Here is a 63,705-nt window from a genome sequence, read left to right on the forward strand (position 1 = left end):
AATACACCAACACACCAACACCAATACCAACACCACCATTAACACCATCAATACCACAAATACCAACATCAACACCAACATCATCACTAACAACAATACCACCAATAACACCAACACCAATACCACCAACACCACCAACACTACCAATACCACCAATACTACTAACATCACCACCAATACCACCAATACTAATACCAACACCACCAATACCAATACCAACACCACCACCAATACCAATACTACCAACACCAAGACTATCAAAACCAACCATACAAATACAACCAACCACCATCCAACATTACCACAATAGTCAACAGAACACTGCAACAAAAACTAGGATTTTCTCAGGTTCTTATATTTTTTAGCATCAAAACTCAAAATTGTTAACTCATTCTTGAAGATATTATAATTAAAAGTCTTCTTTTTCATCATTAACTAAAAATCTCTAATTTAAAAATACATTAAATGTAGAACATTTTCTTAACTCTGCTACCTGCGAAGAGAGAGAAAATGACAGATACAAGCAAGAAAGAAGTCAAAAATGACAACAATATGGTCAAAAATGGAAAAAAAATGATTTGTTATGAAGGGTTGAGCAATATATTGAGTAGTTGTTAGTTGTATTATTGAGAGAGAAAGAGAAAAGAGAGAACTCGATATTTGAAATGATAAAATATTTTTTCCTCAAATGGATGATTTGTATTGGTTGATTTGTATTTTGAAAAAAGAATGACAAGTTTTGAAAATGTTAATTTGGTCTGAATTAATCTTTATTAATTTTATTAAAAGAGATAAATTTTAACTGTTTTATAATAAATTAAATTAATTTCACTAAAATTAGTTTTCAGTTAATAAGTTCAATTGAAACTTTAATGAATTTACTATTAACTTAATAATAATTTGATATGAATTATTTTAACTCAAATTGATCAATTGATGACTCCGATCAGGACGAACACAATACCAATGTCATGCAATTGCAACGACATTAACTGAAATTGTAGTTGAACCTATGAACTCATCTTACATTCTAGCTAAATCAATTTAGATATTTTAAACAATCGTTTTATATGAATCATTGATGACCTCGGTCAGGATGAACACAATAGCAACACCATATAATTGTAACATCTATTGAAATTATAGTTGAACCTATGAACTCATCCTTAATTCTAGTTAAATACATTTAGATATTTCAAACAATCACTTGTTGTGAATCATTTCAACTCAAATTAATGACCCCGGTCAGGACGAACACAATACTAACGTCATGCAAACAATCATTTTTAATTCTAGATAAACCAATTTAGATATTGAAAAAACAATCTCTTGATGTGAATCATTTCAACTCAAATTGATCAATTGATAACTCCGATTAGGATAAACACAATACCAATATCATACAATTGCAACAACATCAATTCAAATTATAGTTGAACAAATGAACTCATCCTTAATAATACCTAAATCCATTTAGATATTTAAAACAATCACTTGATGTGAATCATTTCAACTCAAATTGATCAATTGATGACTCCGATTACGACGAACATAATATAAACATCATCCAATTGCAACAACATCAATTGAAATTATAGTTAAACCTATGAAATCATCTTTAATTCTAGCTAAATCAATTTAGATATTTCAAACAATCGCTTGATATGAATCATTTCAACTCAAATTGATCAATTGATGACTTCGATCTGGATGAACAGAATACCAACGCCATGCAATTGCAACGACATCAATTGAAATTATAGTTGAACCTATGAACTCATCCTTAATTCTAGCTAAATCAATTTAGATTTTTCAATCGCTTGATGTGAATAAATAGAGGATAACCTGTTGCAAAAAATGACACATCTGTTGAAAATTAATAAATAGTTATAGACATCTATTAAAATGGATGCTCAACCTCTTTCAATAAATGACTTATTTGTTGGTCATTATCAAACAGACAATGATATTTGTTGCAATAAATGACTTACCTATTGGAAATTATCAAACAGATAAAGACACTAGTAGCAGATGACCAATCTGCTGGAAATTATCAAATAGACATTGTCATCTATTGCGACAGATGACTGATATGCTGGAAATTTTCAAATAGATTTTGAGATCTATTGCAATAGATGACACATCTGTATTAAAAAAATTTTACTTTAAAGTAATTTTCTGTCCGAAATAAAAAAAAATACTAAGGCAGTAAAAAATATTTATTGGATAATTCAAAAATCTCCTCCTTGAGTTGTCTTATCTTGTATTTTCAATGTCACTGTCACCTTCTCCTAGTTCTCCTCAAAGTGTTTCACCATCATAAGTAATTAATAAATATTTAAACACATTTCTAGAATTCTCTCTCCTTCAACCATAAAACAATTCATCTCTCTTTTTTCTCTTTCTCTCCTCTTTAGAGTAATCCCAACTGTCTCCTCTTTTTTCTCTCTTTTCTCTCCTTTTTTGCCTAAGGATCCTTTCATATCTCAACCAATCTATATCTTTTCTCGACTAAAATTGATGTTTTGATCTATTTTCTTTTAACATGGTAGGTATGGTTCACTATTGCTCTTGCTTTCTCATATTTTTGTTTGCATGTTTCATCAAATTTTTCATATTTTCTATGATGAAAATTAAAAATGTGAATATCATATTTTTACATTGCTTATTTAAATTAGTTATTTACATTTGTTGATTTTATTTATTTACCCATTACTCATATCTTATTTATTGAGAAAATTGAAGGAAAGGTATTTTTTAATTCTTGAATAAACGAACCGTTGTTTTTATTAAAATATGCAAAAAAAAAAAAAAAGTCATTTGTTGGCCTTATTGGTAATATTGGTCTTTTTTGTTTGTTTCTTTATTGTTGATGTTCGTGGTGGTGGAGGGGGGGTTGTTGGTATTGTTGGAACATATGGTGTTGGTGGTGTGATACAGGAATTCCTAGCTCGAGACCTTTCACACGAAGCCAAGCACGTAATTTGCAACGACTCCAAGCCTTGTTCACATTCTTGGCCATGTGTGAGGCCCTTGTAAGCCCATCTAAGGGCCTATATTTAATAAAATGTAAAGAGGCCCACCAAGACACCCCAAACCCACCCACTTAAATGTCAAGGGTAATTTGATATTTGTCCCTTCTTTCTAAGTGACTATATAAGCCATGTAATAAGACTAGTCTTGCTTTAGTTGATTCCTATTATTCAAGAAACAAAGACTTGTAAATTTTTTACTTCTCTTTCTCATCATTTGGAGAGGCCACAACCAAATTCTCACTAGTAAAGTGATAGTAGTGTTGTATCTTTGCTAGAAACTAGGTTCTTGAGGTTCTTTGAGTTCCTCTTGGTCCAAGTGAGAACTTGATATTGATATTTATTAGTCTTAGGGTCCTTTCTCTTGTTAGGGTTTTTAGATTAATGAATATTGTGTGTCAAGTTTCTATCTCTTTCTTTGTAAATCTTATTAACATTGTGTTGTTGAATATAAAAGTCTAGTGAAGCCGTGTGGGGCTCTTTCGATTCACTAGCAATATTGTCTTTGTTGTTCTTGTTGTTAAACTTACTTTTCTAGTTCAAACAAGTGTTGCAAGCCTAGTGAAGCCGTGTGTAGCCATTTTCGATTCACTAGCACTTTGTTGTTCATCTTGTTGTTCTTGTGTTGGTTGGAATCTCTTGATACACACTTAGCATTGTATCATTTGGTATCAAAGCTCAAGGCTAGGTTTTGTTCTTACAAAAACAATCTTGGAAAGCTCTTACCAAAAAGTGTGTTCTTGAACATTTTGGTAAAAAAAAATTGGTTGTAGATCTACAAAGTTTTTACTTGTTTAGTTGTTTCTTGTGTTGGTTTCTTTCTCATCAACACAAAAGGTGTCTAAATCTAAAGTTGAGCTTAATGAAAAAGAGAATTGTGTTGCGAAAAAAAAAAACCTTGGAAGTGACCATTGTGATGTATTGTTGTTGTGTTCTTGAAGGTGTTGATGTTGTGTTCATCCTAAACTTCTCCTCAGCTTATGTCTTAACTTCTATAAAGATAAATAGATCCAAAAAGGTTGTAAGACAAAATTGAAAATTGTTTGTGAGAAGACTTGCCAACATCACCTTTTCAAGACTTGACAATCAATTTTCCTTAAAACAAGGAACCTTGTCTTGTGGGACTAGTGAGGTCAAACATCACCTTTTGAGTTTGAAAAAAAAAGAAAAAAAAACAAATGAGGTTTGAAAAATGTTACAACACTTTATGTTTTCCATCCCAATAACAAGTCATCCATTACAAAAGATCTAAGGGGACTAAGACTTCAAGTTGATGAACTATTTATGTGGACCCGCGGCCATTGACATGCTGCCATATCACCCTAGTTACTGTTCACGTGATAATTAAGCTCAAATTTGGATGTTCTAGTTTCTAATTATTGATTCCTAGTTTCCTCTAATTGATTTGAGAACTAATTAACAAACTAGTACATTCCTACTAGCTTGTCAATTAGTCACTTGAATCCTTGTGTTCGTGTCAACGTTTGTTTGTGTGCTTTTGTCGTTTGAATACATTGTAACTCTTGGCTCTAGTCTGATGAGAATTCTTTGAGTTTCAAACAAGAATCCATTCCGGGCAAGAGCATACTCATACCTTACGGATTCACGGGTTCCTAGCCAATCTACAACTCTTGTGGAACTTGAGTGTGAGTAAACCAAGAGAGTGTGAGTGAGGAGAGAGATTTTAAACTAACTTGTTTGTTGCTTGATAATGAAGGGAACCACGTCTCAAACCATGGATTCTAATGAAATGGAGAATATGAGGGTCACTCTTGAGGCTAGGACCCGAGCTCTTGAAAGGTTGAGTACGAAAGTGGGAGCCATAAGGGGAGAAGTGACAACTATTAGTGGAAGGTTAGAACAAGTGGAGAGTCAAAGGAACTCTCATCCTTCTACTCCTTGACATGTTTCGTCAAGTGGACATGATAGAAATTCCTCCGCCACCGTTACTCCCGAAACATGGGCACAATTGTCAAATCCTTCACTAGCTCCACTAAATGCCATAAGCCAAGCCACTTATAACCCTCTAAACCGAGACTCCAATAGACCAACCCATTCCTAAATGTCTCAAGTTCCGCAAGAGGTACTCGTATGTCAAATGCCTCCACAAAATCCGAACCCCCCCTTCCAAGCTCCACTAAACCAAAGACCACCACCTCCATAAAATCCAATTCCTCCAAATCAAGTTCCAAATGTCCAAAATTGTCCCGTCCACCTTGAGGACTATGGTATAGAGGATTATGAAGGGTATGGAGCCTTTGACGATGCCTACATGAGGGAGGAAGAGATGAGAAAAGGTCGTGTGGATCCAAGGAGATACCGAGGTATGGAGAAAGGGGAAACCGATACCTAGAAAGAAACGTAGGCATCAATACCATCAAATTGAGCCTACCTATCTTTAAGGGTGAAAGTGACCCCGAGGTGTATCTTGCTTGGGAGTCAGCATGTGATAAAGTGTTTCAAGTGAATGATATCTCGGAGGAGAAGAAGAGTTGTTATGCCATAGCTCATTTTGAAGGTTATGCTAACACTTAGTAGGAATACGTCAAGCGGTTCGGCAACGAGTTGGTAGAGGGACAACCACCACCATGGTTTTGATTGAGGTACCTAATGAGGCAACGGTATCTTCCCAAAAGTTATCGTCATGAGTTGCTTGCTAGGTTGTACAATTTTCGACAAGGGAATCGAAGTGTTATGGCATACTATGATGAGTTTCAACAACTCATGTTGAAGCTTGATCATCGGGGAGAAAAAATTGGCCATGACATCATTCGGTTCAAGTATGGGTTGAACAAAGAGATCTCCACTCATTTGACGCTTCACAAGTTTGATACCGTTGAAGGAATTTTCCAAGCGGCTCTTGAGATTGAAAGAGAACTTAAAGAGAGGTCGTCGTTCAAGGCAAAGGGACCATCAACCTCGGGTTGGCCGAGGAGCAAAGATATGGTTCAACAATCTTCGGGTTGGCCCAAAAACAAGGACCAACCCACCACTACAAGGCTTTTCGAGCCTAAAACAGTTCATAAATTTCCTCCCCGGCAAGAAGCTCACAAGTATCCTAATCCTAAAGGGTTCCAATGTTTCAAGTGCCAAGGTTGGGGACATAAAGCCAATGAATTTCCAAACCGGCGCAATGTGATCCTAAGAGAAGGGAGATTGTATTACCTTGATGAGGAAGTAGGTCTTGAAAAAGAAGAGAATGAGGCCGAGCCTCAAGATGGAGAGAAACCCAAAAATGAGCCACATGATGATGATGATTGTGAGGATGCTTATCCGCAAGAAGGGGAGTACGTGGTTCTAAACTTTGTAGTGAGGTATGCCATGATTAGTAAGGCGATAGATGACCCTAGCCAACGGGAGAATTTATTTCATACTAAATGTCTTGTGAAGAGAAGTGTGTGTACTATGGTGATAGATAGTGGAAGTTGTGCAAATGTGGTTAGTGTTGCAATGGTGAACTTCTTGAAATTGCCGACTACATCTCACACTAGTCCTTAAAAGTTGCAATGGTTGAATGAATGCGGCGAGTTAAAGGTTACAAGGCAATGTGTGATACGTTTTAAGGTAGCCAACTACCATGACGAAGTGCTTTGTGATGTGATACTAATGCAAGCTTGTCACTTGTTGTTAGGAAGGCCTTGGCAATACGATAGGTCGACCAAACATGATGGAAGGTCCAATCGGTATACACTTGAGAAGAATGGCCGAAAGGTCACACTTCATCCATTATTGCCTTCCCAAGTAAATGAATTATACCAAAAGATGCGAGAATTGAGGAAAAAGGGAAAGAAGGCTGAGAGTAAGGGAAAAAGTGGGGAACTCGAGAGTGAGGGAGTAGGGGAAACTGATGGGATCCTAATTTCTAAGAGGCAAGGAAGTGTGGTGATGATGGCTAGGAGGAAAGAATTATTTTTGGATCATGACGAGGACACTCCAATGTTCCTTTTGGCTCATTATTTTAACACTAACGCCACTAACATTTCCATTTCTCCTCTTATTTCTCATGTTTTGCAGGATTACGAGAATGTTTTCCCAAAGGAATTACTGCAAGGATTCCCCCCACTTCGGGGAATTGAGTACCAAATAGATTTTGCACCGGGTTCACAATTGCCCAACAAATCGGCTTATAGGAGCAATCCGATGGATACCAAAGAATTGCAATGCCAAGTTGAGGAACTCCTCAACAAAGGATATATCAAGGAGAGTATGATCCCTTGTGCAGTTCCGGTGCTACTAGTTCCTAAGAAAGATGGGACTTGGCGTATGTGCATTGATTGCCGAGCCATCAACAAGATAACGGTAAAATATCGTCACCCTATTCCTAGGTTAGATGATATGCTTGATGAATTGAGTGGTTCTTGTTTGTTTTTTAAAATTGATTTGAGGAGTGGCTATAACCAAATTTGTATGCAACCTGGTGATGAATGGAAAACCGCCTTCAAGACCAAATTCGATCTCTTAGAATGGATGGTTATGCTATTCGGCCTAACAAACGCTCCAAGTATTTTCATGAGGCTAATGAATCATGTGATGAAGCCATTTATTAGAAAGTTTGTTGTTGTTTATTTTGATGATGTATTGGTGTATAGTAAGTCCTTAGATGAGCATGTAAAGCATTTACAATGTGTGTTTGATGTCCTCCGAAAGGAGAAGTTATATGCTAATCTAGAAAAGTGTTCTTTTGATGTCCATGAGGTTGTATTTCTTGGGTTTGTGGTGAGCTCAAGAGGGGTCGAAGTGGATGAATCTAAGATTGATGCCATAAAAATTGGCCAACTCCCAAAACCGTAGGTGAAGTGAGAAGCTTCCATGGGTTGGCTAGTTTTTATAGACGTTTTGTCAAAGGATTTAGCACCATTGCCGCCCCCTTGACCGAAGTGATTAAAAAGGATCGGCCTTTTAAGTGGGGAGATGAACAAGCTAAGGCCTTCGAGGACTTGAAAGCTATGCTCATCTCGGCCCCTTTGCTAAAATTGCCGAATTTTGACAAGACTTTTGAGATCGAATGTAATGCAAGCAAAGTCAGCATAGGCGCGGTTTTAATGCAAGAATTGAAGCCGATTTCCTACTTTAGCGAAAAGCTAAAAGGCGCAACTCTAAACTACTCTATGTACGATTTAGAGTTGTACACTTTGGCCACTTGGCAATATTATTTGTGGCCTAAAGAATTCGTGATCCGAATAGATCATGAATCCTTGAAGCATCTACAGGCACAAGACAAGCTTAACCGGCGGCATGCCAAATGGATTGAATTTCTTGAAACTTTCCCTTATGTTATTCAATACAAGAAGGGTAAAGACAATGTGGTTGCCGATGCTTTGTCCCGAAAACATGTGCTTCTGTCTACTTTGTCGTCTAAGTTGATGGGATTTGAAAGCCTTAAGTCTTTATATTCCGAGGACCCTCACTTCGCTCCTATCTATAGGGAAAGTGAAGAGTTGGAAAGGGATAGGTGGGTTACGGATAGGGGTTCCCATCCCTATACCAAATTTAATGGATACTTGTTTAAAGGTAGATGATTGTGTGTTCCCTCAAGTTCGTAGAGAGAATTATTTGTGAGGAAAGCACACAATGGAGGTCTAATGGGCTATTTTGGGGTTGAGAAGACCCTCGGAATTTTGGAAGAACAATTTTATTGGCCTAGAATGCACAAGGATGTGGACCGGATTTGCGGCCAATGTGTTGAGTGCAAAGGAGCCAAGTCACGGCTCCAACCCCACGGGTTATACACCCCATTGTCCACCCCTTTGCATCTTTGTCTTGACATATCAATGGACTTCGTGTTACGATTGCCGAGGACTAAAAGGGGGCGGGATAGTATTTTTGTCGTAGTGGATCGATTTTCCAAGATGGCTCACTTTATTCCTTGTTCTAAATGTGATGATGCGCCTAACGTAGCCTCTTTGTTTGTTGATAATGTTGTAAAACTTCATGGTGTTTCGAGGACCATAGTGAGTGATAGAGATTCTAAATTCCTAAGCCACTTTTGGAAGTCCATGTGGGGTAGACTCGGTACTAAGTTGTTGTTTTCGACTTTATGCCACCCACAAACCGATAGCCAAACGGAAATAGTAAATAGGACCTTAGGGTCTATGCTACGGTCCATGGTTAAAGGAAAAATGACTTCTTGGGAGGAGCACTTACCGTTGATTGAGTTTGATTATAATCGTGCTATACACTTGAGCACGGGGATGACACCCTTTGAGTATGTATATGGCATCAACCCCCTCACCCTTTTGGATTTAATCCCTTTGCCAAGTGATTTTGTGATAAGCTTAGATGGAAGCAAACGGGCCGAGGCCATGAAAAAGCTACATGAGAAGGTGAGGTTGCGGTTGGAGAAGAAAAAACAAGAAGTTGCGAGGCAAGCCAACAAAGGAAGAAGAAAGCTCATTCTTGAACTGGGAGATTGGGTGTGGGTGCACCTAAGAAAGGATAGATTCCCGTCTCAAAGGAATGCTAAGTTGATTCCATGGGGTGATGGCCTGTTCAAAGTATTAGAAAGGATCAACGACAATGCCTACAAGATTGATCTACCCCCAGAATATCAAGTGCACAACACTTTCAACGTGTGTGATCTCTCTCGGGTGGAAACGGTGGAGGATGGCAATGATCCGAATTTGAGGACAAATTCCCTTCAAGATGGAGAGGATGATACGGGAATTCCTAGCTCGAGACCTTTTACATGAAGCTAAGCACGTGAGTTGCAATGACTCAAAGCCTTGTTCACATTCTTGGCCATGTGTGAGGCCCTTGTGAGCCCATCTAAGGGCCTATATTTAATAAAATGTAAAGAGGCCCACCAAGACACCCCAAACCCACCCACTTAAATGCCAAGGGTAATTTGGTCTTTGTCCTTCATTTCTAAGTGACTATATAAGTCATGTAATAGGGCTAGTCTTGCTTTAGCGAGAGGCGCAACCCACCCTTTATAGGCCCTGAACCATATGGGGCACGAACTAGATCCACACCTCCAACCAAGGCCAACCAAAGACAGGTGGCCACCCTTTGGGTGCCATCATTCCCCCTTTCTTTGAGAAAGGTTCGTCCTCGAACCTACGCATGGTGTAAGCGGGATTCGAACCTGTGACCTCCGCTCCGATACCAAACCTTAAGAGTGAACCGCTAACCAACTGCACTAAAAGCTATAGCTTATAGCGAGAGGCGTAACCCACTCTTTATAGTCCCTGAACCATACGGGGCACGAACCCGACCCACACCCCCAACTAAGACCAACTCGAGACAGGTGGCCACACTTTGGGTGCCATCATGGTGGAACATATGGTGTTGTTTTTTTGTTGTTGATGTTGTTAGTGGTGTTAGAACATATGGTAGAAGATATTAAAACAGGTCTTCCAATAGATTTTCCATTTGTTGCAACTAATGAATCAACTGTTGGAATAAATCCAAACAGCTCTTCCAATAGATGACCCATTTTTGCAACAGATGGAACACCTATTAGAAGAAATTAAACCAGTATCAAGGCTGGTTTGATTTCTTCTAATAGATGACCATTTGTTGCATCATGTCGATCACTTGTCACCTGTTGCAACAGATAGCTCATCTATGAACAGATGGGGAATTTGTTGCAACAGATAGGTCATCTGTTGGAATGCGTATTGTAGACATTAATTTAATTTTGTATTACCTTTTTTTAAATTATGTAGACATCAATTGTAATGTTTTTTTTGTTGTTCTCTTATTTGTAGATAAAATATGACTCCCAAAAGAAAAGAAAGTAAAAGTGAATCAACTTTTGCCCGACCAACATAAAAGGCTAGAGTAAAGATGGGTTCGGAGGAATAAGCTTCTTCCAGATGGAACCACTTCATATATGGGAGGTATATATATTGATCATGTTATCATGAAAACACACATAGAGTACACTGATTTTGTAAATATTTTTCATTACCGATTAGGCATTAATCATTCAAATAACATATTGCATTTTACAGTTAAGATTGATAGGTTCAAACTGATAAGGCTGAGGGACCATGTGTCACGCCTCATTTTTCTCGCGACAAGCAGAATTTGACGTGACAAACTCTTTTCGGGATTGTTTTAAGGGTGTGAATATGAAGAGTCTCCACCTAACGAATTAAGGTGTGTTAGGGCATCGATCTAGGCTGCTACTAACCTATTTTGTTGTATTGTCTTAGTTCACCAGAAATTTTGGTAAGAGTTCAAATTACCTCGAAAGAAAGATGTTAGGAACCTTTCGAGGTCTACAAAAGTGGTTTCCGACTGAATTCGTATTCTACGTGACGATTCTACGTGATCAAATAAAGGTCTCTTATTTTAACTTAATTGTTAACTAAGTGATTAAGTAATTAAGAAACAAACACATGTTATTTTGTTATTTTGAATTGTTGATTATCAAAGTGATAAAAACATATAATAAGATAAGCTAGGAGAAAAAAATGACATAATTTATAACAAAAGGCGACTGCTTATGTAATAAACTAACTACCCCAAATAAATAAGCACGTAAATTAAATAAAAGAATAAAAAGAATTTGTCAAATCAAACAACGAAATATTTTTGGTCTCATTTGGATCAGAACCCCAACTTGTCTAATCATTATCCGACTCAATGGCCGAATTCTTAGACTAATGACAATGTCATTAGTCTTACCGTTAATATCTGTTGGAGATCATTACTTCCAAATGATTACCCGTAGGCTGGTTGTTAAATCTAAAGGTGTTATATGACAAAGATAAACTACCGTCTTTAGTAATACTTATCGTTCGACCTATCGTCCAAGAGGCATTGGACTTTGCTATTTTGATTTTGTGGTCTAAACAAAATAAAGCTATGTTACCTAGGATTCAAAACGCATAAGAAGTAGGTCACATAGCACATAATTGTCTCAAGTTACCCTCTTGGTTAATTAAAGTTGATTAATGTGATTAACATGCAAAGGCAAATAATTACTTATTTTATTTAGTTAACCTATAGAGATGATATCTATGGGGTTACGCAATTATTTACTGAAAGTTACTACCAAAACATTTATAATAATGTGGTAAAATTTCATGAGAATAAAAAGGACATATCTAAGCAAGCATGAGAACATTAATTTATTGCGTGAAAGATAATTAAACCTATGGACATGATATCTAAGTGTTAAACAAAGTGTTGTGAATAGAAGCATGTCAAAGGCAAACATGTCTAACTGATACCCTTTAATTATGCAATATTGTGTTATAGACTAATGATAATGTTGAAAAAAAAATTTAACTAGGAAGCCGATTAACATGCGGAAAATACATCATTTAGTGTTGAGAACGAATTAATATGCAAAATATATTGTATTGACATGTTAGAATGTAACGTGAACATGCTCAACGCGCATTGACATACTTAAATCTCATGCTTAAGAAAATGACTTGGTATGTAGGAAAATATGTCTAACATTCAAATTAATATGTTGGGGACTTATTCTTTAATGCTTAACCTTATATTAACATGCTGAAAATATTATTAAACATACAGGAAATTATTATTAAACATGCTGAAAATTATATTAGACGTACTGGAAATAATTAATATGCAAGCATGCAAAATATATCAATATGCTTAGTGTCAAATCTAATTTAGAATGTCGGATTCAGTTAAATCCTAAAATCAATAATGCTAAGCGGATTAATTAATAAACCGTAGATTAAGCATCTAAATGATTCAAGTGTCAATAAATCCTAGATTTGTGTGCCTAAATGATCCACGTAGCACGTAACGAACATAAAACCTAAGTTTTGTCTATCTATACTATTCATAGAGCACGTAAATCCCCGCCCCCAAGCAGTCCCCAATATTTATTATTACAACATAATAATGTTAGAACAATAATATTACAAACCAAATATAAAAAAAATAAAAAATAAATAGAAAGAACAAATATAGTCCATTATAAATACCTCAGCGACTCCTGCGATCCCCAAAACACCACTTAATGATACCTTTTAGATACAAATCAAAAGAGCAAGGCAAGCACAAAAGAGCACTAGAATACACCAACACATAATCTTAAACAACACATCATCTTAAACAGAGGAACAAAAAAAACAAAGGCATATTAAGCAAGCGTTATTTGAAATTAATTCCTATAGACATGCTTTCAATGTTTTGCAATCACAAATACTATGGAATAAGAAAGAAGTGCATCGATTAGTGACTTACCGATTGACGATAACGGATAATAATAACAAAAAGAAAAATCAAGAAGCACAAAATCCGAGAACGAATTGCCAAGATTGATGCTCCAAAGATGAGTGCCAAAATAATAAATTAAAATCACATTTTCTTTTTTTTTATTTTGAGTTTTCAGTCAGAGAAGGTATCTCAGTTGTAAATTCTCAGTGCCCAAAACTAAGAGAAAGGGCTCTTTATATAGTGGAAGGGATACCGTGGTATAAAAGGAAAAAATATAAAAAAAAAATCAATTTCAGAAATTGAGGAGGAAAAGAAAATATACTAGTAAAACAATTAAAGAGAAAATTTTGAATAATTCAACAATCATCCATAAATCAGTCCAACAATAAAAGGAAACAAATGTTTAGAAAAAAAATGAATTAGCAATATCATTTTCCTTAAGAGAGATAATTGAATCAAATTAAGATATAAAAGACTGAATTTACCATAAATAAGCACGTACCATGTTAAATTAAGGAGAAATAATATCAATCAAAAAAACGTAATTTGCCATAATAGAATACTATAATTTAAACTAAAGAGGGACAACATATTAATCAAAATAACCGAATAAATCGTACCAAAAAAGAACCAATCATGCTTTAACATAGGAAGGACGATCAATAAACATGAGGGCTAACATAATTATCAATAAATGGTAAATCAATGATTGCCATAAATAATTAAGTGTAAAATCTATCCTAATCAAAATGCTGAAATTTTCATAACCACATAGGTAAAATGGACCAAAATCAGTCCGATGACATATTCTCATCGAGCAACAGTAGAATCAAATAAGGCTCCTTCGGGACTGGCTCACTGGTTTGGAGGGTGGTAGCCCACCACAGCTATCCGGGATCGAATCCTCCCTCAATGCCTTTGAGCCATGAGCCATGAGCCTATCGCACAGGACTTGCCTAGTGCGGTTTACATCCCGTGGTTTATAGGCTACTGCATCGGGGTTTATCCAGTGTGCACACAGTACTCACCACAGAGTGCTCACCCGAAGGGTAGAGGCTGTGGCAAAGGTTAGCGGTGTGGGTTTTCCTGAAAATTTTCCAAAAAAAGAATCTCACAAGGAAAAAAAATTCATGTCAAATATATCAGAAATAGTTAAATAAAACTTATTATGTCACCAACGAGAACACCATGTTCACTGGACTCAATTTAACAAACAAGAAAACAATCAAACTTGAACCATTCGGTGCCCGATTCAAAATAATAATGATATTTCGGGTTCTTTCCATATGTCAATTCAACAGTATAAAATAAATGTACAGTCAATAAATCGAGCCAAATTCCATCTATTTCAAATATACTAATCGATCTGTCTAATGATAAGTTGGGCATGAATTTAAATAGAGAGATGAACCTGTGACAGATTCAGAGAATCCGTCGTGACATTCTATATTTTTCGGTAATATTTGCTCAGAACTTAAAGCGGTGGCTGTTAACTGCTTCTCCGGTGGATTCGGTGTTTGGTGGTGACGTCGGCGGTTGGATGTGGTGGTTGGAGGCGCAGCGGCTGGTTTTGGTTATTGGTGTCGCATGGCGGTTGTTGGCGTTTCTTCACCGAAGGAGAAGAGGAAATAGCGGCTAGCTTTCGCCGGCAGATGGCGGCTATCAGCAACGGAGAGGAGAGGGAGAACCACTGCAGCAGCTGCTGGTTCGCTATTGGTAGGTGGAGCATTGATGGTGGATGACGCCGGTGGAGAAGGACGATGGAGGGACGGGGGTCGGCGACAACGGTAGTCGCTGCGTCGCCGGAGAAGAGAGTGTTCGCCGAAAAAGAGGGAGATTAGAGAGAGAAAGTAGAGAGGGGCGGCCTTTTTGATGGAATGAGGGATGAGGGTTCTTTTTAGGTTAAGAAAGAAAAGAGGGGAGGATTTAATTTCATCCGTTAGATCAAACTTGATCGATGGTTGAGATTGAAATCTGAGTTTAAAATTTAGGCTATTGTAAAAGAATGAAATAAATAAAAATGTGGTCAAAACTTGAATAAAATTTAGAAATAGCATACTTATCCCCTTAATTATAAATTTCATAACAATAGTTTCATAATTACATAATATAATAAGTTGTATTTTATATTTTTGCAAACTGTTGCTATAAAAATACAAATACATATGATTTTTACTGCCCTTATGATCGATATATATTTTGTATTTTTGCAAACTGTTGCTATAAAAACACAAAAATCTGAGTTTAAAATTTAAGCTATTGTAAAAGAATGAAATGAATAAAAATGTGGTCAAAATTGACACATTAGATGTAGAAGTGGTTAAAAATTAAATGAATAGGAAACTTGAATTGAATTAGGCTACTATGTAATAAATAGGGAAAAAATCATAAATAGTATACTTATCCCCTTAATTATGAATTTTATAGCAACAGTTTCACAATTACATAATATAGCAAGTTGTATTTTGTATTTTTGCAAACTGTTGCTACAAAAATACAAATACATATGATTTTTACTGCTCTTGGGATCGATATGTACTTTGTATTTTTGCAAACTGTTGCTACAAAAATATAAATACATATGTTACAAAATGTTTTTGATAAAAGTGTTGTTACTTTTTTGTAATTTAATACTTAAGTATACTACTTTATGTATTATATAGCGAGAACAAAAATAATAAGGCATCAAGGTTAAAATAAATTACGCTTGTGAAATTAATGTTACATAAAATCATATAAAATTATTGATGATGATAATAATAATAATGAAAAACTAGATAATGTATTTGCATGTTTACGAAAAAAAATTAATTTAATAAATATTAATAAAATTATGTAAAATATCGTATTTGAATTAATAAGTTGTAAAAAAATAATAATAAAATAATTCATATACTTTTAAATCATAAATGTGACATGTCATTATCTGCTCGATACGAAAATAATGTGTAAAAAATACTAACATTTGAAATTAATAATTTTGCTAAAATAGAGCCTAAAAGGAGTATCGGGCGGTCAAAATTGGGTGTCAAAAGCTACCCCTTCGTTGGTTGGGATTGATAAAAGAATTGCCAAGCAACGAAAGTTGATGTAGTAGCCAATTTTGTTTGACCGAGAAAGATTCATTGAAATTAAATCAACAGGAGGTGATTTAAAAAATAGTGTGGCCGAGACTTCTTTTTCAAGTCGCCTACATATCTCAGATTTTACGAGAATCAGGTCGTTCGTAGTTCTGTATTTAGGAATGAACAATATTCCTAAAGATTATCAGTGATAAAGGACAGGCATTCAACAACGATGTTGTGGGTCGGTGAGACAAACATGCATATGATTTAAAATAATGACGTGAGGAGGGGCATGAAAATGAAAAGTAGGTGAGTTTCAAGTTTGAGCTTATGTGGCGTATGGAAAATAGAGTGATACTTTGAAAACAGGAACGAAAATTATTTATGTTTGTTACTCCTTCTCTGTCACTTGCGTACTTTACCATATACTAGATAACAAAGGTTAGAATATGTAATTGATAAGCAATTGATAGATATAAAGTAAATATAGGAGTAGAGAAAGTGTATCTATTATATTGTTAGATCAGCCGTTGGGCTTCTCGATATGATGTTGGATCAGCTGTTTGGCTTGTCGATATGACATTGGATCGGCTATTGGGCCTCTTGATGTAGTGTTGGATCGGCTGTTGGGCTTCTCGATATGACATTGGATAGGCTGTTGGGCCTCTCGATGTAGCATTGGATCAGCTGTTTGGCTTCCCGATATAATGTTGGATCGACTGTTGGGCCTCTCGATGTAGCGTTGGAGCAGCTGTTTAGCTTCTCAATATGACGTTGGATCAGCTGTTGGGCCTCTCGATTTAACATTGTATCAGCTGTTTGGCTTTTCAATATAACGTTGGATTAGCTGTTGGGCCTCTTGATGTAGCGTTAGATCAGCTGTTTGGCTTCTCGATATGATGTTGGATCAGCTGTTGGGCCTCTCAATGCAGCGTTAGATCAGCTTTTGGGCTTCTCGATATGACGTTGGATCGGCTATTGGTCCTCTCGATGCAGCATTGGATTAGCTGTTAGGCTTCTCGATATGATGTTGGATCGGTTATTGGGCCGCTCAATGCAACGTTGGATCATCTATTAGGCTTCTCGATATGATATTGGATCGGCTGTTGGGCCTCTCGATGCAGCGTTGGATCGGTTGTTGGGCTTCTTGATGTAATAATGGATTGGCAGTCGGGCCTCTTGATACAGTGTTGGATCAGCTATTGGGCTTCTCAAAATTACATTGGATTGGCTGTTGGGCCTCTCGATGTGGTATTGTACCGATTGTATGGTCTCTCGTGATAGGATGATTCCTATCATCTGTACCTATTAGTCCTGCCACTTTTAGCTCAATTAAATAACATGGTTAGCACAAATATATGTGTATATGTTGAAGGTTAAGCAATGTAATGAAAGCAACCATTATAATAATGATAAGCGGTGACAAGAAAATGTATATGTTGTACTGTCAGATCAATTGTTTGGCTTCTCGACATGATGTTGGATTAGCCGTTGGGCCTCTCGTGATAGAGTGATTGTTGTCATTTGTACCTGTTAATCCTCTACTCAAAGAAAAATTGTGAGTTTGTAAAAGGGGGGGGGGTGATTTGTGCCTCTGCCTTGAAGTGGCTTCTTCTTAACGTCGTTGACTAATTGATGAACCTCATCCGGGTCTTCACTCGGGTAGACAGGAAATAAAAAATCATGTGTGAAAATAGTTTTCATTTAAAGGTGTTGAGCAAAGTATGTTGTAAAATGTGAAATGTTGTTGGATCATTGACTGTGACGTGTTTCGAGATAATACAAATCTTATCAGACCTTGTTCTATTGTTTAGGAAATTTTTTAGGACCGCTCAAAAATTTCTGCCCCAGTATAGAGCTATCTTATTGCAAGAATCCCAAAGTCTACTATAGGAATTTTTGAGGTCGTCTAAAAAATTTTGCCCCCGTTCATAATTTGTGTCAACGCCATGCTTGTATAGAATTTTTGAGGTCCTTTCAAGAATTCTACCACAGTTATAATTCTCATAAAGAGGGGAAAAGAGAATTCTGTTATAATGCGACCGAACTCCAAAGGAACGCCTATGTATCCCTCTCAAACGGAAATCAGGACAACCGTAGTAGTTCCAATTGCAATGTAATAAGGGGCATGAGACAAAGATTACTCATAGTATCTCTTAACAACGTCTGAATTGATGGGCTTAGACCAATCTTGATCGATAGTTGAGATTGAAATCTGAGTTTAAAATTTAGGCTATTGTAAAAGGATGAATTGAATAAATATGTGGTCTAAATTGACACATTAGATGTAGAAGTGGTTAAAAATTAAATGAATAGGAAACTTATTGAATTAGGCTACTATGTAATAATAACGAGAACAAATATAATAAGGTGTCAAAGTTAAAATAAATTACTCATATGAAATTAATGTTACGTAAAATCATATAATATTATTGATAATAATAATAATAATAATAATAATAATAATAATAATAATAATAATAATAATAATGAAAAACTAGATAATGTATTTGCATGTTTATGGAAACAAAATAATTTAATAAATATTAATAAAATTATGTAAAATGTCGTATTTGAATTAATAAATTGTAAAGAATGATAATAAATTAATTCGTATACTTTTAAAATCATAAATGTGACATGTCATTATCTGTTCGATACGAAAATAATGTGTAAAAAGTACTAACATTTAAAATTAATAATTTTGCTAAAATAGCAGTCTAAAGGGAGTATCGGGCGGTCAAAATTGGGTGTCAACACCTTGTAGGTGGTGTCGATACCCTGTTACGATTTAATGATGGTTTTGCTAATGTTTAGGTGTCAAGTATAGAGAAGGGCGCAAGTTTTTTGTTGCAGTGTAAAGGTTCAATGGTGATTGACTGATTTTAAGGGTTCAATGAACTTTTGAAAGGCCTTTAAAGCCTCGTACTGCTGCAAACAAGAATGAAAATTAATATAGTTATTGCCCCAATCCAAATTTATATGGCTGGATTGCGTGGGGTGACCATTATACAGCAGAAGGTGCTTGGAAGAATATCTGCGAGGGAAAAGAGAGGTGCTAAATACTATATATCAACTTAGACCTTATTAAAGAGGAAACACAGGGCACCAATAAACGTGTAGCCAATCTAGCCGATGAAATTGACATAAAAAATGAAAAAATCGAATGAGCTGAAAAATAAAAATGTATCTAAAAATAAAAATCCATTACTCGTTGAAAAGAAAAATGGTGAAGTAGACTGAAGTATGGTACTTTGCTAGGTAACTGCGACTAGTTAGCGTGGCATGAATGATGACCCACATAACACAGGATGAGAACTCAAAAGAAGTAGTTTTGCAAGCACTGAGGGGTGATGAGATGGTTAGTGTGGAATGAAACATAAACCAATAATACCTAAAGTAAAAATAAGAGATTAAGCCAAGGTTACAATTTTTGAAGTTAAACTTGCATCCTAGGCCTTCTGCTTGTGGTTCTAGTTAAGTCAAAGGTAGTGGAAACAAAAAGACATGGGTGATGTTTTGGCTTTTGACGGAACATTTTAAATCTTTTTCTTGAAAAAATTACTTGTTTTCAAGCAACCAAGGGTACATTTAATGCTGGTTTTTAGTGTTTCAGGGTAAGGAGCTAGCTGAAGGAAAAGACTCAAAAAATTAGCAGAAAAAGACTTCTAACGGTCAAAAGGTGTACTGTCTGTCTTTCGACGGACCACCAGTTCAACCGTCAGTGTTAAACAGAACAAGGCATCCTGAAACACTTAGCAACGGCTCATGTGGTGGACCGCCAGTCTTGCGACGGACCACCATTTTGATCGTTAGATTGAAGCAGAACCTGTCTCTCCAGAATCATCAGCGACGGCCCATATGGTGGACCATCAGTCTTGCGACGGAGCACCTCTTTGGCCATCGGTTTCAAGCAGAACTGTGCTTTCAAGGACTATCAGCGATGGCTAATTTGGTGAACCGTCAGACTTTCGACGGACCACCACTTTGGCCATCACTTTGGACGCGTATTTTATAATTTTTGAATTTTAAATCCTTTTTATCCGGAAACATATAAATACCCAATTTTAGATTTTATTCGGGACTTTTTTAATCCATCTTTTATCTTTTATGAGGATTTTCCATACTTAAGATACATTGTTACATAGTTTTCTCTAAGATTCATTAGAGATTTGTGGATCTAGATTCCTTTATCATATTTTCTATTATAGATTGCAGAACAACAATTGTGACTTTTGTAAGTAAACTTTGAATTAATTTATGAATAACACAATGTTTTTCTCTTTCTTGGGTGGAAATGGGTGGCTAATCTCCCATAACTAGGGTTATGGGAGCCTTGATGTGAAAAGCTGATTTTGGGTTGTGAATCTAGTAGATTCCCATGAGTAATTAATATTGCACAAACTCTTCTTCACTTTTTTGACTTTTCTTGGTTGCAAACTTGAAAAGTGTGCCCAAGAACAACACTTGTTCAAATAGAAAAGTGCTTGTTGGGAAAAGAAAGGGTTTACATAAATCTAAAGGCTTTAACCTTTGGATGGAGGGTAGATGCCTTAACTGGATCAACCCATGTGAGATTATAGTGGAATTAATACTAATTTCCTTAAGTTTGAATGAATTAAGGGATAAGTTACTCATTTAGGTTGAGAAACTAATGGTTAAACCATAGAATTTAATTACTCTTGCAATTAGAATTATTCATTGGGAATCTAAAAATAGTTCACAACCCTAGCTGCTTAAGCATCTTGGTAACCATAACTCTAGATTGACTTCTCTTATTGAATTACTATTAGTAATATAACCTAAAGTTGGATTACTTTCTGTGACAAACATTTGAATATAATTGATAAATAAAAATTTTCCTCTATTCTGGAACCTTTGATCAACAGTCTAGTAATAACCATAATAATTAGTGAACACAGTATTCCCTGTGGGATTCGACACCCAACCCAGTTGGGTTCTATATTTGACAGCGACCGCTTATACTTTCTAACGAGAGTTGTAATTTGGGCGTATCAAATTTTGGCGTCGTTGCCGGAGAATATGATTTTCAATTAAGTTTGTGTTTGTTAATTGACCTTTGGTCAAGTTTTCCAAATTTTACTTTATTTATTGTTTTTGTTTTTTGCAGGGTAGTTTTTGTGTATGCCAAGTACACGAAGATTGGGTGCACCATTATTACAAGTACATCCAAAACTGCAGTTAATTGGCAGAATAGCAGACCCTCAAGATGCTGAAAGACTAGCCACTCTAACTAGAGCTCAACTTAATCAGCAGGATTACGGCCAGCCGGTACGTCATCCTAATCCTGACGATAATGATTTGGGAGATGATGATTTGTTAGATCCTTTCAACCCTAGGCGTGCAGATAATGTGGCTGCACCAGTAAACCATAATGTGAACAGAAATTGGCCCTTTAGGGCAAGGCAAGAGCGCCAACCAGTGCAGTTTGATCTGAATAACAACAAATATGGAATGGATGAAGGAGGTGCAACTGGAGCTATCATTCCTCCACCTCTACAACCTGGAGCTAAATTTAATATTACCAATACGATGATTCAAATCCTTTATCTTAAGGGGTTGTTCGGTGGTCTTCCCGGAGATGATCCTAATATGCATTTAGTGAACTTTATCACTATTTGCAAATCATTTAATAATCTAGGAGTGGGACAGAATGCTATCTGACTATGCTTATTTCCATTGTCTCTGTCTGGAGAGGCAACACTATGGCTCAATGGACTGACTCCCAATTCTATAACCAATTGGAGGCAGTTGAAAGAGGCTTTCCTAGAAAGGTTCTTTCCATCTTCCAAAAGGGTACAGTTGAGGGATGAAATCTGTAACTTCTGACAGCTTCCCACTAAAGCTCTTCATGAGACCTGGGAGAGGTTTAAAAAAAAGCTGATGCAATGCCCGAACCATAACATAACGGATATTCATTTGATGGAGACTCTTTATTGGGCTTTGAACTCTATTATGAAGTCAGTCGTGGATAATGCTGCAGGAGGGTCATTTGTTGACCTCACTTTTCCAGAGGCTTCGGAGATGCTTGATCGAATAAATAAACAGAGTAAAGCTTGGCATACCAGGAATTTTATGGTAGCAAGCCCTACTATGTATGGTAGTATGACTGCAGAGCAACGCAAAAAGAAGGAAGAACATGACCAGGACATGGCATACTTAAAGATACAGATGGATTTACTGACTAAGCATTTATTATTTGGAAAAATAGAGAAGGTGAAAGTTGTTGCATCCCAGGGAAGAGCTGACTCTGATTTGGAAGAAGAGGCAAACTATCTAAATAATCAAGGGGGTTTCCGAGGCAATATCCAAGAAAATCAAGGTCAAAAATATTACGAAAAATATGGTATAAGGATAGAGATCAAGGGAACTGAAAGAGAAAAAATGATAGGAGTGGACTATATGTACCTCGTGGAAGCAGAGATAATGTTGCAACTAGCTCTGGCAAGATGTCCACGGAGGACATGATGGAGAAATTATTAAATGAAGTTGAGGCTACCAACTCTAGGGTAACTACTATGAAGAGTGATTTGTCTTCCATGAGTCAGTTGGTAAACTCACACTCTACTTCTATTAAATAGTTAAAGCAAGAAATGAGCCAACTCTCAGCAGCATTAAATCAGAGGAAGAGTAGAAATTTGCCAAGTGATACAGTTCAGAACCCTCAAAATGATAGTTCTTGCATGGCAATTACCACACGGAGTGGTAAGGTATTACCAGGCCCATCTGTGGGCAAAGCTATGATTGAAGACGTGATTAACGAGGATATTGAGCATGGAGAAAGTTATCCAGTGGAGTTTGAGAAACTGGATGAGGTTATTGATGATACATCATTCAACCATTAATAGGTTGATGAGCTGGAGAAGAGCAAAGGAAATGAGGCTAAAGTGGTGGTTAATACGCTCCCAAAACCACCGCCTCCATCCCTCCATCAGTTAAAGAAGAAGGCTGACGACATAAAGTTTGGCAAGTTTATGGCCATGCTTAATCAAGTGACAATCAATTTGCCATTGGTGGAGGCATTGGAGCAAATGCCTGGGTATGCAAAGTTCATGAAAGACCTTGTTACAAAGAAGCGAACAGTTAGTTATGAAATGATGGACCATCTCCATTATTATGGTTCTATTTCCACAAGGTTGTTGGTGCAGAAGAAGGCAGACCCGGGAGCATTTACTATCCAGTGCACTATTGGGCCTCTTGATTTTGTAAAAGCTCTATGTGATTTGGGAGCCAGTATAAATTTGATGCCACTTGTTGTGTATAAGAAATTGAATTTGGGGGATCCTACTTCCACAAACATGAGATTATTTATAGCAGACAAATCTGTGAAGCGGCCTTTGGGGATTCTATATGACGCATTAGTTAAGGTGGCCAGTTTCTTATTTTTGGCTGATTTTGTCATTCTCAATTGCGAGGTGGATTTTGAGGTACCCATAATCTTGGGTTGACCTTTCCTCGCAATCGGGAGTGTACTTATTGATTTGAGAGTAAATGAGCTACTATTCAGGTTGAATGATGAAGTAGTTTGATTCGGTGTATGTCAGTCCATGAAATAATATAAAGACAAGAGCATCTTTTCTATTATGGATATTTATTATGAGGAGGAGCAGGAAGTGCCTATAGAAGAAAAATTTAATGTGGAGACTTTAGCTGCTGTATTGATGAATTTTGATCATGACAGTATTGAAGATTATAAAGAGATAGTGTGTGCTTTAATAGGCATGGGGTCTTATTCATATGAACCCAAAAAGTTGGATTTAGACTTGAAAAATTGTCCAAGTCCACCTGCTAATCCTTCTATCGAAGAGCCACCTACCTTGGAGCTGAAGAAGTTGCCCGATCAATTGAGGTATGTGTTCCTAGGCAGTGGGAATACACTACCTGTTATTATTGTTGTTGATTTGGGTGAGCAACAGGTGGAAGCCCTTATCTTTGTTCTTAAGAAATAAAAGAGGGCTATTGGTTGGACGATTGTAGATATCATCGGTATCCCTCCTGGTATATGTACACATAAGATTCTGCTAGAGAAAGATTGTGTTTCGACTATTGAGCATCAGCGTCAATTTAACCCCCCTATGCAGGAGGTGGTGAAGAAAGAAATCATCAAGTGGCTAGATGCAGGAGTGGTATACCCAATCTCAGATAGTAAATGGGTGAGTCCTGTTCAGTGTATGCCCAAGAAAAAGGGCATGGCAGTGGTGGCTAATGATAAGAACGAGTTGATTCCACTCAGGCATATTACTGGGTGGAGGGTATGCATGGATTACAAAAAATTCAACTCGTGTACACTGAAGGACTATTTCCCAATGCCTTTCATGGATCAGATGCTTGATCGGTTGGCGGGAAGAGGTTGGTATTATTTCTTGGATAGTTATTCTGGTTACAATCAGATTTCTATAGCCCCGGAGGATCAGGAGAAAATGATATTCACCTGCCTATATGGTACGTTCACATTCAAGCGAATGCCATTTCGATTGTGGAATGCACCCGCTACCTTTCAATGGTGCATGATGTCTATTTTCTCAGATATGGTTGAAGACACCTTGGATGTATTTATGGATAATTTTTTGGTGGTAGGAGACTCGTTTGAACTGTGTTTGGTAAATCTGAATAGGGCTTTACAGCGGTGTGAGAAGTTCAATCTTGTACTTAATTGGGAGAAATGTCACTTCATGGTGGAGGAGGGCATTATTCTCGATCACAAAATTTCAAAAAAGAGGATTGAAGTCGATAGAGCTAAAGTTGAGGTTATAGAGAAGCTTCCACCTCCTATTTCAGTGAAGTGGGTGTGTAGTTTCTTTGGTTATGCTGGCTTCTATGAGAGATTTATAAAGAACTTCTCAAAGATTGCAAACCCCCTTTACAAACTTTTGGAGAAGGAAGTCAAATTCTTCTTTGATGATGATTGGTTGAAGGCATTTGAATGCCTTAAAGGGAAGTTGGTTGATGCTCCTATTATTGTTGCACCGGATTGGTCAAAACCATTTGAAATCATGTGTGATGTAAGCGGTGTTGCCCTTAGAGCTGTGCTGGGACAAAAGAAGGACAAATTATTTCATCCGATCTATTATGCCATCAAGGCGTTGAATGGAGCTCAAAAGAACTACACCATCATAGAATAGGAACTTCTTGCAGTAGTCTATGCTTTTGAGAAGTTTCGGGATTACTTTCTAGGAACCAAGGTGGTGGTCCACACTGACCACGCAGCCTTGAGATATTTCATGGAGAAAAAGGAAGCAAAACCAAGGTTGATTAGATGGGTGCTGCTGCTTCAAGAATTTGACTTCGAAGTCAAGGATAGGAAAGGTTGCAAAAACCAAGTGGCGGATCATCTGTCTAGGCTGGAAGGCGAGCAAGCATCTAGAGATGACTTTGAGATCAATGATACATTTTTGGATGAGGAAATCTTGGTTGCTGTTATGGAGAAAATACCTTGGTATGCTGATTTTACAAATTATGTGGTGAGTGAGGTGATTCCAGAGAATCTTTCTTTTTATCAAAGAAAGAAGTTTCTCCATGATGTGGCACATTATTTTTGGTATGAGCCGTATTTATTTCAGGGATATGCTGACAATATCATAAGGAGATGTGTTCCAGAAGTAGATGTGTTGAGTATCTTAGAAGCATGTCATACGTCACTGGTTGGAGGTCATCATGATGGTGACCGTACTGCTAGAAAGGTGCTGCAAAGTGGCTATTATTGGCCAACTTTGTTCAAAGATGCTTATTAGTTCATGAGAAGATGCGACCAGTGTCAGAGGCAGGGGTCAATCTCCAAACGCCATGAAATGCCTTTGACAAAAATGATAGAGGTAGAACTATTCAACATCCAGGGAATCGACTTCATGGGGCCCTTCGTGAGCTCATACAGGATGAAATACATTCTACTTACTGTTGATTATGTATCAAAATGGGTTGAAGTCATTGCTTTAGCTGACAACGAAGGAAAGAGGGTAGTTGCATTCCTTAAAAAGAATATTTTATCTCGATTTGGGGTACCATACACCATTATAAGCAATGGTGGATCTCACTTTTGCAATCATGTGTTTCGAGCTGCCCTAGCAAAGTATGGTGTCAAGCAACACAAAGTAGCAACTCCATACCATCCACAGACTAGTGGGCAAGTGGAGATTTCCAATAGAGAGATCAAAGCCATACTTTCTAAAATAGTGAATGCTAGCAGACAAGATTGGTCTAGAAAGTTTGATGACGCCTTATGGGCATAAAGAACATCTTTCAAGACACCAATCGGCATGTCACCGTACCAGTTGGTTTATGGCAAGGCATGTAATCTGCCAATTGAATTAGAGCATAAGGCGTTGTGGGCACTTAGGAGGTTGAATTTGAACTGGAATGAGACAGCGCAGTTGAGAATGGGGCAGCTAAATGAGATGGATGAGTTTCGTCTCGGGGTGTATGAAAAGGCAGATCTTTACAAGGAGAGAATGAAAAAGTACTACGCCCGTAAGATTGAAAAGCGAGATTTCCAGAAAGGTGACTTGGTACTTTTGTTCAGCTCCATACTTAAACTGTTTCCAGGTAAGCTCAAATCCAAATGGTCCGACCTATTTAAAGTGAGTCAGGTCTACTCATCTGGAGTAGTAGAACTTGAAAATGAAGACGAAAGTATCATCAAGGTAAATGGGCAGCGTGTGAAACTGTATATCGGACCAATGGACTCGATAAGGAGTATTGCTACAATCTATCTCGATGAAGTCTAAGTAATTGAGATAATTGAGTCGTGCCGCGATGATAAATCAGGCGCTAGTGGGAGGCAACCCACAGTGTGTTGTTGTAAAGCATTAGTTAAATTATTTTGTTGTTTCAGTGTATTTTTATATGTTTGTGAAATGTGCAGGAATAGTTGGAAAAAGGGTTGAAACTCTGAGCTACTGGAACAAAAGTGATGATCAATTTGGTGGACTACCAGTCACCTGACGGACTACCATTTCCACCGTCGCAAAGATGATGAAAAATTCATTTACTGGATCAAGTTGATGGTCAAAATGGTGGACCGTCACAAATTTGGTGGACCGCCACACTGACCGTCAAAACTAAGCTAAATTGCCTAGGTTCTGGTAAGGCGCGATGGCCAAAGTGGTGGACCATCACAAATATGGTGGACTGCCATGCTGACCGTCAAAACCAAGCTGAATTGCCCAGGTTTTGGAAAAATGTGATAGCCAAAGTGGTGACCGTCACCAATTTGGTGGACCGCCACATTGTCCGTCGAAATTGAGTTGAGTTGGCCATGTTCTGATAAGGCACGATGGCCCAACTGGTGGTCCGTCACAGGTCTGACGCACCGTCGGTGAAGCCGTCGCTGTTACCCTAACACCGAGTCGGGTTGGGTTTAAATTGAAGCTTATTTAAATAACCCGTATTTGACCAAAATTATTTTTAAAGAGGTTAAAAAGGAGTGGTTACATACGTTGAACCCTTTTCAACTTCTTCAACTGACCAAATTCCTTTGGATTCAAAGAATCTAAAGATATTTGCTCTCCCTAGGACTCTCCATCTCCTTCTTTTTCCCTATTTAAACAAACCCATTTCTTTTCTTTATTTTCATCACAAGCAATCTTGCGATTAAATTACTAGAGTTGAAGTTAAGTTTGTGTTCTTAAGTTGCAAGCAAGTAAAAGAGAACCTACTGCAAAACCAAGGTATGAGCACCTTTGTGTCTTTCCTTTTTGAATTACAAAATATGAAATGAATAAGTGGTTTGTTGATTAAAATTCCATCTTGTGTTATTCTTTTTCTTTGAGTTTCTATAAGTTTGGAAATTTGAATATATGCTATTGAGTGAAGTCTGAGTAACTTACGAGTTTAAAAGCGAGAAATTATGTGCATAAATGTGAAGTTGGTGTCAATTTTTGCTAAAATAGAGGGATTGTATGCTAAATGTTCGACAAAACACCGAAGTGAATCTTGAATCTGAAGAAGGGGGTGCGATAGTTGAAATGGTGGACCATCAATTAGGCAACGAACCACCAAAGTGGTTAATATGCGATGGACCATCGTAAGAACCCCAGAAAAGACACCCACTGGTTAAGATGCGACGGCCAAAGTGGTGGACCGTCAACTTTGCGATAGACTACCATATTGACCGTCGCAGCTCTCTGAATTTTTAGGTCTTCTGGATAGGACTTGATGGCCCACTTGGTGGACCACCAGTTACCCGATGGACCACCAGTGTGACCATCAAGTCTAAGTTTTCACTGGTTAGGCTGTTTTTGCATTATAAACTAATTCCTTACTTTTGTTTCAGACTACATGGCTCGTAAACTACCACTAAACAAAGGAGGAAGATCTTAAAGAGGTAGAGGCAAACCTGCACCCGCTTACAACACCAGGCAACATGAAAGGAAAACTCCCACACTCTCTCAGTCTGAAGAGAAGAGCAGCAGTAGTATAAGCAATACCATCTCGAGCCCAGACGAGGCAACGTTTGCTACAACTCAACCCAAGCCTATTGTGGGTAAAATAGAGTCTGATAATGAGAGAGAACAAATGGAAGCAACTGGTGTGAATACTGAACCTGAGGATGCCAACGTTATCAAGCGTAAGGATCCTCAAGTTTGAGAGGTGATTAGATGGAAGATAGAGAGAGCACGTGAGAAATTCTATGATGGATTGACACCTACAGTAAGAGGGATAAAAAGGCCATTACCTAAGTATCCTGAGTTGGAACGCCATTTCAAAGAGTATGAACTAGAATGGATGAGCAGGCCACTAGGAGCGTATCAATTGAACTGGGTAAAAGAATTCTTTGCCAATTATCTTGCACTAGTAGAAAAGGGCTGTCCAAAGGGAACGTCGGCTGCAAGCTTGCTAAACAGAGAGTCCGTACCTATTTGAGGAGTCACTATCGATATTTCATCCTGAACAATTAATAGGATACTGTTTGGGCAAGAGTACGAGGCTCCACCTGCTATACCTGATCTTGAGTATAGGCTGAGAACTGCATCCACTCAGAGGCCTTGGGTGGATTCATTATTGACTGATGATGGTAACCCCTCATGGTTGACTAATCCACGGGAGCGTATTGCATAATATTCCATTAGCTTCAAGGCTAAGTTCTTGTGGGCTGTTGTTCGCTTAAGGCTGATACCAACAAAAGGTGAGGAAACTTGGATAAACATAGAGCCATATTGATAGTAAGCTTGGTTTTAGGGCTGCAAGTTGACTTCGGACAGATTATTGTGGATGAGATATTTATGAGGGTACATAAAATAAGTAGTTCATTATCGTTCCCATGCTTAATCACTGATTTATGCAAATAAATCGGTGTGCCCCTGATCCGTGGAGTTGATAATAAAATCCCGACTACACATAGATAGGACATTGAGAAGTCGAAAGACGACTCAAAGTTTGAGATGCGTGTCACCAAGCCTCCAGCTTACCAAACTGAATCTATACCAGCTCTTGATGCTACAGAAATTCCCGCAGGTATGCCTTTGTCTATCACCACTTATGTGCCACCGGAGTATGTGCCTCCAAGTATTTCTGCAGGGTCAGGTTCTACACAATCTATGGGAAGAGCAGACTTTGTCGAATACAAGTTAACACATAAGGATTTTGCAAAATTAATGAAGTTACAAAAGAGGTTTCAGAGACAGTTAGATAAATGGGCATCAGAATTTAAGCCTTTTGTTGATGAAATTGTAGCTGAGGCAATCCGTCCATTCCATACTATTCAAGCTAGGATGGACAACATGGAGCACCGCATCAACAAAAGGCTAGATGCACTATCCCTCTCTGATCTTTCAAAGCTCATGGTTGAATTTGAGTAGGCAAAGGCTAATATAGCAGAGTTAAAAGGAAGGCAACCACAACAAACTATTTTTGAACCAGCCTTAGTAGTGAGTGACGATGATGAGGGTATTATGGATCTGATGGGAAGACCCGTAAAAGACAAAAAAAAAGCAACACATGGATGAGTGAGCTGCAAGGAAGGAAGAAAAGAGGAGAAAGAGAGCAACAATGACACTAGAGTAACAAGAACAACATGATCTGAAGAGGGCTCAAAAGAAATCAAGGAAAATAAAGAAAAGATAAAGAAAAAAAGATGAAGCGGCAGGAGTATCTACTAGTGTTGCCCCAGAAAGGGGGCAAAGTTTAGGCTTAGTCCGAAAGATGATTCCTCGGATTCTGGAAGTGGAGGTTTTGAGTTTCTCTACCACCATAAGGGCCAACATTGCACTAGGTGAGGACGCAGGATCCTCACCACACTTCACAGATGCCTTAGATAAATAAGAGGCAATACAAATATACCCATTCCATTATACTTTAATTTAATGCTTTGAGGACAATGCATATATTTTTATGTGGAGGTAGTGTACTTGCACCATGGGGTTTGTATTTCCGATATTTTGAACCCCTGCCATGTGCTATCTAGGAGAATCGACATATCTAGGATCATGATAGGTTCACTTTTTTCTTTTCTAGGTTTAACTTTAGATTTACATTTTTCTTCTTTTTAAATCTTGTTATTTTGTTTATATTGGTCCATGAAATAAAAGTATTGTTTGTGTTAGTATCTTGTCGTAACTATGGATGATAAATGATGTTGGCATCAAACTATGACTATTTTCATTTGACTGTTTACCTTTGTCTCCTAGGATATGTGAGCAACTGTTAGTGAATCTGTAGTTGGCATTAATCTGTAAATACACATGACATGGATGCACATCTTAAGAACAGTAGAATGTTTGACTCAGTTTAATTGTAATAGTTCTTACATAGTATAGTACCTAGAACTTGCCTGGTTCAATTGATGCTATTCTGTAGTTGATGGGATAAGAAGTGATGGAAGGCCACCTTGTTCTTTTAGTCCACTTAGCCAAAGTAATTAACCCCACCAAAAATAATTTTCAATATTTTGAACCCTTCTTTGAGCCTTTGTTAATTTTTCTTCATCACCAAGCATTAACTCTTAACTCTTGCCCTGGCCTAGTAATGGGCAATGTGTACCTAAACTTAGGCAAAACACCTAAGTTGAGGGTGGCTATTGTAGGACTGTTAACTACCTAATGGAAAGTTGGTTTAGAATTTGAATTTAAGCATGTGGCCTTGGTCTAGTTAAGACAATGTGTGCCTTGAGTTATGGCATCAGCCTAAGTTGAGGGTGGCTGATCCTTGTGTACATAAATATATATATATATATATATATATATATATATATATATATATATATATACGGAAAAAGAAAAAAGGAGTTATTGTGGTAAAATATGAATAAATGGGAAAAGGGTAAGTGAGCTAGCAAAGCAATGGCCTTGGTAAGAAGAATTTGTAGGCAAAGAAAGTTAAAGCATAGTTTTTAGTCACTTTTGCCTAAAATTCCTTCCTGGCCTAGCCTGATACCTCATTACTAGCCTAGAAAAGACCTGTTTAGTCTTGGAACTCAGCTATAAGGGGGCATTGGATGATAAAGGCAAGCTTATGGGTGCATGTGCTATGTTTGCAATTTCTTTGATGAGTGAGAGGTTTGTGATTTGTATCCACAAAATTTATTGAGTGGTGGATCTCTTTGACTATGAAGGCAAACTGAGTTATACTTAATTTGGCTGGTTTCTGTAGATTCTTGTATCGATGTTTGTATAGATGAACTGAATTTGAAATAATGTCGGTTATGGACTCTAACATGTTAAACCAATGATGTGGATGACAAGTAAATGGTTGTGTGAAAATTGGTTCAGTAGTAAATGTCTTTCATTATATTGTTCATATTTACAATTTGGTGCTGAGTTGCTTGAGGACAAGCAATTATCTTAAGTTGAGGGTGTTGATGTTTTTGCTTTTGACGAAACATTTTTCATCTTTTTCTTGGGAAAATTGCATGTTTTCAAGCAAATAAGGTTGCATTTAATGCTGGTTTTTAGTGTTTCAAGGTAAGGAGCTAGCTGGAGGAAAAGACTCAAAAAAATAGTAGAAAAAAACTTCTGACGGTCAAAATAATGGACCGTCAGTCTTTTGACGGACCACCAGTTCAACCGTTAGTGTTAAATAGAACAAGGCATCCTGAAACACTTAGCGACGGCTCATGTGGTGGACCGTCAGTTTTGCGACGGACCACCAAATCAATTATCAGGCCTAAACAAAACCCACTTCTCCAGAAGACTCAGTGACGGCCCATATGGTGGACCGCTAGTCTTTCGACGGACGACCATTTTCACCGTCAGTTTAAAGCAGAACCTGTCTCTCCAGGATCATCAGTGACAGCCCATATGATGGACCATTAGTCTTGCAATGGACTACTACTTTGGCCATTGATTTCAAGCAGAACTGGGCTTTCAAGGACCATCAGAGATGGCTAATTTGGTGAACCATCGGACTTTCGATAGACCACCACTTTGGACGCGAATTTTATAATTTTTTAATTTTAAATCCTTTTTACCTGGGAACATATAAATACCCAGTTTTAGATTTTATTAGGGACCTTTTTTATCCATCTTTTATCTTTTATGAGGGTTTTTCATACTGAAAGTACATTGTTACATAGTTTTTCTGTAAGATTAATTGGAGATTTGTGGATCTAGATTCCTTTATTATATTTTCTATTGAAGATTGCAGAACAGCAATTGTGACTTTTGTAAGTAAACTTTGAATTAATTTATGAATAGCACAGTGATTTTTTCTCTTTCTTGGGTGAAAATGTGTGGCTAAGCTCCCATAACTAGGGTTATGAGAGCCTTGATGTGAAAAGTTGATTTTGGGTTGTGAATCTAGTAGATTCCCATGAGGAATTGATATTGCATAAACTCTTCTTCACTTTAATGACTTTTCTTGGTTACAAACTTTAAAAGTCTTCCCAAGAACAACACTTGTTCAAATAGAAAAGTGCTTGTTGGGAAAAGAAAGGGTTTACATAATTCTAAAGGCTTTAACCTTTGGATGGAGGGTAGATGCCTTAACTGGATCAGCCCATCTGAGATTATAGTGGAATTAATACTATGTTCCTTAAGTTTGAACGAATTAAGGGATAAGTTACTTATTTAGGTTGAGAAACTAATGGGTAAACCATAGAATTTAATTACTCTTGCAATAAGAATTGTTCATTGGGAATCCAAAAATAGTTCACAACCCTAGCTGCTTAAGTATCTTGGTAACCATAACTCTAGTTTGACTTCTCTTATTGAATTACTATTAGTAATATAACCTACAGTTGGATTACTTTCTGTGACAAACATTTGAATATAATTGATAAATAAAAATCCCCCTCTATTTTGGAACCTTCGATCAACAGTCTAGTAACAACCATAATATTTAGTGAACATAGTATTCTCTGTGGGATTCGACATCCAACCCTGTTGGGTTCTATATTTGACAGCGACCGCTTACACTTTCTGACGAGAGTTATAATTTGGGTGTATCAATGGGATTTTTTCCCAACTTCAGATTTTTTGTTTCCACTGCCATTAAACAGATTAGAACCACAAACAGGAGGCATGGGATGCAAGTTAGACTTCAGAAATTGATGCCTCAGCTTCCCTTATTTTTCCTTTAAAAGTTTTTTTTTTAATTTTCGTTCCTGGCTGACCATTTTTTCAATTCTCGGAGCTTAGAAAGCTGTTTCCTTAGAGTTCTGATCCTGTGCTTTGTGGGTCAACATTCAGGCCACACTAACTAGTCGCAGTTACCTAGAAAAGTGTCCAGCTCCAGTCCACTTTACCATTTTTCTTTTCAATAATGACTGACGGATTTTAAATTTTGGATACAATTTCATATTTGCAACTCATTCAGATTTTTCATCTTTCAAGTCAATTTCATTGGCCAAATTGGCTAGAAGTTCTTTGCTTGCTCTCCTGTGTTTTCTCTTTAACAATGTCTGAGATGATACAGTCTTCAGCAACTCTTTTTTTGGGCAAGCATTCTCCTACAATATATTTTGTTGTATAATCGTCTCCCTGAGCAACTTATCCATTTAAATTTAGACCAGGGGAATTTTGATTGGTTTTTCGAATCTCTACACTGTCATCAAATATTGATCCCTTCTCAAAACTTGACACGCATAAACATGACCAAAACTATCATTAAATTGTAATAGGATATTAGCACCATATTCATGGTTCCTCAGCCTTATCAATTTGCACCTATCAAACTTAACTGTAAAATACAAGATCTTGTTTGAAGGATCAATGCCTAATTCATAAAAATCTGCATTCAAAAAATTATTGTACTTTATGCGTGTTGTTACGATAATCTTATCAGTAATACATAACTCCATGCATGAAAGTGGATCCATCCATCGGTACGCACACACCTTATTCTTCCTACCCCATCAATGTCAAAAGTATTTAATCTTTAGTTTTCATCATGAAGTAGTGTACAAAATTACGAAGACTTAAAGGGTAACCATCTTCAATGTCAAAGGATTACATGCCCGTCAAGAAAAAACAAGTGCTACGTATGTAATGCACCATGATCGTTGTAATAGTAAACTTGTGTTATTGCTTGTTATGGACTTTGATAATTTTAACTCATTGTTAGGAATGTAAATGTTATTATTTATTATATAAAATATGTTCTTACGAACTTGTGCATCAATAAAAAGAGGTAAACATGAACTAAATACGACAGTGTGTTGCAACAGATGGACATTGGCTGGAAGAACACATTACAGTTCATCAATTTGGATTGTGTTCAACCAACAGATAAACAATATGTTGCAACAGATGGGTAACTTGTTGGAAAAACTCGAAACTCTCTTCTTCCAACAGATGACACGTCTATTACAATAGATCTGTTGGAAGAACACAATACAATTAGTTTTTGTCACTGGTTTATGTTCTTCGAACAAATGACAAATTAGTTTCAACAGACGGTCCATCTATTGAAAACACTAACTAAAAATGGTTATTAATAAAAAAGGGTTATTGAAAAGGTGAAAATCATGACTTTTTGATTATTTAATAAACAAAAATGGTTCATAAATAAATAATAAGAAAATAAATGTTAAACACAATTTAAAACTGTAAAAATGGTTATTTAATTTTAATAACTTATGTTAATATTAAATAGGTAAAAGTAGTGACTTTTCACCTTTTTTGTTTTTAAATTTATTTTTAATTTAAATAATCAAAAGTCACTAATTTAAATTAATTAAGGGATATGATTATTAAAGAAGAGGTGAACAGTCGTGAATTTTGGTCTAACACATTCAAAACAATCGATGAATCAAATTCTCCATCTGTTGAAACTGATGAATCAGCTATTGGAAGACATCAAAATACCCCCTCCAACAGATGGTCCATATTTCGCAACAGATAACTCATCTGTTGCAACAGATGGCTCATCGGTTGTGCATATGGAACATTTATTACAACAGATGGTAAATATGTTATGATAGATAGGTTATCTGTTGCAACAGATGATTCATCTGTTGCAACAACTCAATAAAACGATTATTATTAAAAGAAACGGTATTGAAAAGATGAGAAATCTTCGATTATTTAATTGAGAAAAACTGTTATTTAATTTTAAGAACTAATTAATATTAAGAAGCTGAAAATTCATGACTTTTCACAATAATAAAAAAATCACCAATCTGATTTAGTTAAGACATGACTTTCACAGTAGTAAAAAAGTCACCAGTTTGAATGTAATTAATAAAATAGAGGTGAACAGTCAAGACTTTTTGTCTAACACATTTAAATTCAATCCTCTATAATAGGTCTCTCCTTACTCGTTCATTCTACTCCACTTATTTATTTCTTGCATCTTGTCTTTCATATTACAACTTCAACCACTTCTCTTCAAAGAGAAGATTCTTTTTTCGTTGAGGAAAGTTTTTTTGGGTGTAAATCTACTGGTTGGTAGTATACGTTGTATTACATTCAGACTCTTTTATTTACTTTTGTGTTTATGTTTTTTGTCAATTCATGCGTGTTCTAGATATGGATGATCTTTTTTGAGACATTTCTATTCTGTGCGACACCGTGTGAAAACTTCAGAGGCAGATTAATGAACTCCAGTGGAAGTTGGACGCCGTGAGAGCAAGGATGCTCCGAGAGATTCGTAGGCTGGGGAGGGTCCTGTTGCTGTGGTTGACGATTGATCTATTGACAATAATAATAATAATAATAATAATAATTAGGTTATTCTTTTTCTTTTAGTATATGCATTTTTTTATTTATATTCAATCTACCTACCTAACGTATTTTGTTTAATGAAAAAATTTATGTTTGGTCGACTTTGACTTTTTAAATTCTTATTTAATTTTCATTATGCCTATTTCTTCTTCTTAACATATTGACAGTTTGAGGTAAGGATTGAGCGTTTGGCACAATTTTGAATCCAGTAGCAATAGCAAGAGTTCTGAGTTCTTTTAACAAATAGGCCATCCGTTGAAGTAGATTGGTCATTTATTGGAAGAACACAAACTAGCGGCAAGAACTGTATTGTGTTGTTCTAACAGATTACCCATCTATTGCTATAGATTAGTCATCTGGTGGAGGAACACATTCCAGTTTGATGAACTATATTGTGTTCCTACAGCAAATGTCCATCTGTTACAACAGATGGGTAATCTGCTGAAAATATTTTTGTAGTCTGTTGTATTTAGTTCTTATTTTACCTCTTTTTATTGATGCACAAGTTAATAAAAAGATATTTTATATGATAAATAATAACATTTACAATCACAATAATGAGTTAAAAATCAAAGTCCATAATAAACAACAACACAAGTTTTATTATTACAATTATCATGGTGTATTACGATCCGTGCATGTAGTTCTTTTATGGACAACGTCTTACATACGAAGCACTTATTTTTTCTTGATGCAAATGATTCTCTGAATTCACGCCTCCTCTTATATCGCCTTCTTCCTGATTTGATAGTGCTTGAATCAATATATAGAGAAGGTATTAATCTCTCCAAAATTTGTAGTAACAAATCAAGATTCTTTAAGAGGCACCAGATTAATATTCTCACTATATTCCACTATATATCTTTCCACCGAATAATATGAAGACGAGTACTCATGAATTTGAGTTTTATATTGTGCATCGTATTGGGCTTGAAGTGTTGCCATAGCATGTGGACATGGTATTTTGTCCAAGTCAAAAACTCTACATGTACAAGATCTTGTATGAAGATCGACCGTAGCAATATCACCATGACCGTCGATACTGAACTTGTAATTTGCTATTTGATAGCAAATAACCTATTCCCCAAATTGATGTTCATTGATATTTGTTTTTCTACTTCTAGAACAAATTTGTTTCTTGTGTCCGCAAACTGCATATGCCTTTCGTGAAATAATTTAGCATACCTCTTATTTATTTCCTTAAACATCACCCTAATGGGAAATTCTCTTTCAATGCCAAACATTGAATTCAATGATTCAGCTATGTTTGACGTCATAATATTATACCTATACAAAAAAAATCACTTAGTAGGACATCATACAGTAAGTATTACAAAGATGTAACTCAAACAAGACATTAAATTTATAAGAATGTACCTATTTACCGAACAAAATGCCCAGCTCCATCTCTTAAAACCGACACATTCGAGATGTTGTGCTGCCTTGGAATGCATATCCCTTATTTGAATGAAATGGTCAAAAACCCAGCTCTATTATATGCTTTAGCTGCTCTATAAAAAGGAGTCATAATCCTTTCGATGTGAAAGTTGTTTCGAATATTTTCTCCAAGATGCCTCGTGCAACAACCAAAGTGAGCTGAAGTAAAGAAAATTAAACCCATCTTTTGGATACTTGAATGTCTATCCAAAATTATACACAACTCTTTAGTATCGTCAACACAGCTTCGCATTTGTTCAAAAAAATATGCATACGAGTCATCACATTCCTTGTCCACTACACAAAAAATAACGTTAAAGATGTGACTCTCGGCATCTTGTGTCATCGCTACTATCAAAATTCCACTATACTTACTCCTCAAGAAAGTCCCATCGACGGCTATGACTTTTCTCAACTATTGAAAACCAAGAATTCAAGCATCATAGGATACAAAAAAGTATGTGAACCTTCTATTTTCATCAACATGCAGCGCCATCTTACTTTTGGGATTTGTGAACTCAAGCATGTAATAGTAGGCATCGAGGACTGCATACCCGTGCTCACGTGTCCCGCTAACAAAGTCCTTGGCAATCCCCATAGCCATATAAATCTTACAATAATTGACCATAATACCCAATTCTCTACGGAGTTGGTTGGCCATATCAGCAGTAGAAGGGCCTTTGCCATTGGGAAATCTATTTTGAAAATAACTACTGAGGACTTTTGTCATAGCGTAAGAATTTTGTCTCGTAATATGCTCTAAACAACATATGTGATACTTTTGATAAACATTAATGACCAATCTGTCGGAACTTAAGTATTTCATAGCCCTCAAACACCACTTGTAGTCCGCATTAGCACATCTAAAATAAATTGCTTGAATTAATTACCTTCTTTAGTCTGAAATCTTTTTTCAAGAAAGAAATAACCAAAGAAGTAGATAGTTCTATCTTATCTTTGAATGACATTCCCTTATAAAGTATCGTCATCTTGACGATTTTCCAATTGTGTTGGTTGAGAAAAACTACCCGCCGTATTACTCGTAACAACGGGCATAGGTGTTTGATCATCATCTGAAATATTCATGTCCAGATCATTCAATTTATCACCAAACATATCTTGTTCTTCTTCTTCTATATTCTGGTTTTCATTCTCTCTCGGTTTTTCAATAATGTACACCCTTAACATCGGCTTACCTGAATCACTCAGATAAGTATGCAACTGAACCTAATCGATTATCTTGAAAGGTAGTACCATCTGATTTTCAAAGGAGTTGTGTATGTAGCTGATGACGAGTTCTCCCGATTGACAATTTAGTTCACAATAGTTGATGATTAAGTTCACAAAATCATCATATGAAACAACACTTTGGACTGTCATAGCTATCGTCTTTAGTATTTCACCCTCTTTCTAATGCCAAACATATCGATTACTATTCTAGATCCATTCACCATGACAATCTACCCCTATTGTTATTGATCCCTCCATTAGTGGTACCTAAATAAAGACATTTGTTAAAAAAAATTAATAATGACATGATAGTAAAATTAATAACATGAACCCCAATAGATTAGTAATCAGTTGCAACAGGTGAATAATATGTTGCAACAAGTGAGTTAGATGTTGCAACAGATGACTCACTTGTTGGTATGCATGTTACGGTACTATAAACTTGAAGCTGATTCCAAGAGACGACTCATCTGCTGCAACTTACAAGAGATGACTCACCTATTGGGATATACTACAGAACCTTTGAAGTTGATTCCAACAAATGAGTCACCTGTTACAAAAGATCACTAACCTGTTGCAACGAATTGCTAATCTGTTGCAACAAATAAGTTATTTGTTGGAATCAACTTCTAGTTCTATATTATGCAACATGAATACCATCAGATGAGTATTTGTTAGAATCAACTTCAGGTTCTATTGCAACATGAGTAATATATTTCAACAGATGACTCCTCTGTTGCAATAGATAACTCAATTGTTATAACAGATGACCCATCTGTTCGATTCATGTTACAACACTATAGAACCATAAATATGAATTTAATATATGAGTCTTTCGTTGCAACAGATGACTCATTTATTGCAACAGATGAGCCATTTATTGAAATAGATGAATCTTATATTGGATCCATGTTCGGATTCTATGCATTATTGAAAAAACAACAGTAGCAGTGTACCCAGTCATCTGTTGCAACAGATAAATTTTATGTTGGATTCATGTTCGGTATCTATCCATTATTGAAAAAACATCAGTAGCAGTGTACCCAGATGAGAAATTCAACTAAAAATCATAATTTTACTTACCAAAGTCACCTATGAAGTAATGTCAAAGTAATGTACAAAATAAAATTTGACCTAAAAAATTAGTCAAGTAGTAGCAGTAACGGTAACAACAACAACAATGGTCAACCAAAAAAAAAATGATGATGATAATGAAGAAGAAGATGATGAATAAAACAACAATAACAATGAACAATAAAAATCGCGAAAAGAGAAAAAACAACAATAAATGAAAAGAGAGAGAAACTCGCATTTTTTCCCCTCCATTTTTAGTTATATTAGGTTTTACTTGGATCAAAGTGTAAATTAAAAAACTTGTGGGTTATTTTCAAACTTTCACAACTTTCTTAATCCATAATAAAGTAATTGCCACCAACACTCAATTTTTAAAACTTGAGTCACCTACACGTCATTTCAAAATTCTTTTATCACTTTTAACTCAAAATCCTCACTTTCTAACATATGCTACAAAATTAGTGGCCTGGGTGTTTAATTTTTCTGTATTCATCCAATACTATCATCACCATCAATTAATAAGTGGTTGAAAAGTTCATTTAATTTGATATTTCAACATATTTAAGACGATAGTATATTTTGTATTTGAATTAGTTTGAATAATGTTATTGTTGTTGTTGAAATTAGTCTGAATGTATTCTAGTATTGATTCTTGTACATGTAAAATAATACATTTATCATTATAATAAAATGAAATTTATATTTGTACATGTGATGCAAATCTGATTTGGCAAAAAAATCATCATTTTCACCTCAAAATATATCTAAAAATTTATTTACATACTCAAATTATTGTGACGACCTATTACACAATTGTACTACGTAAAAGTGAATTTATTTCTACCTCAAAAGCTAATGTGGTAAAAAATTAAAAAGAAAAAGAAGAAAAGAGTGTAGGAGTCAAATTAAAGCCAAAAAAAAAATTACTTCTTCTTTGTACATTCCGCGTGGATAACCTTTCCTACTTCTTTTTATTCTTCATGTCATTAATATTTTCTTCTCTAATTTTTTCTTATCAAAGCCACTTCATTTTCTTTCACTAATCAACTTTTTACTTTCACCATTCTTCATCTCGAGCTTGAACGAAATTCGCAATGCTGAAAAATTTGATGTTGAGTTGATAAAATTGATGGTGGTATGCTCTTATTTTCTGTAATTGACAATGAAGTTGATGTCAATTTTGGTGATGCATGTTAGATTTACGGTTATGGATGTGATTAATTTTGATGGTGACAACGATATGGATCTGTGGTGAATGATTTAGCAAAGTAAGTTGGAGTGAAAAAAAATTGTTACCATTATTGTTGTGAATTTCAACATTGACAGTGATGGTGGTTTAATTTTGATAAATACTAAAATCTATTGATGTAGTGTGATTTTGATGTGGATTCAATAGCGTGTGTTGAATTTATGTAGTGGTTCTTTGTAATTTTTTATGGAGAAAATGATTGTAATATGATTTTGATGATGAATTTGGTTATGGGTGTTGAATTTTTTGATGACTCTTTGCAATTTTTAATGGTAATAATGGTGGTGATATGATTTCAATTTATAAATTTTTATGGTAGTAGTGATTATAGGGTGATTTCGGTGGTGAATTTGATTGTTGGTGGTGAAATGGTGGTGTTGATATGAGTTTGGTGACGATGCGGCAATGGTGGTGGTTTGATGGTGAGTTTTGATGATGGATAGGGAAGAAGCAATTGAGGTGACTTGGACCTTTTTTTTTTAAATCTGGCATAAAAGTTAATGTGGCAATGACATTTTGATGACGTGTGCGCGAGTGTGTAACACCTTCCATCGTGTGACTGGTTCTATGTGCGTCAGAGTGAAAATAAATTTACTTTTAAATAGTATAGGTGTGTACTAGGTCACTCTAATAGTTTAGGTGTTTCTTTAACTTTTTAAGTATAATTTAGGATGAAAATAATGACTTTTCTCGAAGAACCAATGAAGATTTGACATGTGAAAATATGCACCAGCTATATCATAATCGAAATGTTAATGGAGTGTATCATTTTAATTAGAGATAATACATCAAAACACCCCTAAACTTGTAGTCAAAACTTACTTTAGACCCTAAACTTGTATGAAAATTATTTACCTCCCTTAACAACTTTAAAGTAAATTTTTTACCACCCTAAAAAAATTATACCACTCTCACTACGGAGAGTGAAGTACACACGGCCCACGTCATTGCCAACTCAGTGTTATGTCATTGCCACGTAAGAAATTATAATTTTTTTAAAAAAATAATCCAACACACATATTATTTTTATATTTTTTTAAAAAAAGCAATATATATATATATATATATATATATATATATATGTGTGTGTGTGTGTGTGTGTGTGTGTGTGTGTGTATAAAACCCACCCCACCCCCTTCCTCCTCCTTCTTCTTCTTCAATAGCCCACCCCACCCCACCCCACCGCCGTCGTTCCTCCTTCTCCTTGTGCTTCAACAGCCCCCGCCACCATTAACACTATTAACATCAATAACTTTCACTCAATTAATGACTTACCGAAAAACACCCACCTCCGCCGTGAACCACCCTACAAATTCCCCCAAATAACCTGAAAACACCACAATCACCGCCAAAAAAATCTCAAGAATCTCTCAAAGTCTTCACCGAAAATGATTTCACCATTAAAACCATTAACATCATTATTTCACCATTAACATCATTAACACAAATAACTTGATTCGAATTTAACAAGAAATTGATAAATAACTTGATCTAACAGTGCACCCCAGCCCCCCTTCTCCATCCCGATTCCTTTTCTTCTTCTTTAACAGTCAAATCCCACATTAACATCATTATTTCAACCTTCAATTTTAGCTTCCTCCATGTTTTTAATATTCAAATTCATCAACTCATTCACCCAATTATTCATCAAATTTGAGAAGTAGATCAATTTAAAGTGAATGATAAATTAGAGAAGAGAAAATTTCTAACAGAGTTCATTTTTAGTGTGGTTGACCATCTCTGATATGTGTCACCAACTCAGTGAATGATTTTTTTTTTGCTCTATTCAACAATCCTTTGATTTCTTTTTGCTCTATTCAACAATCCTTTGATTTCTTTTTGCTCTATTCAACAACCCTTTAGCTCAAACATTGAAAGAAATTATATGTGATTTTTCTTTTTCTGCTTGTGCTTCTGTAATGTAGATATGACCAAACAAAAAAGCTATTTTTTTCAAGAGTTCGAAAAATGAATTGTGGTGATGATTTGCTTCAAAAAAAAATGAAGTTGTTACGAAGAAGAAAAAACGAAGTTGTTGGGGTGGGAAAGGGGATTGTTATGAAGAAAAAGTGGAAGTTGACTTCTTCTTTTTTTCTTTAGCTTTATATATATATATATATATATATATATATATATATATATAATTTGAGAAATTTAAAAGCTGGGATCCACCTTTTTCATTTTTTTATAGACATTAATGTGCTGATTTTTTTAAAAATTGTCACGTTAGCAATTAGGGTGGTAAAAATTTCACTTTAAAATTGTTAAGAGGGGTAAATAATTATTTGATTAGTTTAGGGTATAAAGTAAATTTTGACAACAAGTTTAGGGGTGTTTCGATGTATTATCTCTTTTAATTATCTGACAATATTTTGTAGTTAATGTTGCTTTGATGTATCTCATTCTACCATATAGTGACTAACAATATCATTTTGATGGACCTCTTCTCTTAGTTGCAATTTCAATTTTTCGTCAAGTAATTCAAGTAGAATTTAATTATTCTAACATATCCAAAAAAAAAAATTATTATATATCGCTAGTATCTACTAGGTCCATTTCAATTTATTTGTTTATGCTGTTTTTCGATAATTAGCTTAATCATTTCACTCAGATAACTCTGAACTGAAATCACTTATCTCTAGCAAAAGATATATATTAAAAGTTATATAAGAAGCACTTGCATAGTGAAAAATCTCCCTTTAATACGAATAAAAATAATTTCATTTCACATTTTTTTGGTATTTTTCATTCGGTGTTCGGTACTCGCATTGGAACTTTGAATAATTCGAATCGCACATTGTAGGGCTCATTCTGAGAGCGACGTTCCCAATAAAATTTTCTCCATATTCAAGCTCGGACTCGAGGCCTCCGATTAAGGATGAAATATTCCCACCATTATACCACAATCTATGTTGATAGTTTAATTTCACATTTGAGAAATAAAATATTCGTTCTATCTTAATTTAACTTATTATTTTTTTTTTGTTAAATCATCATAAATAATATATATTTTTTAATAGAATAATCAACTAGATAAATACTAGCGTCAGGAAATTTTATAAGATGTCGTGACCTCCTTTTCGAATTATGAAAAGTAAAAAGTTTCAAAAAGTTGGTTTTTCCCCATTTATAAAGCACAATCATATACACACTGTAGAGATTTGATTGAAAGTCTAAAATCAATATTTGAGAACTAAAAGTATTTCAAGATTTAATATTTAAAAAGTGTTCAAATTTCATGATCAAATAAATATTTTAAAATTAATTTTTAAAATCTATAGTCAAACACTAGTGAATACCTAACAAAAACTTCACATATTAGCACAAATTCTTACAAAAAATTATAAAAGGATTAAACTAAAATGAGTGCTATTTATAGCTAATTAAAATTAATTAATTGCCTATAGTTATGTTTATTATTCAATTTAAGGAATAAATTTGATGCATGTATTTTACTTACTAATAAGAGGGAATGGGGAGAAAAAACAGTCAGCTCTTCGTCAATATGCCTGCTTCTTCTGTCTGGTTCATCAGCTGCTTTCTCCGTGATTTTGTTATATTATCTCTAATTAATTATTCTAAATTATTTATGTATTAGAAAAATAATTATATTTAGTAAAAAAAAAGTAAAATAGATATTTATGACATGTCTGCTTCAGCTGTTTCACCCATAATTTGACTATATCACCTATCGTTAATTATTATAAGTTATCTAAATACTAAAAAATTAATATTAAAAAATTATTATAAAGTCATTTAAGTATTAAAAAATTAATAATATTTAATGTTAAATTTACTTAACGTTTTATATGAGTAGGGGTGTTCATGATTTGGTTAAAAACCAAATCGAACCGCGAACCAAACCAAACCGATTAAAAAAAATCGATATTTGATTTGGTTTGGTTTGATTTGGTTTTAAATTTTAAAAACCAACACTTATTGGTTTGATTTTGATTTTACTCTAAAATAACAGACAAAATAACCAAACCGAAATGATATATATATATATATATATAAAAAAAAAAATTATTTATATATTATTCATGAATAAAAAATAAATATTTGTTACATTTTAAATTTTAATCATGAATTTAACTTCTACCGTAACACGTTTAGTCATATGTCTCCATCTAGTTGACAGTACGTTATGACATTCTAAATGATTTTCACACCTTAAATAACAAATGATACTAATTGTAAAAATTATCTTGTCGTCTAGGAAATTTTACAGGTGAATTTAATTAAATTATAAATAATTACTAATTTTGAACTTTCTTTTTGGTTCCTATTGAGCAAAAAAAATTATGTGTTCACCTTTTGGGGGTTATTATATCGTTCTCTTATATGTTATTTCTAAATAATTTTTGTAGAAGCATTCATATGGTGTTGTTTGTGGTTTTACCTAAATATAACACTAAATTGACATCTTAGTTTCAAGATTAGGGCACAACACTATGTTTGATTGGATTTTTTTTTTAATTTCAACTTTATCATTAGTCAAAGTTATAAATCGCAAAAATTAAAAAAACCAAACCAAACCGAACTAAACCGCCAAGAACCAAACCGATGGTTATTTTCTTGTGTTGGTTTGATTTGATTTTGAATTTTAAAAACCGACTAAGTTGGTTTGGTTATGATTTTGACCAATAACCAACCCAAACCTATCCATGAACACCTCTATATATGAGGTCTATTTTTTTTTTCACAAGTATTTTTGTATAGTAATTTTGTTATATCACTTCTAAGTTATTATAAGTCATCTAAGACATGTCTGCTTCACTGTTGCAATCCTGATTTTACTATTTCACTCCTAATTATTATGATCATTTAAGCATTGTGTCACTTAAATTGATACTTGAGTAGTTATTTTACTTAAAAAGAAAAAAAAATATTTTTTTTTTTGAAAAGAATAAATAACTAAATCTTATCACTTCTAATTAGTTATTATAAGTCATTTAAGATATGTCTGCTTCATCATTTCAATCGTGATTGTACTTTATCACTCCTAACTAATTATTAAGACCATTTAAGCATTGTGTTGCTTAAATTGATACTTGAGTAATTATTTTCTTAAAAAAAAATATATTTTTAAAATGACTAAATAAATAAATCTTATAATTTAATTATTATTATTATGATATTAATTTAATATAAATATTGAGCCCGTGCATTGTACGGGCTACTCGTAACTAGTAGGTAAATAAATAGAGGTGAATAATATTTTGAGAAAAGACATAAAATTTCTTTGAATTTGTCTGGATAACTTACTTTAACAAAACAATAACAAAAACAACAAACCCGGTGTATTCCCACAAAGTGGGGTCTGGAGAGGGTAAGATGTACGCACTCCATACCGCTATCTCCGAAGAAATAGAGAGGTTGTTTCCGGTAGACCCCCGGATAACTTACTTTAACACACTTTATAAATATTACTAGTTTAGTGTACGTGTTTTGCACGTGTCTCGTCAATCAAGAACATTTTATATGAAAGAGTAACATTATTAGAAAGTAGCATTTGACATTAGAATAAAATTGTCAAGAAAACTTATCTCAAATCACAAACAAATTTATCTCTTCAATATTTCAGAAAATAACTTCATTCATAAAGTAAAGTTCTCAAATTGAAAGTTAATTAGACTTATTATTAGATATTAATTGAAGAAAATATGCTACAAGAAATTAAAGCCCAAAAAGAAAAGAAAATTAAACCAAAATCAAACTAAAATTAATTATCAAAGGAATAGGAGTTATATGCAAATTGCTGGCGACATGTCAAGTCTCTCAATATTTTTAACTATATATTTCTCTTTTCCAAATTATAGGATTCCTATATTTTTAAAATATATTTTTTATTTTCATATATTTTAAAATAATTTAATTTAAATATTTATAAAACTAATTAAATAATAATTTGAGGTGAAAAGACAATAAATATTAGTTTTATTTGCAAAAAAATTATAGATGATATATTCCCTTTACTATACACATAATATTTAAATATCTTTATTTAATAATTTTAAATTAAATTACATTCACCTATATTTTAAAAATATTTTAAATATTTATAAAACTAACTAAATAATTACTTGAGATGAAAAAAATAATTAATATTATTTTTATTTGAAAAAAATTATTGATGATATATTCCCTTTACACATAGGATTTAAACATCTTTATTTTAAAAAATCAAATTAAATTACATTCATTTTTTTGGACCGATATTTTAAAAATCTTTTATAATTTTCCTTTTAGTATATTTTAGTTGTCTATATTCATTCTCCTAATACCACTTACTTACCATATATTTTAGGACTCCTTAATATTTTCTTTCTACATATTTTAGGACTCAACAATATAGAAAATATTAATAAAATAATATACTATTTTGACAAAAATAGTAAATAGACAATTTTATGAAATCTTTTTAGTGTTATGTTGCTCTGACTCTCCAAATATGCTACCGCATCCATGTCAGATCCTTCAAAATATGCTACTTAAATCTTATCGGCTCTTATTCATCCCACTTTACTTGAGTACGAATGATCAAAATAGTATCCCTAGATAGAATTATTTGCTTGTGTTGGAATTATTTGCTTGTTAATATCATTATTCAAAGACTAAATTATTTATTTAAAGAGGAAAAATGGAATCAGAGTAGAATTTGAATATATTTTTAAGGGAAAAAAAGAGGAAGATGTTGTAAGCATGTTATTAACATATTATTTAACGTATTTCGAGTCGAATCATATGAAATTCAATGATTCAAATTTAACCTAGATTTTCGAAATGCTACAATCTTATAGCTAAAGAAAAGAAAAAATATCAAATCTTGTATTATTGGTCCTCCTTAAGAGCAAAAACCTTCTTGTTTTTGAAGTGGATAATTTCATGAACGAAAATCTTTACCTCATTCTAGTTCTGAATTTTTTTAAAACAGATGTAAAATTAGTGTGAATTAGATTTAAATATTATAATATAAAAAAACCTAAAACAAATATTCATCAAAACAAATAATCATGCGATGAAAATCGTATCCTCTACAACAACAATAATATATCCGCCTCCAATAGACCCTCAACAAAATATCCACTAATTAAATTATGAGAAAAATGTCATAAAAATTGACGCAAAACTTACAAACCCAATTATAAAAAAAAAATAAAAAATCAAGAACAAAAAACAGTGACAAGTATAAGAAAATAGGTGGCTTCAACTACAACCTTAGCACAGGAAGAATCCTTGAGTGTCAATGCTTGTTTCGATCATAGAGTACTCAATGTGATAATTGTCGACAGTTATTAGGTTTTAAATCGTCATATAAATTTAAAAGAACTATAAATGGTAGGTTTTAAATCCTTGTATGAACCTAAAAGGATTATAAAGTGGCTGAAAATTTAGTTGACAATTTTTTGAATAATAGAATTGAGTGATAAAAATAATTAAATAATAATTTAAGAAAATAAGTGAAAAAACAATTTTGTCTATTGTTGAGACTTTTAATGAAAGGCAAAAACTTCAAATCACTTTTTCAAGAGTCTTCACATTTTTAATATACTAGTTTAGGTGTACGCGCCTTGCGCGTGTACCTCATTTTAATGAGTTCAAACATTACATTTAATAGGATATTTGTTTAAATAACAAAGATGAATATAATAATTAAATTTAATATCTTTTGAGTATATAGAGATGGATAATTTATTTATTAAACCTAATCACTATCAAAAATATTTTTAAAAGTCAATCGACATTCATTTACCATCTGTAAATTGCAACAAAATAATATAATGATAGAGACATCAAAATAATACAATTAAATCTAATTTTTACACAAATTTTTTTGCAAAAGTCATCCGACACTCATCTACCACCTGTAAACAATAACAAAATAATACGATGATACAGCTATTAAAATAATACAACTAAACCTAACCTTTACATAGAAAAATTTCTCAAAGCCGACTAACATTTATCTATCACCTGTAAATTGAAACAAAATAATACGATAAAAGTGATATCAAAATAATACAATTAAACTTGAATTTCACACACAAATAATTCTCAAAGCCAATTGAGATTCATTTACGAACTGTAAACTACCACAAAATAACAAACTAATAGAGATATTAAGATAATACAAGTAAACCTAACCTTTACCTAAAAAAAAAAATCAAAGCTGACTCACATTCATTTATCATATGTAAATTAAAACAAAACAATAAGATAATATAGATATCAAAATAATATAATTAAACTTACCTTTACACAAGAAAATTTTCAAAGCCAACCGACATTCATCTACGAATTGTAAACTTTAAAAATAAATATAATAGTGATCGCAAAGTTTCGATTTTGATTCAACTTATTCTTGTCTGAGCCAAAATTTTGATCCTAAAAAAATATTTTAAATGAAAATAAAGAAGATATATATATACACACACACACACACATGCTGAATTCTATTATACTGACAAAAACAATGAAGAAGTTGAGGGTTAGAAAATCAATCATCCACCAATCTAGACATGCAATCGAATTAAGTTAAATGAGCATCAATCATATTCTCCCAATAAGCAAACTAATTTTTTCTCTAATTTAACGTATATCTCAATATTTATAAAGTATTTCGTTAATAGATTCTTATTTTAAGAGTATTTTTCTAATTGAATAATAGAAAAAAATATTAATTAATTCTTCTACCATCTATTTAGGAGTCCATATATTTTAAAAAGTCTAGTAGAAAGGAAAATATTAATTAATTCTCCAATCATATATTTTAGGAATCTCATATATTTTAGAAAGTCTAGTTAATATAATAAAAATAATTAAATAATAAATTTTTAAAAAATTTAAAAGATAGTTTTGTCTAAAGAAGAGTCTTTTAATGGAAGATAGAAAATTCAAATCATTTTTATAAGGGTTTCATACTTTTAGTATAGTATATATTATAAATATATATTATAAATATAGATATAGATTTATCCCCCAAATCTATTTTGAAGTAAATAAATACCACTTATACAACATCAGTTTCACTGCGGAGGGTGTATTACACACACGTCATTTCATCATCACATCAACGCCACATTAATGCCTCATCAAAAATTATTTTTAAAAAATGACCCAACTAATTTATTATTATATCATAAAAGGAGAAAAAAAAAGGAACCCCCCTCCGCCCCCTGTTCTATCCTTTCTTCTTCAAGTCCCACCGCTCCTCTTTCAAAACACCTCCGCTCTAGCCTCCACTCCTTCCCTTTCTTCTTCTGCAAAATCTCCATTTTATTTCTCCTTCTCCAAGTCCCTGCACCCCCTTCCTCCTTCTACAATTCAAACACTTGAAAAATTCAATTAACACAATTTACAATTTAAAAATTTGAAAAGAAATATCAATAGATAGATTCATTGGTTGAATGCAATTATGAGCAAAGTAAATAAAAAATGCTGTCGAAGTTGAAAAAACACAATTACAGTAATTTTTGCAAGAAGTTGTGTGAGCAACTTTAAAGCAAAAGGGGTATTAAAAAATTAAGCTGTTAGAGATTATAAAAATTGGAGAAAATGGTCTATTACCTCCCCAACCTTTAGTCGAAATTTCAATTACACACTCAACCTTTAAAGGTGACCTATTTTAAAATAGTTCAAGGGGGTAATAGGTCACCTTTAAAGGTCGAGTGTATAGTTGAAATTTCGACTAAAGGTTGGGGGTAATAGATCATTTTCTCTAAAAATTGAAAAAATTATGTTACTTGTGATAAATTGAATTGAGTATTTCTATATAATAGAAGCACTGGTTTCGACCAGTGCTTCGTCAATTACCGTACTACCCCTAATTATTCTGTAATTTACTATATTACTCCTAATTAATTATTATAATTTATTTGTATATTAGAATTAATAATTTCTTTTTATTATATTACCCCTAATTAATTATTATAAGTCATTTATATATTAGAATTAATAATATTTAATTAAAAATAAATATTTATAATGTTTGTTTCAGCTACTTTAACCATGATTTTACTATATCATCCCTAATTAATTACTATAAGTCATTTATTATTAAAAAATTAATAATATTTAATCAAAAAAATAAATGACATGTCTGCCTATAATACCCCTAATTGCCCCGTGATTTATTATATTACCTCTAATTAATTATTACAAGTCATTTATATATTAGAATTAATTAATTATTATAAGTCATTTATATATTAGAATTAATAATATTTAATTAAAAAAGATATTTATAACGTTTGTTTCAGCTGCTTTAATCGTGATTTTACTATATCATACCTAATTAATTATTATAAGTCATTTATGTAAACCAGTGTTTCGTCAATTACCATACTAGCCCTAATTATTTTGTAATTTACTATATTACCCCTAATTAATTATTATAATTTATTTATATAATAGAATTAATAATATTCTTTTTATTATATTGCCCCTAATTAATTATTATAAGTCATTTATATATTAGAGTTAATAATATTTAATTAAAAAATAAATATTTATAACGTTTGTTTCAGCTGCTTTAACCGTGATTTTACTATATCATCCCTAATTAATTATTATAAACCATTTATTATTAAAAAATTAATAATATTTAATTAAAAAATAAATGACATGTCTACCTATAATACCCCTAATTGCTCTGTGATTTATTATATTACCCCTAATTAATTATTATAAGTTATTTATATATTAGAATTAATTAATTATTATAAGTCATTTATATATTAGAATTAATAATATTTAATTAAAAAAGATATTTATAACGTTTGTTTTAGCTGCTTTAATCGTGATTTTACTACATCATCCCTAATCAATTATTATAAGTCATTTATGTATTAAAAATTAATAATATTTAATTAGAAAAATAGATGACATGTCTGCCTATATTATCCCTAATTGCTCCGTAATTTATTATATCATCCCTAATTAATTATTATAAGCCATTTATATATTAGAATTAATAATATTTTTTTCTACTATATTGCCCTAATTAATTATTATAAGTCATTTATATATTAGAATTAATAATATTTAATTAAAAGAATAGATATTTATGACGTTTGTTTCAGCTGCTTTAACCGTGATTTTACTATATCATCCCTGATTAGTTATTATAAGTCATTTATGTATTAAAAAATTAATAATATTTAATTAAAAAAATCAGCTGCTTCGTCATTTATTATAATACCCCTGATTGCTCTGTGATTTACTATATTACCCCTAATAAATTATTATAAGTAATTTATATATTAGAATTAATAATAATTTTTTATTATATTACCCCTAATTAATTATTATAACTCGTTTATATATTAGAATTAATATTATTTAATTAAAAAATAGATATTTATGACGTTTGTTTCAGCTGTTTTAATCGTGATTTAACTATATCATCCTTAATTAATTATTATTAATTATTTATATATTAAAAAAATTAATAATATTTAATTAAAAAATAGATGACATGTTTGTCTATGGTTTCGACCAATGCTTCATCTATATTGCTCCTAATTGCTCCGTGATTTACTTTATTACCCCTAATTAATTATTATAAGGTATTTATATATTATAATTAATAATATTTTTTATTATATTACCCCTAATTAATTATTATAGGTCATTTATATATTAGAATTAATAATATTTAATTAAAAAAGTAGATATTTATGACGGTTGTTTCAGCTGCTTTAATCATGATTTTACTATGTCATCCCTAATTGATTATTATAAGTCATTTATGTATTAAAAAATTAATAATATTTAATTAAAAGAATGGATGACATATCTGCCTTTATTACCCGTAATTGCTTCTTGATTTATTATATTATCCCTAATTAATTATTATAAGTCATTTATATATTAGAATTAATAATATTTTTTTACTATATTACCCCTAATTAATTATTATAAGTCATTTATATATTAGAATTAATAATATTTAATTAAAAAAATAAATATTAATGACATTTGTTTCAGCTGCTTTAACCGTAATTTTATTATATCATCCCTAATTAATTATTATAAGTCATTTATGTATTATAAATTAATAATATTTAATTAAAAAAATCAGCTACTTCGTCATTTACTATATTACCCTAATTGCTCAGTGATTTATTATATTAACCCTAATTAATTATTATAAGTCATTTATATATTAGAATTAATAATTTTTTTTTATATTACCCTTAATTAATTATTATAAGTCATTTATATATTATAATTAATAATATTTAATTGAAAAATAGATATTTATGATATTTGTTTTAGCTGCTTTAACCGTGATTTTACTATATCATCCCTAATTAATTATTATAAGTTATTTATGTATTAAAAAATTAATAATATTTAATTAAAAAAATAGATGACATGTATGCATATATTATCCCTAATTGCTCCGTGATGTACTATATTACCCTAAATTAATTATTATAAGTCATTTATATATTAGAATTAATAATTTTTTTACTATATTTCCCCTAATTAATTATTATAAGTCATTTATATATTAGAATTAATAATATTTAATTAAAAATAGATATTTATGACGTTTGTTTCAGCTGTTTTAACCGTGATTTTACTATATCATTCCTAATTAATCATTATAAGTCATTTATGTATTAAAAATCAATAATATTTAATTAAAAAAATAGATGACATGTGTGCTGCAACTTTTTCAACCATAATTTTGCTAAATATCATTTATAATTAATTATTATGAGTCATCTAAGTGTTAAAAATTTAATCATATTTAAAAAAATATAGACATAAAATGATAAATTAACTCTTGATGTATTAAATTAAGTTGACCTCCTTCAACCGTGATTTTACTATATCACCCCTAATTAATTATTATAAGTCATTTATGTATTAGAAAATTAATAGTATTTAATTAAAACAAGAAAAATATGCGTTTATGACATATTTGTTGCAGCTGTTTCAACCATAATCATCTCTGAGAAGATGATCCAAGACTTTGTTGTTAATTGAAGTATCTTTTGTTCCAGTTTTTGTATGAAATAATCCTATGAATATTAGTTCTACATCTTTTCTATATTTTGTAACATGTTTCAATCTTATCATTAAATAATTAAAATAATCCGACTACACGATACATCACACTTTTTATCATGTGGGAAAAAACTATATTATAAAACTTCACTCCTTAGCGAGTACCGTCAAATAGTTATTATTTAAAAAATTATCATTTTAAATCAATGTACATTTATGTTTGTATGTCATCAATATCAAATATTAGTGCTAAAAAATGTCTATAATATTGGACCCATATTGACACGGGTCATGCTCTTCTAGTATTAGAAGAAAAAGAGGGTTATTTCTCTTTTATAATAGAGCCGTGAAAAAGGGTATTAAAATTCGCTATATATATATTTTTTTCATAAAAGAATCGATGAAGTGTGTAGATGATGGTTGAGGTTAGAAGAGGGAGACAAAAAATGGAAAGACTGAAGAAAGAAAAAGGGTGAATTTGAACAAGGATTGAAGAAGAAAAGGTGTGGGGGGGGGCGGAATTTTTTTCCTTTTTAAATTTTTTATTACAAGTATAATAAATAATTTAGTGGGATCGATAAAATAAATATGCATGTATATATATTTTTTATGCTGCATCAATTGTAAGAGTGATATGTATTCACTTCAGAAAAAATGAAGAATAAATAATTATTTATAAAATTAAAGAGTTGAATGTACACCTAATTGGCAACTAGCTTAATTTTCTAGGTTAGCTTCTAACGACGTCGTTAATCGCCTCGACAAATGTGACCGTTAATCTCAGGTGTATTATTTTTTCAAAACTAGAATACCCCCATCAAGCGGCGCGTACTTATCACCTTCCTCTCTCTCTCTCTCTCTCTCTCTCTCTGTACACACTTGTCTCCTCTGCTCCAATTTTTTTGTCCGTTTCACTTTTTCTCTTTCTCTAAATCTCCTCTCTCTTTCTAAATCTGAACCCCATTTCCTCAAAACTACATTTTTTTTTTTTTCACATTTTGTGATCTTCACAGTTGTTTAATTTTTTCAAGCCCTAAAAGAGGCTAAAAGAGTGGAGAAATGGGGTGTGCGCAATCGAGAATAGATAACGAAGAATCAGTTTCGAGATGCAAAGAGCGAAGAAACCTTATGAAAGAAGCTGTTAACTATCGCAACATCTTTGCTGCTTCACATTCTGCTTATTCCATTGCTTTGAAAAACACTGGTGCTGCTTTAAGTGACTATGCTCAAGGTGAAACCCCACCTGACCCACCACCGCCACCTTCCTCGTCTGAGCCGCCCCCACCACCACCGCCGCCTTTGCCTACTATGGAAGCTAGTCCTCTTCCACCACCACCTCCTCCTCCACCAGCTTTCTCCCCTTTAACTCCTTCGCTTCAACGCGCTTTTACTATGCCTGAACTGTCGAAATCTAGAGGGAGCAAAATGAAAGGCATTGCAATTGATGAACACAATGATGATGAGGAAGTAGAGGATGGTGGTTTGAAAAGGAGAGAAAAGAGAAATGGGCTGGCGGATGAGAAGCCTATGACGGAGCCAACGCCACCCCCTCCGCCTCCAACAGGGGAGACGTGGGATTACTTCTTTAATGTGGAGGGACTTCCGGAACATTCATTAGAAGAAGTGGAGGAGGAGGAGGAAGAAGAAGAAGAAGAGGAGGAGGAGGAGGAGTTGCGCCAAGTGAATATCGAAATTCAGAACAAAAGATTTGACAATGTGGGTAGAAATGAGTATGGAGATGATTCGTTCAAGACGCCAGAGAAGAAGGTGAGAGTGGAGAATGAGGTTGAAGAGACCCCGATGACAATGGATGAAACAGAGAGAGTGTTTAAGCATTCAAACACAGCGCCTCCTGAGATGAGAGGAGGAGGAGTAATGGTGGGTGGTGGGAATGTTGGGTACGGTAACAATGCTGATTTCTTTAGAGTTTTAGGTGACATTGATGATCACTTCCTTAAAGCTTCCGAGAATGCACAAGAGGTTTCAAAGATGCTTGAGGCTACTCGATTGCATTACCACTCAAACTTTGCTGATAATCGAGGTAATTTGATGTTTAGTCATGCTTTAGCGTTATATGGAATGGATAGCTACCTTTATTCTTTTATCTTTCAGGTGTTAGCACTTTAAATCCTTGTAGTTTGATTATCGTATTGTTTTCATCTAATGTTTTGTTGTTATATGTTGTTTCTTGTACTTCCTTTACTTCTTTTTCTAGACTACTTTGGAGTTTTTTCTTGATCTCAGGCTCTATTGGAAATAACCTCTCCACCTCTGAGGTAGGGTAAGGTCCGCGTAAACTCTACCATCCCCAAACTCCACTTTGTGGGACTACACTACGTATGTTGTTGTTGTATGTTAGCTCTGCAAAGGTTTTCTTTAAATTCTAGCAAAGTCCTGTATTTTTGAAGGGGAGCCTTGGAGTAACTGGTAAAGTTGCTGCCATGTGACTAGGAGGTCACGGGTTCAAGCCTTGGAAACAGCCTCTGACAGAAATGCAAGGTAAGGTTACGTACAATACACCCTTGTGGTGGGGTCCTTCCCCGGACATCGCGCATAGTGGTAGCTTTAGTGCACCGGGCTGTCCTTTTCTTTTTAAAAGAGAAAATGGGGAATATGGTTAATTCACCCATATCAATGACAGTGTGACACTGCTGCTTCTGTGATTGATGGGTACAAGGAATTTGGATTTTCAATTCTTTTCTTTGAATAACTTGTTTATTCACAATAGATCTACTTGTCTTATGGATTTAGGCTTTTCCAATCTTTTCCAAGCATTTTAACAGCATGAAACTGAAGCAACAATGTTGTTCAATCTTATTGGATGTTAATAGTGAATAGTCCCTTTTCTGCAGGACATATTGACCATGCAGCTCGGGTAATGCAAGTCATTACGTGGAACAAATCATTTAAGGGTGTACCTAGTGATGGTAGTAAGGATGATTATGACATCGATGAATGTGAGACACATGCCACCGTTTTGGACAAATTGCTGGCGTGGGAGAAGAAACTTTATGATGAAATGAAGGTGTTTACTCCTTTTTGTCCCTGTACTTTCTCTTGGCTAACTATTGGATTGTATGTTTAATTTATGATTCATGTCTGAGATATGGCTATAGGACGCATGGTCACCAGATCGTCTGTTGCGTATCAGGTCCTACGCGTGCTAAACTTGGATAATAGCCCCTCTTATCTCCCCCGCCCTTTTCTTTGGGTAATTTGAGACATCAATGTGGATCAACTTTGACATGCATCTCCGTTATGGGGTCTTATTATATAGAAATTGAAAGAGAATTAACAGGTAGTATGTAGCAAATGAGAAACGTGTGAACAAGACTAGCTCGGAGTATGTCTGGTAGAAAACTCAATCCTGCTATCCTCCATCTGGTTAAAGATGCTGGAAGAGGAGGTGGCTGTTGCAGCCACCCAGTCTCTTTCATTTGCAGCAAATTCATAGAGCTTGATATCGATGCATTTTATACGTTAATCATTTGTACTTTACCCCCTGATTTTCCAAATCCTAGTTGGTCTGTCTGTTTCGAATACCATTATCCTTGTGTCATTGTAAAAGCTACTCTGGGCATGGCTAGTTGCATTCTGCACCTCCGATCCCATTCCGTTTCTCTTTGTAGCTTGTCTTTTCTTTTTGTGTTGAAGTTCCCATACGGCTTTCTGGTAGCTGTCTGCTTTGTAGTTAACCTTCGTTATTTGGCTTCTTGTTCGTATTGTCCAATAAGCTGATGGTTTACGAAAATTTTATTTTGTTGGATTCAATAGGCTGGCGAGCTTGTAAAACATGAATATCAGAGGAAAGTTGCCTTGCTAAACAAGCTGAAGAAACGGAATGCTAGTTTGGAATCTCTGGAAAAGACAAAGGCTGCTGTTAGCCATTTGCATACGCGATATATAGTTGACATGCAGTCATTGGATTCAACTGTTAGTGAAGTAAATGACATTCGTGACAAGCAGCTCTACCCTAAGCTGGCTACTCTTGTTCAAGGGTAAGTTATCATGTTCCTAACTGTTCCTCGTGATGAAGACTACATTTGGTAATGCATGTGATCCTAGTACCTATTCTTTCTGGTCAACTAGGGATGTTCTAATGTGTAATTTCCAACTACTATAGCATCTAGATTTTCTTTACCACAGATTATTACATCTAGAATCTGTTGCTACTATGCCCAATTTAGAGGTCAGTGTTCTAAGTTTCAAGTCTTTGGAAACTGCAGTTGTTTAACAAAAGTTGTGTAATACTGGGGTTGGTCTATTTCAGCATGTCAGTATTTTTCCTATTTATGATAGGACAGGCAAATATTGTTATATTAAAATGAAATAAAGGCACGAAGGTGGTGGGGGTTTAATTATATGCTATGTACTTTCTCATCTCATCTGGGGAGCTTCTTAGAGGTGTAAAACATCTAATTTAGAATTGTCTTTTAAGTGACACTCCTGGATGGTGATCAACCATTTGAAAAACTTTATTTTAAGTGAAACTTTCACTTGAGTGATTACTTAGAAGTGTAACTTTTTTTATATTCAGATGTTCTTCATCCTATTATATCACAATATTGGTTAATGGTTCTGATATTATTAAGCAGCAGTTTGCTCTGTAAGTCTTCCTCAGAGGAACAATGGTCGTACAAACCAAACTCCACAATTAGATTTACTGGCAAAAGAAATTAAAAATTCTTATGACTTGATGGTATGCAACAACAGCTGCTACCATGCCTTAATCACAAACTATTTATGCGCTCAAAGTGAAACTTACAAAATTATCTTTTGAAGATTGAAGAAATTCTTGGCTGTATGAATCCTCACTGCCCAAGTTGTATATTATGACAACTCTACCCATCAAAATTTGGCTAAACATTTGTCACTCACTCTTCAAGAATTTCTGGCTTTAAAAACGGCATGTGTGTTACCAGAACATCTCATACGACAAGAAGGAGTTGCTCGGATGTTAAGCACCCTTCACTTCCAACCTGAAGGTTGTGAGTTCGAGTGACCAAGGGAGCAAAGGGGTGGGAGCTCCTAGGGAGGGGTAAAAAAAAGAGGAACACCTCATACTAGTTTCTCCAGACCTTTTGAGTGAAAAAGAAACAACTCACCAACAACATATCCAGTAGAATCCCACAAGTGGGTCTGGGGAAAAAGGAGTGAAGGACACTTGAACTTCAATACCTATAAGAAAGAAAAAGTAGACGCTCCTAAAATAAATGATGCTTCCTGTGATTTTAAGCTCCTTGATTTCACTCCAACTCAGAAAATATTCATTAGTGACAAACATATTTTCTTTTTTATTTAGAAGCAATGCAGACAGATTGATTCCCAGTTTGTTGCTCATCAGGTGTAGCATTTGTTTGGTTCTGACTGTCCATTGTGCTATTGAGATTTAGGTACCTGTCTTTTTCTTTAATTACAGTTGGCTATATCTAACTTTTGCTTTTTCAGTTTCTAAGATGAGAGTAATTATCAGTTGTTATAATCCTTGAGTTGATCCAACATACTAAACGACTTAGTGGGAATAAACTAGTTCTACTTTTGCCCTTAAACCACATCTATTTAGTTGCTGCGGTGGTTGAGCCCCCCCCCCCCCCCCCCCCAAAAAAAAAAAAAAAAAAAACCTCCCTACTCCCCCAAGAAAGAGGCCAGCTCATTGAATTATCCACATCTCTTATTTTTGGTCCACACCAATGGTTTCGAACCTTGATGCTTCTCTCCTCTTCTGCTTGTTTGACCTGATAGTAGCGCTAAAATGAGTTAAAATGTGTACCTTCTAATATCATTCAAGAATGGAGCGAGTGGGATCATAGGACTTTGGTCTAGTGGTAAGAGCTCAACGCGTGTTGTATGGATTAGGCGCATGCTACGGATTTAAGGCCTGCTGCAGATAAAAGCCTGTAATTTAAGTGGAGAAGGGTAGAGGGTGGGTCCATTACCACGACAGTAACAACTAGGCCTCACTTATATGAATTCTAAGGCCGATATTATACAAAACAAAAAGTAACCATGAGCTTTCAGCTTCAACTCCCAGCGTATCGCTGAGGCAAAATCACTGTGATTTCTTTTCATCCGGACCAGTCATGTTGGATACAATTACCTGGTACTTGTGCTTGGAACCGTGGTCTTTCTCTGGTGGGCCACAGGTGGAGGTGTAATTGATTTTTTAGACCTTGTGGAGCACTATTTTATTTTGGCACTGAAAGATATAAACAAGAAATGATAGGTGAATTAGCAGAAAATAAATTAGAAGTAATCTTGAAGTTTCCTGCCTCAAGCAATAAGTTGTATCGATATCTGGACCTGTTTTAGACATGAAACATTTGGAAATCTCCTTTTCTGCTGTTGTGATTGGTCCACCAATTCAGTTAAGAATCTCAGAAAGTTCATTATTGAGGAACAACAGTTTAATTTGTGCATTACTGTAGAACAAGTATTAGCCTGTGAGAGTCCTTGACCTGCCTCATATTAGTAAAATTGATTTATTTGGTTTTGCTTTGTGCATAATTCTCCCTTGTCCGTTTATCCTAGTAAATAAGATTCTTTTAAAGTTTATGATTCCTTATTTCTTTTTCTTTAGCTTAAAAGCTGTGCCAAACAAGCAGCTTAGGTTTAGTTATATTACCTTTTGATGTTTTAGCAGGTGGTCTTCTCCTTATATTCTCAATGATGAGTAATATTCATATGCATACATATCCTTTCTAGGGCATTTGTGATGCTGTTTTCTGATTTTAAGAAACAGATGGATTTCCTATCATCTGTATGTTCCATGATTTTTGCTTCAAAATTTGGCTGGGAAAGGAGTTTTATGCTTGCAAGCATTCTTATATTGCCATGACTCTGTCCGGAGTTTCGCGTTAATTATTAAATTGTTATATCCCCTACAAAGTTCACCTAATTATGAGTAAAGTTCTCTTTAGTTCCCTTTAGCTTCTTGTGCTTACTTTTTCTTCTTTTTTCTCTTGGGTGATAGTGGAACTGCAGTATAGTTGTCTACCTTCCATTAATATTAAATTTTTCTTCTGCTAATGTAGGATGGTAAGCATGTGGGAGTTCATGTTTAGTCATCACAAGAACCAGCTGCAGATGGCTACTGATCTCAAAGCCATTGAGATCTCCAGATTCCCCTTAGAAACAAGCAAACACCATCATGAACGTACGATTCAGCTTGGTAATGTTGTCAAGGAATGGCATGATCATTTTGACAACCTTGTGAAAAATCAAAAACTATACATCCAAACACTGTATAACTGGTTGAAGCTAAATCTCATACCCATTGAAAGCAGCCTAAAAGAAAAAATCTCGTCACCTCCTCGAGCCCAGAATCCCCCAATTCAAGCCCTTCTCCACTCATGGCAGGAGCTTCTTGAGAAGCTGCCTGATGAGCTTGCCAAAAGTGCCATTGCTTCCTTTGAAGCTGTGATAAGGACCATCATTATTCATCAGGAGGAAGAGATGAAGCTGAAGGAGAAGTGTGAGGAAACTAGAAAAGAATACATACGCAAAAGACAAGCATTTGAAGATTGGTACCAAAAGTATATGCAACGTAGAACTCCACCCGATATGACAGATCCCGATAGAGCTACAGAGTCCAACCCAAAAGATCCCGTTGTGGAAAAGCAGTTGCTTGTGGATACATTGAAGAAGAGGTTGGACGAGGAGACAGAAGCTCACCAGAAGCACTGTATTCAAGTTAGGGAGAAGTCATTAGGGAGTCTCAAGATCCGGTTGCCTGAGCTGTTCCGAGTTATGTCGGAGTATTCTTATGCATGTCTAGAGGCATATGGTCGATTAAGATTGATCATACAGTCAAAGCTCTCAAACGGGAGTTCGTAAGGGTCTTAGGCTTTTCTCTTACCCCTCCTCCCCTGTGATCTTTTGTAGTAAAATGTAAGTTAAACCTTGATAATGTCTTCTCTGCACTGCCGCCGATGTTTTGCCACATGTATGAAAAGCGGCCTCTTAATATATTTATCCTGACCTCTTGAGCAGCAGCAAATATTTCATGGAACTGATGTTTCTTGGAGTCTCATCATATATGGCATAGTTCCATTTGAGCCCTTGCAATCTTTTCATGCATAATGATTTGAAGTATAGTCATATGAGTGTAATACTTCTAGTGTAAAGATTTTTTACACCATCGAGTCATTATTATTGTTGAAGCATGTAACTTGTTCCATTTTTAACATTATAAATTTCTACGTTTTAACATATCTTTTGACACTACAAATTTTACCTTATAGGATTAGGGAGATCTACCGTAGATATTCTGTGCGCAAGAGATATATGTGAATCTCTTGGTATATGCTAGTGTAATTTTTCACATAGTTCTCCAATGGCTTTCAACTAAGATTCTTAGTGAGTGTAAGTATTTACTATTGGATTGCGGAACTCAAACGAATAAGAAGGGTTTATTTTGTCATTATTTGACAAATATTTTTGACAAATAATTTAATTTCTTAAATCTTAAAAAATACTAGTATTTGGAATAAATTTTAATTTAAAGACGTAATACATATACAAGTTTCTGAATTATTTGACTTTTTCGATATAGATATTTTAATTAAGTCAGGTACTTGTTGAACACTCTACTCCTTCACAAATCATATCAATTAAGCTCAATTACTGATATAGCACTAACATAACGTGAAATATGTAATTCTCTCTCCATTGAAAGAGTGAAAAACCATAGTTAATCAAAAAAAAAATTAAACATAAAAAACTCAACCAATAAAAAAAATACATTAAAGAAATAAATAGAAAAAAAAAATCATCATCTTCTTTCCCGTAACTCACCATTTTCATGGATTGATAGCAACAATTCACGCACGGACCTAGAAATTTCAAAGTTTGAGCCTTTTTATTCCAATTACAAAATGAAAAAATAAAGCAATAGCAAACGGCTTCGATCTCCGTCTCGTAAAACGGCTCACAGTTCGCATCCAAGAAGATGTTTTCGACACGAACGGCTTTCTCGTCGACGAAGTATCCACCGCCGCCATAGCTGTCCATTTTTTTTTGCTAGCTCAAAGAGGAGGGAGAAGGATCAACAACAAATAAATTGAAAGTTTGAGAGAAGGGGAAAATACACCTAGAAATTGGAAAACATTTTTGACAAACCATTGATGAAGAAGACTTCGAAATAAAACTAAGATAATTGAAAAACAAATCAAGTAAAACGAGCAACCATCTGTATCAAAGTTCTTGAAAGTTTGAATGTGGAAGCGAGCTGGAGCTCCATGTTTATTGGCAAATATTTGACAAATTTCTTGTAAGATTTGACATTTTTACTTCCGTGGAGGGGAGGGAGGGGGGGGGGGGGGGGGGGGGGG

The 63,705-nt window shown here is 34.3% G+C and overlaps 2 protein-coding genes and 1 pseudogene across 2 annotated transcripts; all 3 read left to right on the forward strand.

Moving 5' to 3' along the window:
* The first annotated feature begins 5,920 nt into the window (after positions 1 to 5,920).
* LOC124886629 lies at positions 5,921 to 21,934 on the forward strand (annotated as a pseudogene).
* Positions 21,935 to 26,523: 4,589 nt separating this feature from the next.
* LOC107852612 lies at positions 26,524 to 27,208 on the forward strand. Its single transcript, XM_016697643.2, has 2 exons — positions 26,524 to 26,809; positions 27,129 to 27,208. The coding sequence occupies exons 1-2, from the start codon at positions 26,524 to 26,526 to the stop codon at positions 27,206 to 27,208; spliced, it is 366 nt and encodes a 121-aa protein (XP_016553129.2).
* A 27,967-nt stretch (positions 27,209 to 55,175) lies between these two features.
* Positions 55,176 to 62,367, forward strand: LOC107839068 (protein ALTERED PHOSPHATE STARVATION RESPONSE 1). Its single transcript, XM_016682417.2, has 4 exons — positions 55,176 to 56,417; positions 57,229 to 57,401; positions 58,151 to 58,374; positions 61,408 to 62,367. The coding sequence occupies exons 1-4, from the start codon at positions 55,436 to 55,438 to the stop codon at positions 62,207 to 62,209; spliced, it is 2,181 nt and encodes a 726-aa protein (XP_016537903.1). The 5' UTR covers positions 55,176 to 55,435; the 3' UTR covers positions 62,210 to 62,367.
* Positions 62,368 to 63,705: the final 1,338 nt, after the last annotated feature.

The sequence above is a fragment of the Capsicum annuum genome, chromosome 8 (genome assembly GCF_002878395.1).
Source record: "Capsicum annuum cultivar UCD-10X-F1 chromosome 8, UCD10Xv1.1, whole genome shotgun sequence".
In the NCBI taxonomy this organism is placed as follows: domain Eukaryota; kingdom Viridiplantae; phylum Streptophyta; class Magnoliopsida; order Solanales; family Solanaceae; genus Capsicum; species Capsicum annuum.

Bases quoted from the DNA above. Each gene is read 5' to 3' on its own strand.
- LOC107852612 (XM_016697643.2), top strand. From the start codon at position 26,524: ATGTCACCGTACCAGTTGGTTTATGGCAAGGCATGTAATCTGCCAATT. The intron at 26,810-27,128 runs GTAAGCTCAAAT...TGAAATGTGCAG, and splicing joins CATACTTAAACTGTTTCCAG to GAATAGTTGGAAAAAGGGTT.
- LOC107839068 (XM_016682417.2), top strand. From the start codon at position 55,436: ATGGGGTGTGCGCAATCGAGAATAGATAACGAAGAATCAGTTTCGAGA. The intron at 56,418-57,228 runs GTAATTTGATGT...CCTTTTCTGCAG, and splicing joins AAACTTTGCTGATAATCGAG to GACATATTGACCATGCAGCT. The intron at 57,402-58,150 runs GTGTTTACTCCT...TGGATTCAATAG, and splicing joins AACTTTATGATGAAATGAAG to GCTGGCGAGCTTGTAAAACA.